The following is a 72,089-nucleotide window of genomic DNA, read 5'->3' on the forward strand; positions in this document are numbered from 1 at the left end:
GCCCTGCACTGTATATGTGAATACAAGGAGGCAGTCCACTGCCAGAGGAGAGTTGCTGCGGGAGTGAAGGGTGGGGTAAGTAAAATGGCTTTTTGTACCCCCTGACAAACAATCAACCTATCAGGGGATTACAACACTGCAAGGGGGCATTTTTCCTTTCTCCAGCGATGGGCATTAAATTAGACCTGTAATGGTAGTACACTGAATAAACTGACAGCAAGATTCAAAAAGCAGAGCCCTTTAGGCGCCCAAACGTCTACCAAGGTCAAATCAGAATAGCAAAGGGATCCCTACTGTGTAAATCCCAACTACACAAGGCTTTCCGGCTGTGAATAAAAGCAAATAGCCCTCAGCTACCTAGAAGTGTCCTAATGGCTTCCAGGTCCAGAACCGCCCCCCACACATGGGAAGGCTGCCCACATTCAGGAGATAAGTGCAGACACTAATGTACATATACATTAAAACAGAACACCAGATAAGCAGGGGGATAAACAGCTCAAACACATAAATAGGAACGGGTTTACTTGGCAAAGTTTTGTGATCCATATCCCTACCAGCTAGGTCAGATTCAGTTCAGCAGCACAGCTTGGTCAACACACCCACAGCTTGCTGATTGGACAGTATGGCAGCTGCACACGGATGAAGTCTTCCTTCTGCTCTCTTGTCAGCACATATGCACTATATCAGAGCTGGAGTGGTTCCTCATGATGCCCACCCTCTCCTTGTCTAGTGTTGCTGTACAGGATATTAGGATAAACTCAGTGCTTCTACTATTTGCATTTTAAATATATTTTTAATAAATACAAAACTGTATTATAGACACACAATTATGACCCCCCTATGCAGCAAAAAAAAAGAGTTCACATACCTCACCTCCCTCCTACACCACATGGCATGACAAAGTCCATCAATACTGATACAGCAGAACTCCTGTTAGATCAGCACTGATGGGTGGCTACACCTAATTTTAATGACCGTGACCTTTCAAATAAATTTATATTAAACTTAAGATAATAAAAAAAAAAAAAAAGACCCTGGCGTACAAATATTCCCTCATTTACATTGTACAAGGTTTACAGGTGGGGGCTTTTCAGTAAAGGACAACTCTTAGCCCATCTACTCCCATAGATTAGGCAGCCAAGGGCTGAGCAAAACCTGAGCTATTCTCCAATGGGGGTGCAGTCATAGTCATCAATCTTAAAGCGTATGTATAGCCAAGACTTCTTTTTTCGTTTTGGATGAAGTTGGGAAGAATTGTCAAGTTTTTATTGCAGGTTGTATCCTCAAAAGGTAGAAGTGACCCCCTCACTATGGGTCTTGGTGACCATTTTTACTAACACAGAAAGTGATAGGAAATCTAAACATTTTCAGTCCATTTCGATCTATGCCTGGGCATAGGAGCGGTCTTTTGTAGCATTAGGTGGTGGCATCAATTTGACTATTCTTTAGACTTGTTTCCAATACATTTTTAACATTAAGAATTGGGAGTGGATAGGGTTAACAGCTATTGGCCAAGTCTTGTTAATACCAGTTGTAAGTGCAATAAAACTCATGTTTGACACTGCCATTGACCTCTATAGAGCAGATGCATTTTTCAATGGAATAAATAGTAATACATAAAAATAGATGAAAATGCACCTCAGTCACATTAATGTGCAATATGATGTGCGATATTAAGTGCACTACAACTTGCACTTGAATGCATGTCTACGGGTGTTAATGGAAAAAAAAATCTGGCAAAAATACACAGGTGGGAATGAGCTTTAATCAGGTTTCTATTAGTGTGTCCCTATTGGAGAGATTTCCCCCAATTTGTCAGGAAGGTATTCCTACCCCTGTGAAACTCCCCCACATTATTCAAGATTAAAATCATTTTTTTAGCTGGAGATGGACTTTAATCCTTTTCTGAAGATGTCCTTGAAGACCTGTTTTTATGGCAAAAGCCTCATATTTATATATTCGATTTTAAAAGTACATTGTATGCAAATGTCTATATTGTTTACATGTATATAGTATATTTATTGATACAATGTGTTATACCAATTTTTATTTTATTTTTTCAAATGTGCCTTCAGATATATATGCAAAATAGAATAAACATGGTTGATTGACATAATGTGTTACCATGGGAAGATCTCATTTGGAAACGTTTTGTGTCATTAGATAAAAAGGTGCAAAGAGAAGTGGTATGCAGTAATGGCAACTCATAAAAAAAGTCAGGTTTCAACAGCATAGAGTGAGCACACTAATGAAAACCAATATGCACCTGGTTCCTGCACATTGCTGTTCTGTGCAACATCCCAATTAAAGACTGTTATGACATATAGGGGGTTATTTACTAAAGGCAAAACCACTGTGCCGTCGCTGTAGATCTGAGGGGCACATGCAAGAAAAATAAAAAAACAGCATTTTTGCTTCCACATTTGGTATGGATGATAAAATCAGAAAATATTCCCCTCATTTCAGATCTTCCCCTCAGTTCTACAGCGACTACACTTCCAAGTACACTTGTAGCACAGAGTGGATTTGCCTTTAGTAAATCAACCCTATATTGTATTTTTATACCTATATGTGGTTAAAGATTATTTAAAGCCACAAAATGTTGCCTGCAGTGGTGTCCAGGGTGCCCAGCTATAACCTTCATGCTCCTGCAGTAAATCAAGGTTATAACACCATTGGACAAAACTATGCAACTGTCTGCGATTTCATAAGGATGAACTTATAGGCAATTGGTGTCTGAAGGAAGGTGTTGTGGTTATGCCAGTACATGCAATGCAAAGTGAGTAGCTTCTTTATGTTCATCTCATCTCATTCCTTACCAATGTCAAAAGGCATGGGGTAAAGCTGCTAGTCTGCCTTAATCGGCCTCTTCCTGTAAGATCCGTACTGGCTGCACCTTCCTGTGTCTGAAACCAATTTGCTCTCTGCACCTTCCCATGCTTATAACCCTCTTGCTGTCTGCACCTTCCCATGCTTCCCCTTGCTGCCTGCATCTTCCTGTGCTGACAGTAATCTTACTGTCTACACCTTTGTATGCCAATAACGCCCTTGCTGCTTGCAACTTCCTGTCCTGTGTTGGTTACCCCTTTTGCCATACAAGTCTTCTCACATTGGCAATGCTTTGCTGTCTGCATCTTCTCACGGAGGTAACCACTAGCCAGTAACCCCCTGGCTATGTACACCTTCCTCTGCCTGTACATTCCTGTGTGTGTAACCATACTCACTCCCCCCCCCCTTCCTGTCTGCACCTTTCTATGTCAGTATCCCTCTTGCTGTCTGTACCTTAATGGACCAGAGACCTCTTTACCTTAATTTCTTGCCCAAGTGTCACAGGAATAAAAAAAAAAATCCCTTCCAAATAAATCAACAGAAAGCAGGTAAAATCACACAAGTTGCATTCACAGTTCTGAAAAAGGAAATGCAAAACAAACAACCCCACACTGATTCCTAGTTAATGGGCATGTAAGGTGTACAGCCACCTGCAGGTACAGCCAACAAGTCACGAATGCCAGCAATTTAAGGTCACATCTAGAGAATTTATTGAAATTACAGATCAAACATAACAGTTTGTGGACGTGTCTCTCTCTCTCCGAAATGTTGGAGGTTTGATGTGGGACTTTTGTAAATCCTTTGGCTGTGACCTTCCGAGCACTGGCTTTCATTACTTGTTAGCAGTTAAAATCTGACAGACATCCTAATCCTTCCATATAATGAAAAGAAAAAAAAAAATGTAATAACCCAGAACAAAGAGCAACAAGATTCTGTGCCAAGTTCATGGACCTGTGGTAGCCAATCAAATTTCACCCTTGGAACAGCTAAATAACAAAAAGATTGCTAATTGGTTACTACAGATTTTGCTCAGGTGCCAAATAAAGGATTAAAAAAATAAAAATAAAATCCATCAGTATACAGAAGATCCCTTGTTCCTCTTTTGGCTGGAAAGGCAGAACACCGATTTCTGGAAATAAACTCAGTGACTAAGCACCTGCTCATTTTTGTGTTTTATTGCAATAGTGATGCAATTTGGGTACTGTACAGGACTGGGAAACAAGTACATTGTGGGAAGGGAAGGGGTGTCAGTCCAGGAATCCAAGGTCTATGGTTTCTGGTAGCTGTGGATGAAGAATTCGTGTCGCCAGGCGCTCAATGTCATCCAGGCTGAGTAGCGACAGGCTGCGTTCATAATCCTAAGGAAAAGCAAAAAAAATAAATAAATACATTTTTACATAAAAGAAAGCAACATACACATTAAATGTGCAGCAACTGTAGCAGTTAGAGGGTTGAGACAAACCATTTAACACTCTCAGGAGGAGCTTAAGTTAGTCAGCTTTAGTTCATTTAGGTCAAAACTTTATTCAAAAAGGAATATTTCTTGCTGTAACTAGAAGTGTTAGCTAGAGGAAGGTTTCAGTTTGTTGTTCATGTATGTGAAGTTGGATCTAAATCTAATAGTCCAAAGCTGCTGTCCAAGGGTGGCTACACTGCTTCTCCATAGATACAGAGGGAGGAGCAAGTGCTGCCACCCTCGACAGGTGAAAGTAACATTTTTGAGAGAATCCTATCTTATGGAAAGAAATTCAAATCTACTGTCCATGTCGAGACATTTTTAAAGCAACCTTAAAAAAAATAAATAAAAAAAAATTTAAAAAGTACGTTTGCATAACCGAAAAGGTTCCACTGCCAAGTGCATATGCAATAAAGTTCTAAATACTTTTTTTCTTAATGGCAGGCATGTGAATGCCATAGGAGGGTGATTTGCATGGGCCAGAAATGATCAGTGCTCTGCATCTTCCACCCACGTCAGAAATCAGGATGCCGCTGCCACCAATCCCCTAGTAGGAGGGGTAGTACTGGGCATGATCATGTGAATGTGATCGTCTTTTCCCCCGGATGACAATGGTAATGCACAGGAATGAGAGGCTGCGTCATTACACAACAAAAAAATTCAGCAGTGGGGCTGCCGTAGTGAGGGCGGCAATGCTTTCTACATTTTAAAAAGCCCATAAGAGTGTTGCCACCTTTGAATAGGAGAACGTAAAACTGGCAGGATCAAGATGTATTGTGGGATTAGCAGGTATGGGAAAGAAGAAAAAAAAACAAAAACCCAACTCAGCTCATTTAAGCTGATTGCTAAGTTTTAATCACTTCAGCTCTGGAAGGTTTAACCCCCTTCATGAACAGGCCATTTTTTTTGCGATACGGCCCTGCCTTACTTTAACTGACAATTGCCTGGGCGCTATACCCAAAAAAAAAAAAGTATGCCTTTTTTTCTCCAATAGAGTTTTTTTTGGAGGTATTTGATCACCTCTGCGGTTTTTATTTTTTGCTCTATATTACAACAAAAATAAAGCGACAACTTTGAAAAAAATAAAAAAGAGGATTTTTTAAAACAGCTTACCTGTAAAATCCTTTTCTTTGATGTACCGTATATACTCGAGTATAAGCCGAGATTTTCAGCCTCTTTTTTGAGGCTGAAAGTGCCCCCCTCGGCTTATACTCGAGTCATCGCTGTCTGCCCGCTCGATCAGCGTGTCGAGCAGACAGACAGCGGCCATTCTATCATTCAAAAGCCGCGCCTCCGGCTCCGCCTTCGCCTGTGATAGGCGGAACACTGAATTTCCCAGCAGCCTGTGTTCCGCCTATCACGGACATCGTACACAGGCTGCTGGGAAATTCAGTGTTCCGCCTATCACAGGCGAAGGCGGAGGCTTTTGAATTTTACAATGGCCGCCGAGGCGCCGACAAAGAGGGCACGGGACGGAGGCAAGGCAAGGCACGGCACGGGACGGAGGCAAGGCAAGGCACGACACGGGACGGAGGCAAGGCACGGCGGCAAGGCACGGCACGGGACGGAGGCAAGGAGGCAAGGCACGGGACGGAGGCTCGGGACACAGGTAGGCTGGACACACACACACACACACACACACACACACACACACACACAGGGATGGATGGATGGAGACACACACACACAGGGATGGATGGATGGATGGAGACACACACACACAGGGATGGATGGATGGATGGAGACACACACACACAGGGATGGATGGATGGACGGACACACAAGGATGGACGGACACACAGGGATGGACGGACACACAGGGATGGACGGACACACACACAGGGATGGACAGGCATGTCTCACCCTCGGCTTATACACGAGTCAATAAGTTTGCCAGTTTTTTGGGGGGTAAATTGGGGGCCTCGGCTTATATTCGGGTCGGCCTATACTCGAGTATATACGGTACATCAGGGGACACAGAGCCATAGTAGTTACTATGTGGATTATAGGGCCACTAATAGGTGATGGATACTGGCACGCCCTAAGGCAAGAAGTGTACTCCCTATATAACCCCTCCCACTACTGGGAGGCCTCAGTTTTGTAGCCAAGCAATACAACTGTATACCAAGAAGGGAGGGACCTCTGTGTCCCCTAATGCACATCAAGGGAAAGGATTTTACAGGCAAGCCGTTTTAAAAATCCTGTTTTCTTTTCATAAATCAGGGGACACAGAGCCATATTAGTTACTATGTGGGATGTCCCATAGCAACTGAAGGGAGGGAGACACAACAAAAAAGTAGGGCAAAAGAGAGGCCAGAGAACTTATACTGCAGCCTGCAGTACACCGCGCCCAAAGGCAATATCCTCATGACTTAACATCGATTTGATAAAATCTGGAAAATGTATGAACTAAAGACCAAGTTGCGGCCTTACAGATCTGAGCCATAGAGGCCTGATGATGCACCGCCCAAGAGGCACTGATCATCCTGGTTGAGTGTGCTTTAACATGAAAAAGGAGGAATTTTATTCTTTAAGCCATAAGCTTGAACAATCACTTGACAAAGCCATTTGGAAATAGTAGATTTTGACGCTGCCTCTCCCCTTTTTGGACCTTCTGGCAGAACAAACAAAACATCTGTTTTGCAAACCTGAGCGGTCACCTTTAAATAGACTCTGATCACTCTTACTACATCAAGGGAATGTAGTGACTTCTATTTTCTAGATTGAGGCTCTGGGAAAAAAAAGGAAGAAAGAATAATATCCTAGTTTAAATGAAAACCTGTCACTACATTTGGTACGAAATCAAATATGGCTCTTTACAAGATAGAGCCGCTAGTTCTGATACTCTTCTAGCACAAGAAATTGCAACCAAAAAGATTATCTTGTCAAAAGAACCAAGGGAATTTCCTACAAAGGCTCAAAAGGCTGACTCTGCAAAGCCGATAAGACCAAATTTAGATCCCAAGGATTTAGAAGTGCCTTGAAAAGGGGATTGATCTGTGTTAACCCCTGTATAAACCTACGCACCAGAGAGTGGGAAGCAAGAGGCCGTTGAAAAAAAACAAAAACAAAAAAAACACTGACAAGGCCGAGATCTGGCCCTTGATAGTACTCAAGGCCAGCTTCATTTCTAATCCTATTTGTAGGAAATCAAGGATCCTACCTATGACATACTTCCTGGGGTGCCAACCCCTGGATCCACACTAAGAAACATATGCCTTCCAGACTCTATAGTAAATGATTCTGGAAGCCGGATTAATGGCATTAACCAAAGTAGACACTACTGAAGGAGATAACCCACGATCCTTTAGAATGTGGGTTTCGTTGTGTACTGTAAGCTGTTATAAAAATCCTATTTTCTTTAATTGTACATCACAGGACACAGAGTCATAGTAATTATTATGTGGGATGTCCCACAACAATGGAAACTGAGGGGAGGGAGACAACAAAAGTAGGGCACCATGAGATCAGAGGACTTATACTGCTGCCTGCAGTACACTGCGCCCAAAGGCGACATCCTCGTGTCCTTTTACATCCACCTGATAAATGTATGGATTGAAGACCAAGTTGTGGCCTTGCAGATTTGAGCCATGGTGGCTTGGTGATGCACTGCCCACAAAGCACTAACAACCCTACAGGAGTGTGTCTTGATTTGAGAGGGTAGAAACTACCTCTTTAAACCATAAGCTTGAATGAGTACTTGTTGAGTCCATTTAGAATAGTAGATTTCCATGCGGCCTGTCCTCTTCTAGGACCTTCAGGCAATCCAAACAAAACATCAGTTTTTCCGAATCCTAGCAGTTGTCTTTAAGTAGACTGCTCTCACCACATCAAGAGAACGTAGCGATTTTTCTTTCATAGAACAGGGTTCTGGGAAAAACAAAGGTAGAACAATATCCTGGTTTAGATAAAAACCCGATACTACCTTCGGTAAAAAGTTAGGATGAGGACACAATACTACCTTATCCTTGTGAACAATAATATGGCTTTTTACAAGAAAAAGCAGCCAATTCTGATACCCTTCTTGCAGCAGATGTGGTTACCAGAAAAAAAGTTTCCTTGTCAAAAAATGACCAAGGGAATATGTTGTATTGGTCCAAAAAAAGGCTGTTTTGTAATGCCGCCAAAACTAAATTCAAGTCCCAAGGGTTCAGGGGTGACCTAACTGGGGATCAAGCCATGTTACTCGCTGAATAAGAGTTATGAACCAAAGAAAGCGAAGCAAGTGGTCGTTGAAATAATACCCATAAGGCCGAGATCTGTCCTTAGAAGCACTCAAGGCAAGCTTTATTTCTCACCCCATCTGCAGAAAGTCAAGGATTCTACCTTTGACCTATTTCCTGGGTGCAACCCTTGGTTTCACAGCAGGAGCCATTTGCTTCCCAGACTCCATTATATATAAAAATGGAGTCTGGCTCCCTAATGCATTAACCAAGAAAGAAACCACTGAACGTTTCTTTAGAGTGTGGGTCTCATTAGCCAAACTGTTACATTTAGCGTTTTTAAAGTAGGATGGAATACCGGACCTTGCAAAAGAAGGTCTGGCCATGGCGGTAGGGTCCATGGGTCCCCTTTACAAATTCTGCATACCAGGATTTCCTGGGCCCCGCTGGGGGCCACAAGAATCACTGACCTCCAATCCTGCGAAGAAGTCGTAGATGCAGGCAGAATAGGAGGGAATGCATAAAACAGTGAGAACTGATTCCACGGAAATAGCAAGGCATCTGTTCTGCATGCTAGCGGATCCTTTGTTTTTGTTCAGGCCTTCAGAACCAAGTGCTCTGCCTGAATTTCTAGAATGATAACGGGCATCTGGGCCACTTCCGTGGTAACTGAAGGAAGGATTTTCCTCTTTGCAGATTTTTGGATATTAACCATAAACTGAGGCTCTGGCGTACCCAGCCTACAGCACCTGGAATTTCCAGGTGGTCCCTCCGGGTACTAACCAGGCGCGACCCTGCTTAGCCTCCAAGATCAGACGCTTTCAGGGTGATGTAGCCGTAGGCTTTGGAGTCAGACACATTGAGAATCTAGAGCTTGAACCCTTTGTTCCAAGCTGATAGGATACGGTTTTGCAGCAGTCTCAAATGAAAAACTGAGCATAAGGAACGGGCTTGAATGAAGCCATCATCTTTCCCAATAACCTCATGCAAAGTTGAATAGAAGAATTCATCTTGCTTTGACCACCTAAATTAGATTCTTTATGGCGCTGATCTTTGCCTGGAGCAATAATACCCCTTTTCTGGATGTATCTATGATCAGACCCAAGTATTTTAGCCTTTTTCATGAATTTAGAGAAGATTTCTCCTAGGTTAAGAATCTGACCTAGATATTCCAGGTAGTTGAAGGTGGTGACCATACTTTGGTCTAAGCAGGGCTACCAACTGGACTATCAAGAACAGATCGTCCAGATAAACCATAATCGTTATACCTTGGGCCCTTAATCTGGCTAGAAGAGAGGCCAGAACTTTTGTTAACACTCAAGGTGCAGTAGCTATACCGGAAAGCAGAGCTACACACTGAAAATTTATATTTTCCACCTTGAAAAGTAGATATTACTAGTGAGCAAGGAAATGGGTATATGGAGATATGCATCTTTGACATTGATTGACGCCAGAAGTTCTCCTTGTAGGATGGAGATAACTGATTGGATTTACTCCATGCGAAAAAAAAAAAAAAAAGGGGGTTATATTCAGGAAATTTTAAATTTTTGAGATCCAGAATGTCCATTTGGATTTAACCAAACCCCAACATCTGCTCTTACATGGGGGCCACCATGATGACTTTTGGCCAAAAGATGGTCCAATGCTTGAGAGAAAGACTTATTGTTCTCTGGATCCTTAGGAACATTTGATCTGAGAAACAAGGAGAGGGGAACTCTTGGAACTCCAGTTTGTACCTTGGAACTATTGAGGAAGTCCCCCATTTGTCTTGACACTCTTCCTGCCAGATCCTTGAGAATTGCAAAAGAATTCCCCCTATTGAGCGAGTGGGGGTGCCACCTCATAAAGAGGCTTCAGTATCTTGTAGGTTTCTTCCCCCAAGACCTTTTGTCTCTGGGGCTACTTTTGAGCCTGACGGCGGAAGCCTTTGTGACTGCCTGGAGGCTGATGCCTCTGGCACAGAAGGCGCTTTAAAACGAAAATACATTTACTCCTTTTCTTAAGCCCCGAGTTAACACCTATGCAAATTAGATGCGAGTTTCCCCGCATCTAATTTGCATAGCAGGAGAATGCAGCTGTGGAGCGTCTTTGGCTCCGTTTCAGGGCCTAAGTCAAGCACAGAATCGGCCCCGATTCATTCCTGAAATGGTGAACAGGGATGCACATCGCTCCTGTGCGATCCGCAGCATGCTATAGTGTGAACCCGGGCTTAATGGCAAAAGGGGTATTTTTTTCCACAAGAATTTCTTTGGCTGTATTATCCAAAACATCCCCAAATAGCTGTTTTACTGCAAAAAGGAAGACTAGCCAGGAGCTTCTGCATGGTGCTTAGCAATGGGCGCAAGGCCTGAAGGATAGAATCTCTCATAGCAATGATTGCAAACATAAAGCTGCCAGATTCTGGCCCTACTGAGCAGGATAACCTTGAACACCTGTTTAAACTGGACTCTCAACAAATTAAGCAATTACTGTCAGAGCAGGCTGACACACTCAATCTGTCATTGAAAAAAGTGAGTTTTTTTTTTAATAGGAGTTCCAACTTTTTATCTGTTGGATCCCTAAGCATTTGAGCATTGTCTGCCAGACAAGTCAAACTCTTATACACAGAGGATAACAGTGTTAACCTCCTTAGCAGTATTCCCAAGTGTGGCTCAGGGTGGAATATGAGAACCAAAAGCAGTAACCCCCGAGCCAGACTCGGGATCGCATCGCAGGATCCAGGAAGAGCTTACTTATCTTGTCCCCAGGATCCTGCGATGTCTCCCTGCAGTGTGAGCAGATCGTCCTCCGCTCGATTCATCACAGAGTAGGGCTCCGTTCCCTGCGAGAGTTGCGACCCACGAAGAACGGCGCCAAATTCAAAAAGTGAAACACACACACTATACATACCGTAATCTTACAGATTACATTACTGTATGAAATTATTTCACATCCCTTTTGTATATATATTTTCTGCCTGGAAACTGGAGATTGTCCATAGAAACCAAAATCATCCCTTTACATCAAAAGTGCTTTTAGACCAGCTACAAAACAGTGATAATAAATTAGAACACTTGTGATTTGTGGGGAGATCCGTCATCAAACACTGAAAAGTGATGACAGTGACAATTCTGCAACTGAGCAAATTTCAGTGTTTTTATTAGGGATGCACCGAAATTTCGGCAGCCGAAACATATCGGCCGAAAATGGTGTTTTCGGCAAAATGCCGAAAAGGAAAATCTTGCCGATAATGGGGCCAAAAATGGGGGTGGGGCCTGTGCGGGGCTCCGCCCCCCTGGTGCCGCCCATTGCACGGGTGTTTTCCTTGTCCGTCCCCAGTCCTCTGTCCTCCTTTCGTCCCGCCCGACGTGTGTCACGGAGCTGTGCATTGAATTGCCCGGGCGGCTGCAGTAACAATGTCCCGCCTCCTGTGACAGATGGTACACTGATCCAATGGCGGGACATTGAATCAGCGTGACGTGATTACAGGAGGCGGGACATTGTTACTGCAGCCGCCCGGGCAATTCAATGCACAGCTCCGTGACATACGGAGATCACCGCTCTGATCCGGGCATGGGTAAGGCTGCATTTAGACACTGGCAAGCTGCATGAGGGGGAAAGAGTGTGCCCAGGGCAAGCATTGCAGAGTTTTGTCCGCAGCTAAATCACACGTTTTTTGTGCCCACAGTGCTGCTGAATCCAAAAGTCATTTGTTTGCCTCTGAAACTATCCACCTCTGGCCACTTGTGTGAATGTAGCCATGCTATATAACACCAGGTCACAGGACAAAGGCTGTACTCCCTTTATTGACCATATAATAAAAAATAATAATCTTGATTTTGACCCAGCTAGGTTTTCATCTCCATGTGATAGAATGGGGAAGGGTTAAGTTATTGCTAGTAGAGGTAACGATATGAGCATTCCCAATAGAAATCTGTTGGAACGGAACCAGGTAGCTTGCTTGGGGCCAGTTCACACCAGATGCAGTTCCGTGTGTTTTTTTTTTTTTTTTTTCGCACAAAATGCATGCAGTGTTTTCCATGTCTTCCAATGGCTCTAGTTCACACCATGCAGTCAGTTTCCACACCGGAAACTGACTGCATGGTGTGAACTACAGCCATTGGAATACATGGAAAACACTGTGCATGTATTTTTATCAGGCAGGCTGTATCTGAGGGGAACCGGTGAGGCTGCTTTGATCTCCTGTACCATGCCTGCAGTCTCTGACCATCTCCTGTACCATGCCTGCAGTCTCTGACCATCTCCTGTACCATGCCTGCAGTCTCTGACCATCTCCTGTACCATGCCTGCAGTCTCTGACCATCTCCTGCATTATGTCTGCAGTCTCTGACCATCTCCTGCACCATGCCTGAAGTCTCTGACCACCTCCTGTACCATGCCTGCAGTCTCTCACCATCTCCTGCACCATGCCTGCAGTCTCTGACCATCTCCTGCACCATGCCTGCAGTCTCTGACCATCTCCTGCACCATGCCTGCAGTCTCTGACCATCTCCTGCACCATGCCTGCAGTCTCTGACCATCTCCTGCACCATGCCTGCAGTCTCTGACCATCTCCTGCACCATGCCTGCAGTCTCTGACCATCTCCTGCACCATGCCTGCAGTCTCTGACCATCTCCTGCACCATGCCTGCAGTCTCTGACCATCTCCTTTACTATGCCTGCAGTCTCTGACCATCTGCTGTATGAAAATATTTTTTAAAAAGAGTCATTTTCGGTATCGGTGCTGTTTCGGTATCGGTTTTCGGCCTAGTGTATTTTTCATTTTCGGTATCGGTTTCGGCACCAAAAAACCCTTTCGGTGCACCCCTAGTTTTTATTACATTATTGAATAATTTTTATTATTTGGTGTAATTATTTATAGTTATATTATAATTTATGATTTCATTTTTCAAACTTTATCATACCCAGGATCTACTAGACTCTGGTTTGGACAGATTTAAGTGCATTATTCCTAAGAATTACAAACTTCCATGCAAAGTAATGGCACTGCTTCCAGCAATAAAAATCAGAAATAATCATAACGCCAGGGAGGTTAATTGCTGGTATACCCTACATAGTGAATTTCCTCCACCATAGGATAAAGTGTGAAAACTTTTTAGGATGGAAAATAATGCTTATCTGGGTGATCCTCTCAGATACAAAAAAGCTTTTCCAACAATGAATGAACAGAAAAAGGCATGCACAGCTTGAGGCTTTAGCGAACCCAAACACTCAGTTAAGGGTACATAAATGTGGAGAGGATCATTCAGCAAGAAATTTCACCATCAATCTTAAGATTGAAACAGGTGAGAGAGGAGTCATCAGCTTCACCACGGTTCCCCGAGGGAATTCATCTTCTCTTGCCCCTAGTTCCTCAGTTTGAGGATCCTGGGTAATGGAAGAGAACCTGTCGCATTTTGACCCACACTGGGATGCAACTAAAGTCGCTAAACTTTTTTTTTTTTTTTTAAACCTATCATGGCTGAGGAAAAAAGATCCTTTTAGTAAAATAAACAGAGGCTGCAGTGTTGAAAACAGTTGCAAACATTTCATGGCCCTGATTCTCACTATGAACAGCCACCCCCTCTCACGGGAGGATACCATTTGTAGAGATGAGTAGGCTTTCCAGAGCTTGAGGAAGACCTCGTTAGCTTTTTTGGGGGCGTTTCAACCTCCCATTCTGACCTTAGTCCGATGCACACAGCAGAGGTACTACCAGAAGAAATCGCATCCACTGCCAGCCACTGCTATTAATGCTCAGCCTGGTGCAAATAGGAAATGCGTTAAATAGGAAATGCCTGTGTCACCAAAACCTCTTTCATGCTCCTCTTTGCTCTTATGACTATCCGACAATTTTGCAGCCAGCACAAAAATTGGAGGATGCCAATGGCGTGCTAAGCCCCGCCCCCACCTCGCATCGCACCTACCTCCTTTCTCCTTAAAAAAAGTTTTCCCGCGCAAGCACAGGCCTCCGATCTGCCGGGATCAGCTTGTGAGGGAGGGATGGCATGGAGACCTGGAAGTCGCCGAGTAGGGGCGGTGAAAGAAAACAGCATTGTCGTTTTTAGTTCTCCCTTATACTCAGCCTCATGAAGAGGGGAAGAGTTCAGCCTAGGTGGGGGGTGTCTGGAGGAAGCAAAAGCCCCCCAAACTTACCGGAGATCTGCCTGCTAGCCAGAGGGAAAAAAAAAAGTCTGCTACTTCTCTGACACAGCGTGATCTCTGAGCAAAGCATGAGAAGGTACGTACTCCATACAGCCCCCAGTGGTGACACTTAGGAATAACAACATTTACTTTGAAGGAGACATTTCATAAGAAAATGTAAAAATTCCTTAGAAAACTCCACTTACCTTTCCTGATGCAGGGTTTTCTGTGGTAAAACCAACAGACCCAATCTTCCATTAATAAACCTTCAGGAACCGTGGACCCTCGGGGAACCCACAATCCTGGACCTGTAATAGCACCCCACCAGTAAAACTTTATGGCCTTAATACCAAAAAGTACTGGATCCCAAGGTCCAGTTCTCTAAAAAGAGAAGCATTTACAAGCAAAACCTTGTTTCTTCAGAGACGAGGCCCAGGTACCATTCAATTTGGCATAAAAGACACTTTGAATGGATCCGGCTGCAAAGCTAACCCCAGTAAGGATTGCTCCAGAGCTCAGCACAGCACATCTTCACTCGTGACCAACACCTTAGACACTGACTAAAAAACTGAGATGCTCCCGGTATGGGAGGGGTTATATAGGGAGGCAAATTCCTGTTTAGAGTGTGCCAGTGTCCAGCACCTGAAGGTGGACTATAACCCACATAGTAATTACTATGGCTCTGTGTCCCGTGATGTACAATTAAAGAAAATATGCAGTCGCTGCACTAATGACACTGGCTGGGAAGGGGTTAACAGGGGCAAAGGGTTAAATGTGTTCCCTACGAGTGATTGGCAACTGTGGGGGGGGGGGCGCTTTGACTGGGGGAATGTAAAGAGCAGCACATTCCCCTCTTACAGAACGGCGGTCTTCCTTCCTCACGATCAATCGGCAGGTTCCGTCAGACATCGAGTTTGCCGGACCTGCTGTGTCCAATCACAGCAGGAGTGGGCAGCCGCCCTCATTAGATGAATGGACACTGGTAAACCAAAGGTCTTCAGACAGGAAGTGATCCCTTATATAACCCTTCCTATACAGAAAGTACAGGCTTTTGTTTGTTTACAGAGGAAATGGCATCAACTGCCGGTATAACCCACATCTTAGTAAATTTTTCCTCCATAGGATAAAGTGTAGAAAAGTTTTTAGGAAGAAAATAATGTTTATCTGGGTGATCCCACTCAAAATAGATAAGCCTTTCCAGCAAACCATGAACAGGAAAGGCATGTGCAGTTTGAAGAGGTTTCAGTGAACCCAGAGAAGAAGTGGGTTCTTTAACCGCTTCCCAACCGGCGCACGCCGATGTACGACGGCAGAATGGCACGGGCAGGCATATTGGCGTACAGGTACGTCTAGTTTTTAATGCCGCCCTGACGGTCGGGACCCCCCCGTGAGTCAGTTTGCGGGTCCTGCGGACTCGATCGCCATGGGCATAACCGCGATCGTCTCACGGGGGTGGCTAAACGAGGAGATGCAGTTGTTAACAGCATCTCCCCGTTCTGCCTAGCAACAAGTGACGCTGATCTCTGCTCCATGTGATTGGAGCAGAGATCAGTGTTCACTAAAACAAAGCCCAGCCCCCCACAGTTAGTAACACACCCCTAGGAACACTTAGCCCTCTACACTGCCACCCACTGGTTAACCCCTTCACTGCCAGCGTCATTTACACAGGAATCACTGCATTTGTATAGCAGTGATTGCTGTATAAATGACAATGGTCCCAAAAATGTGTGAAAAATGTCTGTGTCCGCCATAATGTCGCAGTCACAATAAAAATTGCTGAACGCTGCCATTACCAGTAAAAAAAAAAAAAGTTAATAAAAATGCCATAAAACTATCCCCTATTTTGTAAACGCATGAACTTTTGTGCAAACCAATCACTTATTGCGATTTTTTTAACCAAAAATATGTAGAAGAATACGTATCGGCCTAAACTGAGGGGAAAAAATCTTTTTTTATATATATTTTTGGGGGATATTTATTGTAACAAAAAGTAAAAAATTTTTTTTTTCAAAATTGACGCTCTATTTTTGTTTATAGCACAAAAAATTAAAAACGCAGGGGTAATCAAATACCACCAAAAGAAAGCTCTATTTGTGGGAAAAAAAGGACGTCAATTTTGTTTGGGAGCCACGTTTTCTTCCACTGAGTGAAGATGCGATTAAGGCCACTAATCTTTCCTCTAACCTGCTTATGGTTGAGGAAAAAAACTCCCGTGTAACGTACACAGGGGCTGAAGTGCAGCCCATGACCCAGACGGCTCTCCCTGGCCAGCCTCCCCGGGTCCTGCGGGGGGGGGGGGGGGGGGGGGCGGTGGGGGGTGAGGTGCTGCAGAGGGGGGGGGGGGGTCCTCAGAGCCTGAAGGGGACCCCTTAGAGCTCCTATTCTTCGGGGTACTTGTACCTCTTTTACCCATAGTGCAAATTAACAGGTAGAGGTACCACAAAAAAAAAAAATGCACTGACTGCTGAGCGCTGTAGTTCAGCAACAACCGCTGCTACTAAAGACTCAGTCTGGTGCTTAAGTAAATGTTGCCTGGGAATGCCTGTGTCTCCCACACTCGCATCAGCTCTGTGTCCCTCCATAGGCTGTGTGTATCTGAGAAAGAGTGCACTTTAAAGCCTGTGTAGCCTAGTGCTCTGCCCCCCCCCCCTCAGGACAGAGGAGAGGGAAGGGCCGGTGGATGTGAAGCCGCTGTAATGGCGGCAAACGGGGCGGACGGCGGGGGGTGGTGGGGTATATTACCGCTCTCTGCCCAGGCCTATCTCAGCCCCCTAATCCGTGGAGGGTGAATCCCCTTTTACCTTCATCCTTCCTGGAGCATGGCTGGAGGAGCATAGAGCGTGGACACTAAGCAGACAGATCAGGCATGAAAAGGTATGTGCTCTTGGCAGCCCCCGGTGGTGACTATAGGCATAGCATACATTTACTTAAAAGGAGAAAACCTTACTAGAATTAGAAAAATTATTGAGGAGTCTCCGTTACCTTATCCAGCTGCAGGGTCTGAATAACAATCCCAATCTTCACCTCTCACCGTGGGCTCCGTTAGGAAAAAACCTTCAGAAACTGGGGCCCCCTTGAATAGGGGGATCCGCAGTTCTGGGCCAGTAAAGCACCCTGCCAGGAATATGGCTGAAAAAAACAAATACTGGATCCCAGGGTCCAGCTCTCTAAAAAGAGAAGCGTTACAGGTAAAACCTTGTTTCTTAGGACACGAGGCCCGGGTACCATCCAATTCGGCCTGGAAAAGACACTTTGAATGGATCCGGCAGCCCCTTATCTCTGGGTACATGTACTGGTTCGCTTTAGTGTCTCCATCACTGGGAATGTGCTTGTAAAAAACAGCATATATTTCATACATCCAGATAATAGACTCCACGGTTTTCCAACATACATGCAATAATGATAGTACAAATAGTGCTCTCTCCGTACAGTAATATATAAACATCTTTATTAAAAAATCTATTGCACTTACATAGATCTGCACTGTCCCGCAGTGCTAAGGATCAAAAGAGTGATAACATTAACAAAGCCACGAGGGTGACCGGAGGACGCGGGTGACATCACGTAGTCCCATACGCATTGCATTCCAGGGGGCGAGACTTCATCAGCGCTCTCTTGTCTGTACATATGCGCAGACTTTTATGGCTTAAGAACTGGTCAGCCGAGTCTCCTTGTAAAAAGTTATTGGCAGAGCTCCACCTTCCAGGACCGCAGGACCAGATGTACTGCCTGTAATTCTAGGACGTTGATGGGTAGGGTCTGTTCTGTCCCTGACCAATTCCCCTGAGCTGTGAGCCTGTCTAGGGTCGCTGCCCAGCCTAAGAGACTGGCATCTGTAGTCAGTACTCTCCAAGTTACCGGGAGAAAGGATTTTCCCTTTCGCAGGTTCTGATCCTGCAACCACCAGTTTAGGCTTAAGCATGCCTGAGGAGATAAGCACATTGGATAATTCAGGGCTTTTCTTCCTCTGTTCCAAGCCAACAAGATGTCTTGTTCTAAAGGCCTGGAATGGAACTGGGCATAGTGCACTGCCTCAAAATGGAAGATACCATCCTCCCTAGAAGACTCATACAGAGCCGAATGGAGGGTTGTCTGGTGCCCCTCATCTGGCGCACCTGATCCTTCAGTGCACAGACCCTTACGGTGGCAAGACAACTCTTGCTTGGACCGTTTTTAGTATCAGATCTAAATATCTTAAGACTTTGAACTGGTTTCAAGGCTGACTTATCAGCATTTATTATCCAGCCTAAGCTTTTCAAATACCGCACTGTGTATATTATGCTGTTCTAGAACCTGTACTGAGTGATCTCTGAGCAGGGGTTCGTCCAGATTCCCGAGGGCCCTTAAAAGGCCCAGTACTGAAGCTAGGACCTTTGTGAACACCCAGGGAGCTGTAGCAAGCTCGAAGGGTAGAGCCACAAACTGAAAGTGACATTCCTTTACTGCAAAAACGTAGGAACCTCTGATGAGGCTGAAAGATTGGTACGTGCAAGTACACATCCTTTATATCAATGGAGGCTAAAAAGTCTCCCCTCTGGAGTGAGGTTACTACTGAGCGGACAGACTATCTGAAAGCACTGTATCAATAGATACTTGTTCAGGGACCTTAATTTCAAAATGTGCCTTGTGTCCCCAGTTTGGTTTCTAAATGGTAAACAGGATTGAGTAAAACCCTGTGCCCCTTTCGAATACAGGAACCTCTACAATCACTCCTTGATGCACTAGGTCAGGGGTCTCCAAACTGTGGCCCGGGGGCCAGATGTGGCCCTTTGCTTTTATGCAGCCCTTGGGGGGGAAACGTTTCATCCACTGATGCCAACAATGGGACATAGTCCCACCCCCCCACTCACACCAACGAAGGGACACAATTTCCCCCAATTACACCAAATATGGGGCACTATCCCCCCCCCCCATACCAACAATGGGGCACATTTTCTCCCAATGACACCAACAATGGGGAACAATTTCTTCCAATGATAGGGGACAATTCCTCCAAGCGATTCCAACAATGAGGCACAATTCCTCCCAGTGACACAAATGATGGGGCACAATTTCCCCCACTGACACCAATGATGGGGCACAATTCCTCCTGATGACTCCAACAATGGGAACAATTTTTTCCAATGCCACCACTAATGGGTGCCAATGATGGGGTACAATTCCTCCAAGTGATTCCAACAATGGGGCACAATTAATCCCACTGAGACAAACAACCTTTTCTACTCCCAATGGCCACAGTCCGGCCCCCCCTAAAACCTTTGTTTAGAAAGTTTGGAGATCCCTGCACTAGATGATGTAGTGCCTGAAGTTTCCTTTTTCGAGTTTCTTTTTTTTTTTACGTTTCTTTTTGGAGGATCCGAGGGCACGCTGGATCTTAAAAACGTGAGAGGGAACCCCCCGTAATGCCAGCTTGTAACTGCAAAATATAATTGAGGTGACCCACTCGTCCTGAATTGTTTTCCAAATGTCCGCAAAGTGCAGCAGCCTTCCCCCCACCCGGTGAAGTGGGGACATCCCCTCAGGAGGAGGGCTTGGTGCTGGGTTTAGAAGAATTTTCTGGCCCTGGCCTTGCGGCTTGCCCCTGGCTCCCTGTTGGCGGTGAAACCGCCCTGACGCTGAGACATTTGAGGAAGCAGTTCCTGGGTTTTTAAACCAGGGACGTTTGGTGGTCTTCACAGGAAGGAGAACTCTTCCCTCCGGAAAGCTTTTGGATATATTAACCCAAGTGATCACTGAATAAACGTTCCCCAATGAAACGGGAAACCTGCCAATAACTTTTTACAAGGAGGCTCGGCTGACCAGTTCTTAAGCCAGGGCTCGACAAAACCCGGGCGCCAGGTCGCATTGGCGACTAGAATTAGCGACTGGCGCCTGGGGCAGCACAGCTGGGGGTATCCTGTCTCCGTGGACCCCCCCAGCGTGATTGCGTCGGGCCGCGCCGCCGGCGGCCGGTTATTGAGCCCCCGGCTTTGAGGCCTTCTGTGATCCTATTCCTTCTGGAATCTGGCGCCCTCTTGTGGTGGCCGTTGGAATTACAACCATTAATGCTAATAGATCTCCTTCCATTTACTTAAAACACCTAAACATACATACATACATACACACACATACATACATATATACATACACACTTTTTTTTTTCTTTTTTATTCTAACACCCTAGAGAGTAAAATGGTGGTTGTTGCAATAATGTCTGTCACACCATATTTGCACAGCGTACTTACAAGCGCACTTTTTTTGGGGAAAAAAATTTATTTAATAAAAAAAATAAACAACAGTAAAGTTAGCCCAATTTTTTTTTATATTGTGAAAGAATGTTACGCCGAGTAAATTGATACCCAACATGTCTTGCTTCAAAATTGCGCCCGCTCATGGAATGGCGACAAACTTTTACCCTTTAAAATCTCCATAGGCCACGTTTAAAAAATTCTACAGGTTGCACGTTTTGAGTTACAGAGAAGGTCTAGGGCTAGAATTATTGCTCTTACTCTACCGATCGCAGCGATACCTCACATGTGTGGTTTGAACATTGCTTTCATATATGCGTTCGCTTCTGCACGCAAGCTTGGCGGGACAGGGCGCATTTAAAAAAAAATTTTTTTTCTTATTTTAACTTTTATTTTTATTTTTTTTCACTGTTCTTTTTAAAAAAAAAATGTGTGTCACTTTTATTCCTATTACAAGGAATGTAAAAATCCTTTGTAATAGAAAAAAGCATGACAGGTCCTCTTATATATGAGATCTGGGGTCAGAGAGACCTCACATCTCATATTTACACTAAAATGCAATTTAAAAAAAAATCGTCATTTGAAAAAAATAAAACAAATAAAATGTCCCTCTAATAGCTATGGGCAATGACTTGGAGACAGGTGAGGGGCTGGGGGCTATCTTCCCCTCACTCGTCTCCATGTCAGGCCAGGGACAGGTCCAGATCGCCGTCACGGACTTGGCTCCTAACTTTTTTAGCTGGCTCCTAGATTCCAAGCAAATTTGTCAACCCCTGTCTTAAGCCATAAAAGTCTGCGCATATGTACAAAGAGCCAGATGAGAAACCTGATGTATTGAATCCTTTAAAGCAGGGATCTGCAATTAGCGGATCTCCAGCTGTTGCAAAACTACAAGTCCCATCATGGCTCTGCCTCTGGGTGTCATGCTTGTGGCTGTCAGAGTCTTGCTATGCCTCATGGGATTTGTAGTTCTGCAACAGCTGGAGGTCCGCTAATTGCATATCCCTGCTTTAAAGCATCAACAGCAAAACACAGCGCTTGAGGTATATCTGTCTTACGTTCAAGGCAGATCATCCTCCTGGTTAGGCCTATCTGGCCTTTTGAGCTGATCCTTTATGGACTGGCAAATACCAATTGCTGCAACAGCTGGCTGAATAGCTGAACTGGCCAAAGAAAAGGAAGCCTTTAATAATAACTCCATTTTCTTGTCAACAGGGTCTTTCAAGCCCTGTGCGTTATCTACCGGACAAGTTAAGTTCTTGTTTAAGGAAGAGACTGCTACATCTACGGCTGGCATGCTCCATTTTTTAACAAACTTTTCATCCATGGAATATAAAAAGGGAAAACCTTTTTTTTTTTTTTTAGGAGGCAAAAAAGTCCCATCAAGAAGTTCCCTATCAGCATACACCGCCTGTTCTATCAGGGGGTGTAGCGGTAAAGTCTGTGCGACCTGAAAAGATCTGAGATCCCAAAGAGGATGGGGGGGGGGGGGGGGCTCAGTCACCTCTGCAACAGGCAACTTAAAGGCAGAACGAACCATTTTGATCAGAGTCAGGATGAAAAGCCTCTGATGCAGACATTGACTGGATATCTTCTTGTCCAGATTGCTTGGAAGCAGGCTCTTCTGCCGGGCACTCCACCGAATCTTGAGCTTTCAGCTCTTCCCCATCCTCAACCCATTCCTGCTCCAGACTAGGAGACTCCGGGAAGGGGGATCTGTCATGCTTCCTGCTACCCTGCAGGATGGAGGCAATCATGTGCTCTTACCCGGCTAGGGCTGAGGACAGTTTATCCTTCATGATAAAGGGTGAAGCAGCAGTGTTGACTGTAGGCACAATACCAGATAGGCACAGCGGCTGATTGCCCAGGAGCCTGTGGTCTTTCAGGAGATACAACTAGGTTCATCAGGAACTACTTATGACATAGGTGTGCCCTTCCCTATGGTGTCACTTTCACTCCTCCTTTTGGAAGACATTCAATGGCGCAAAAAAAAAAGCCTGCCAAGCAACACATGTGACCCGGGTAAGGAAAAAATTTTTTTGTACTCTCCGTAAAATCCCTTTCTCTGAAGCTCATTGACGGACACAGCTCCTTTAAATTTTGACCGTAGGGTTATCACGCCACCTTCAGGAGAGGACTAGGTAGAACATGTAACACATGTAAAAACAGCAAAACTGCATGGGGGGGTGGTCCCTCTGGCTATAACCCCTCAGCCTGCTTCCTGCAGCTCAGTACAACCTAAAAATAGGAGGGGTGGGTGCTGTGTCCATCAATGAACTTCAGAGAAAAGTATTTTACAGTGAGTACAAAAATCCTATTTTCTCTTTCGTTCATTGACGGACACAGCTCCTTTAAATCTTGACCATAGGGACATCCCCAAGCAGTGCCAAAACGAGGGGTGGAAACAGCAAAAACATAACTTCACCCACAACCAGAGGCACCCCTCAACGGAGGAGTTGCCATCTGAAATCCGAAAACACCAGGTTCAGATCTCACGGAGGTAGAGGTGGTCGAACCGGAGGGACTACAAGTCGAACCCCTTGCACAAAAGGTGTTTACCAGTGAGCGAGACGCCAAGGGGCTTTGGCAAAAGACAGCCAAGGCTGATATCTGTCCCTTAATGGTGCTTAAGGCAAGTTTCTGATCCACTACTCCCTGTAAAAACAGCAGGATCCTGGAAACTTAAAGGGTGCGCGGACACCATCCCATCTCCTCACACATGGAGATCTAGGCCTTCCACGTACGATGGTAAATCTTCAGAAGAGACGGTTTTCATGCCCTAATCATAGTGGAAATTACCGAGTCCGACAGACCTCGGCCCTTTAGAACCTGGCTTTCAACAGCCATGCCGTTAAAACTAGTGACGGTAAAGCAAGATGGAGAATCTGACCCTGCGATAGGAGGTCTTCTCGCATCGGCAATCGCCAAGGAGCATCCGCCACCAGGCATACTTGGTCGGCGTAACAGCGACGCTGGGGCCAATCTGGGGTGATCAGTATTACTGGAATCCCCTCAGACTCCACTCTGCGAAGCAGACGTGGTAACAGTTTGAGCAGAGGGAAGACATAAATCAGACAGTACTGCTCCCATGGATCCACCAATGCGTCTAACGCGTCCACCCAGGGGTCTCTTGTCCTGCACACAAATCTCTGCACCTTTGATTGAGCAGAGAGGCCAAGAGATCCACATCTGATGTGCCCCACCACAGGAAAAGAAGCCTGAACACCTCTGGGTGCAATGACCAGTCTCCTGGGTCCAGCATCTGGCGAATTAGGTAGTCCTCCTGCCAGTTTTCTACGCCCAGGATGTATATGGCCGACAGGGCCGGCACGTGTCGCTCTGCCCACCGAAGGATGTGAGCGACCTCTTGTGTTTCAGCTGAGCTCCTCGTTCCTCTTTGACATATGCCACCGCCGCGGCGTTATCTGACTGGATCCTGATCGGACGCCTTTGTAGCCTCATTGACCATGTGAACAGACATAGCCTGATCGCCTGAAGTTCGAACACGTTGATCGTTAACTGGGATTCCTCCCGTGGCCAGAGGCCCTGGGTCGACTGTACCCCCAGCACTCCACCTCAGCCGGTCAGGCTGGCGTCCGTTGTAATCACCGTCCAATGAAGAGGAAGGAACAATCTTCCGGACCAAAGGGCCAGAGACCTCAGCCTCCAGAGAAGAGAGAGTCCCTGACTAACTGGCTCCCCCGAATCTGGCAATCCAGGGATAACGGAGATTTGTCCAATTTGTACAGTAAGTCCCTCTGCAAGCCTCGGTGTGAAATTGGGCATATGGTACCGCCTCGAAGGAGGCTACCATGAGACCCAGAACATGCACAAACGCAGAGGCGACCACCTGTGGTTCATCAACAACTTCACCACGGCTCAGAGAGTCTGCAGTTTGTCTGAAGGGAGAAACACTCTCGCTTCCACTGAGTCCAGCAATGAGCCCAGGTACTCCAGACGCTGAGTCGGCACTAACACCAACTTCTTTAGGTTCAGCACCCAACCAAACTCCTGTAGAGTTTGCATAGTGAAGGCCACATCCTCCCTCAATTCTGAGGCAGAAGCTGCTCTCAGAAGGAGGTCGTCTAGGTAACCCACGATTGCGATCCCACGTTGCCTCAACAGCACCAGAATTGGAGCCAACACCTTGGTAAAGACTTGTGGTGCTGACGCCAGGCCAAAAGGGAAAGCTACGGATTGGTAGTGCTCTTCCCCAACTGCAAATAGCAGAAACCTCTGACGCCTGAGGCATATGGGTATATGCAAGTATGCGTCCTGGATATAGAGATGCCAGGAAGTCCCCCTGATGGAGTGCAGCGACCACTGAGTGAAGTGATTCTATCCTGAACCTTTTGCAGTTTCACAAAGCAGTTGAGGGCTTTTAACCAGTTCGCAGACCCATTGGTCAGACAGCAGTGATTCAGCCAAATGAGGTGCCGTAGCACCACTACCCTCTAGAGAGCAGGGGGACTGTATCCAGGGCTGCATCACAGACATACTTAAGGCTGTGCACCAACTGGTCTGCTAGTTCTATGCAGACTGTGAAGACTGTTTCATCTCCAACTCCCTGTGCAATAGCTTTGCTCACTCAGTAAGCGTCTGCGACACCAGGGCCGTGGCCAGTACAGGTCGTAATGCTGACCCCACTACCATAAACATGGACCGGGCCACTGCCTCGGCTCTCCTGTCGGTAGTGTCCTTGAACGCAGGAGTCCCTTCTACCGGAATCATGGTTACTGTATCCATTTTTTAAGGAGGCTCTCCTCAAAAGGGGTAATGCACCGCCATTCTTCTTGGGAATGAAAAGATCCGTTGCGGGCTTCCCCATTCACTTATCGAAAGAAGTCAAATACGGAAACACCTTAGGTGCCTCAGCAGAAGATCCTGCTGCATCCGGTATTTTCAGGGTATCCTGCACAGCGGTGATAAGTGCTACAACTAGTGCCTTTTCCTGCGCTGACCCGGACACAGAATCATCCCCACTGTCCGAATGGTCCTAGTCTGCATCCTGACACGTCAGAACAGGGGCCGCCAGTCACTGCGGGGCCAGAGTCTGAATCAGAGCTTTCCCCAGAGGACGGGGAGGGAGGCAGGGGCGTTTCTTACCCCCCTTGCAACCACACGGCGCCTCCAACCTGGCAACGAACGTTTCCAGGAACGCCGACAAAGCATCCATAGGCACTGCATTGTTTGCAGGTAAGCTGGTTGCAATTACAGGGATGTCTGGGGAAGAAGCGCCAGCTTCTGACGCCATGCTGACCCACCTCGTCTACCACACTTCGGAACTTAGGAAAAAGGTATGCAATCCCACCCTCCTAGCTGCTCACAGACTGAGGGACCCCACCGCAGGACTCGCCACCCTGACTGAGTGCTGCGCCGTTCTGCCACTGACCACTGTGTACTGTGCCTTGTCACAGGTGCCCAGAGAGAAAAACCACGCTGTTCTGAGGTGAAATGACTAAGCACTGGAGGCAAAACTGATCGGAGGTTACAAGAAAATGGCCGCCAGTCGTTCTGTATACAAAATTAACCAAGAAAACGGCCACCAGACCTCTAGAAAATGGCTGACAGCCATGCTCTGCAAGAAAACAAATGGAAAATGGCGCCAGCACATGCAGAGGAAAAGTTCTCACAGGCACTGCAGACACAGAGGAAAAACACAGCACATGGACCCAAACAGCCACGCAGGCCCTGTCAAGGCCCAGAGCAGCCCCCCCCCCCCCCCCCCGAGGATCCCCGGCCCAGGTACACACTCCGCACCTCATGCCCAGTCATGCAGCGTCCTCTGCAGGGGAAGGAGGGAAAACAGGGATAGGGAGAGAAGAAAGGGAGAGAGATAGACCCCCCTAATCGACCTCCCCGGGAATGCCCAGCTGCTCTATCCTGCCGAGGCAGAGATAGCTGTACTTACCTGTCCGGTTGGAATAGCTGGAGGCATTCCAACAGACCCATCGCCCGAGCAGTACCGGGTGGCTGCTGGCCATGGCACACTGTGACACAGACAGCAGTATCCCGCTCATGTGTTTTCCCCCGGAGCATATAGCTCACTGGCCACCCCTGGAGCAGATGGGGCATGTCGTGGCTGACCCAGCGTGTAGCTAGGGCCTGCTCACTCTCAATGGCCAGGCTGGGGAGACTACAAGGATCTATATTATCTAGCCTGTCACCCAGCCAGCTGTTGACAGAAGATCACAGGTTCAAAAGCTTGCGTAAAAATCCCAAAAATCCCCAGGACCAATGGTCCCTTTAGGGAGCCTAGGTCATTCTTCACTAGGCAGAAAAAAAACTGAGCTGCAGGAAGCAGGCTGAAGGGTTATAGCCAGAGGGACTGCCCCCTTGGCGGAACTATACAGCTCTGTTTTTACATGTGTTACATGGTTTGTCTAGTCCTCTACTGAAGGTGGCGTGATAACCCTGCGGTCAAGATTTAACCACTTAACGACCAGCGCACGCCGATGTACATCCTATTTTTCAAGAGGGATATCTCGGTAACGGCAGCAGCTGCTGCCAGAACCGAGATATCCATCTCTTCAGGTGCCGGTCTTCTGTAGGATAACGGTGGTCTCTGCAGCGGGTTCGCCGCAAAATCACGGCTATCGGCGGCGGAAGAGGTGCCACCCCTCCTTCCGCACCCTCCGCTGCTTACCACAGCAGTCGGTAGCAGCGGAGGCGATCGTGTCCTCTTCCTAGCTGGGTATAGAGACAAGTGATGCCAAGATGGCCCCCACTCGTCTCTATACCATAGGAGGGCGGAAGCGATGTCAAAACGTCACTTCCGCCCATACCTCTTAAAAAGGTATATATTTTTTTAATGTCATTTTTTAAAATGACTTTTTTTTTTTATTATTGCATTTAAGTCCAAATATGAGATCTGAGGACTTTTTGACCCCAGATCTCATATTTAAGAGGACCTGTCATGCTTTTTTCTATTACAAGGGATGTTAACTTTTATTCCTATTACAAGGAATGTAATCAATTTTTTTTAAAACAGTGTAAAAATAAATAAAATCAATTAAAATAAATAAGAGAAAAAAAAAAAAAAAAAAAAGTTTTTAAAAACACCCCGTCACCACGAGCTCGCACGCAGAAGCGAGCGCATACATAAGTAGCGCCCGCGTTTGAAAATGGCAGTCAAACCACACATGTGAGCTATCGCTGCGATCGGTAGAGCAAGAGCAATAATTCTAGCCCTAGACCTACTCGAACGCAAAAAATGCAACCTGTAGAATTTTTTTAAATGTCGCTTATGGAAATTTTTCAGGCTAAAAGTTTGATGCCATTCCACGAGCGGGCACCATCTTGAAGCGTGACATGTTGGGTATCAATTTACTTGGCGTAACATTATCTTTCACAATATAAAAAAAATTGGGCTAATTTTACTGTTGTCTTTTATTCAAAAAAGTGATTTTTTTCCCAAAAAAGTGCACTTGTAAGACCGCTGCGCAAACACGGTGTGAAAAAGTATTGCAATGACTGCCATTTTATTCTCTAGGGTGTTAAAAAAAAATAAAAAAAATGTTTGGGGGTTCTAAGTAATTTTCTAGCAAAAAAAACTGTTTTAAACATGTAAACACGAGTCTGAAAAAGGGGCCTGGTCCTTAAGTGGTTAAAGGAGCTGTGTCCGTCAATGAGTGAAAGAGAGAATGAACCACTGCAAGTGTGTTCAAAGCCTGCTCTGTGTCCCACAGCTGCCTTCTGGAAGCACCACATGCTTGGCCTGCACAGCTTAAATAAGCTGGGCGTGGGCCAGAACATTCTATGCATGTGTGCACACACATTTGTGCGGTCCCGGCGGGCATGACTGTAATCGCGTACAACGCAAATATTTGTGCGCCCAGATAAAGGCTATGGCACATGTGTGAAAAAGCGGCGTGTGCCATGGCCACCAAACTGCTGAGCCCAGCGGCGCTCTTGCGAATGCACGTGCGCCATAGCGAACCAAGGCGAAATGGCGCAGCATCATACAGATAAACAGCCAGACACTAGCAAAAAAGGTACACTTTGCAGACACCCACAACTAGCCCAGAACTACCCCATATAGTCACTAAACACCGGTGTCCAGCCTTTAGCTAGCTAAACTGGGGCACTGGGACACCCCACAATAATAAAATAAAGGATTTTCACTTACACGTACTGGTGCAGGGCCACTTAGAACCCAAGAGCCCAATCTTTACCCTTCACGGCGGGGTCCTGTCATTTGGACCTTCAAGGACTGGGTACCCTTTTCACGTTTAGGGTCCACTCCCTTTGACCTGTACAGTACCCTGCAGGAAATGCCTTAGAGCTGTAGTGTCCAGGATTTCCACTCCGCAGGGTCCAGCGCCTGGAGACCACGTTACAGGCGAAACCTTGCAAGGTCTTGAGTCTCCTTTGCGAGGCTCAGATACCATTTAGCTAAGCATAAAAGCCTGCGTCAAATGGATCCAATCAGTGAATCCCTTGACTCACTTTTGGAACCGTTTGTGGCACTACAGACCTGTAGCTCAGAGAGCTCAACAAATCATGCCATCCACCTTGCAGAGACTGGTGAAAAAAAACTAAAGTACTTCTTGTATGGGATGGGTTATATAGTGGATCACTTCCTGTCTGAAGACCTTTGGTCTACTAGTGTCCATTCACCTAATGGTGGAGTATAACCCAGCAGGTAATGAATATTAATAATGTCCCATGATGTATGAAAAATAAAAAAAGTCCCTTTAAGAGCTATGGGCGGAAGTGACGTTTTGACGTCGCTTACGCCCTGCAATGGTATGGAGACGGGTGGGGGCCATCTTCCGCTCACTCATCTCCATACCCAACAGGGAGAAGGATCCGATCGCCTCTGCCGGAGAGTGGCAGGAGGGTGGCCCTTTCACACAGCCGATAAAAGTGATATCACAGCGAACCCGCCACTGAGCCCCATTTTATCTGAAACCGGACCACTCACTGAAGAAGAGGATACCAGGGTTATGGCAGCTAGCTGCTGCCATATCGATATCCCTCTTCTAAGTGCCAACATATATCGTCGTGAGCCGGTCCAGAAGTGGTAATGGACCCCTTATATATTTGTACATGTTGATCACATCCCCCCTTAATCTCCTCTTCTCACGAGAGAATAAATTCAGTTCCTCTAATCTTTCCTCATAGCTGAGCTCCTCCATGCCTCTTATCAGTTTAGTTGCCCTTCTCTGCACTTTCTCCAGTTCCAATATCCTTTTTGAGAACTGGTGCCCAAAACTGAACTGCATATTCCAGATGAGATCTTACTAATGATTGGCTGTGTGCTGTGATAAATTATGTCGCCTCAGCTACATGCATTATACAGGACTGTGCTCTGTCAGCAGGTTGAGAACGTCCAATCGTGCTCCCGCAAAAAAATAAAAGTAAATCAAGTTATAGTGAACGCTGCTCTGACATTCACAGGGAGCTTTGTGTTCTATGAAAGAATACAGCGTTTACTGTGACTGGCTGAGGTGAAGATTGTGACATCATCCCCCTGCCTCTCCACCTCAGCCATTCATAGAATACAAAGCTCCCTGTGAATGGCTGAGCAGCTCTCAGCCATCTTGAATTTGTGCTGGTAGTGGAATGGGAAGTTTCTGTCCCGTTGCCAGAACATTGCGCTCGTATACTGAATGTAGGGGAGACTACACACAGTTTATAGCTTGCACTTAGCCACTGCATCTGTCAGTGAAATAAACAGTTCATTTGCACTCATTTGGTAAAGTTAAATGAAACCTGGAGATAGGCTTTAAATGTGAAGCTCTGTCTGTTGAACTAAGTGTTTGCCTTTACATTCCCTTTGAGTTACCTTCTGCACATACTCCAGAATTCTCTCCGCATCGGAGGGGCTAAAATGCCTCCCTAGGATGACAGCTAGTGATTTCCATACTGGGTTTCCTCCCGCCTCTGGGGACGCTCGCTCTTTAACCATCAGGTTGAGTCTGGAGTCAGGTCCGATGCAGTAAAAGGATAGGCTATGTTCATCTGAATGGGAATCAAAAAATGCTTTATTAGAACAATGCAGTGAATGTATATAACAGTAAGAAGTTGCTCCTGGATCATGAACCTAACACAAGTACTCGGCTAAACTCCCTTTTTGAGGGGATGGTTTGGGGTTACATTAAGGGCTCCTTCACACGGACATATCCGTGTACGGAGCCCACTCTGCTCAGCAAGGGGTCGCTCCATCGATCCCCGCTGAGCAGGGGAAAGACAGTGCCCTGGAGCATATAGCTCACCGGCCAGACAAGCTCCCTGTGTGTTGAAAGTCCCGCCGTACACACTCCGCTACTTGGGCCTCACTCGTGCAGCCAGCCGACACTCCCCCAGACGACTAGCGTGACGTCAGCATGTCGCCCTGGGGGAGTTTCAGCTGGCTGCATGAGCGAGGACTAAGTAGTGGAGTATGTACGGCGGGACTTTCAACACACAGGGAGCTTGGCTCGAGTGTCTTTACAAGCACAAGTCTATGCACAGTGTTTAACACTGCTACAACAGCAAACTACCTGTGCAGTAGAATCATATTCCGGACTACTAGACCCAGACTGAGTAAGGTCTGATCTGCATTGATGGGTAGAGGTAGAGGAAAGTGGCCAGAAAATGGAAGAAAGTGAGAGTGTCTGACATATTTACACTAACTGTGACGCCTTGCTCCTGCTTTTTCTCCCTACCCTACTTTCCCTGCTTGTCTGTGGAGACATACATGCATTGATCTCAGGATTCTACGTCTCTGTGCTTTGATTGTTCCCTGACTATACTCATAATCCACACTCCGTGTCTCAGACTTTTCAACCAGGCTAACCTATAATCTTTACAAAAGCGATTTATATTTTTCGTGAAGCTGCTCTGGACTGTGTTTCTAATTACCCGGTTTCAGATTAGTGGACTGCCTGCTTTATTGCCTTGCTAAACCACCACAAAACACCCATTTTTTGCCATATGATCATTTAGCTACTAGCCAGCTAGGCTAAGGAATAACTAATTAATCCAGAGGATTGGTGGGGGTTTTCCTGTATTACTCAATAATGAAGCTCTATTAATGATGATTAGTTGGTGCATATGAGTGTGCGTTTGTGAGCATGTGGTGCATGCGCAGCTGCGTCCCCCTATTTTAACATGACAATGTTGTCTTTTTTAATATATCTGTGAGGTACACTTATGGTATACATTTTCATGAAATTTTTGTTGTGTGTTTTTTCTACTCAATAAATGTATTTATTAATCTCAGTGTCCTATTTATCCCTTTTGGGAGAACTTTCTTCTCTCCGTTTTGATTGAAGAGTAACTTCTCTGACTCATTCCCTTGTGTGCAAATATTTTTTTTTTGCCTACTGAGCTCTGTAAACAGGGTTTTTTTTGTTTTGTTTTTTTAACAGCAGATGGTAAGAAGACAAAAGAAAGAAACGATCAAACAGAGCCTGGAGCTCCATAATCTGGATGGACAGAAGACTTGCAATAAACATATCAAATACAAATATTTACTTTACTGAACATGGTTTATACTTACCTTGCTTTCGCGTGCCAGCCATTTGGTTTGCCGTGAAGCAATGCACCTTCTGCTTATAAGGGAACATACAATTCTCTCTTTCCTACCAGCATTTAATGCTGGGTGCCCAAGTAGAGAATTGCAATGCCAGACTGATGTCATGTAAATGGCTGAGAGTCTTTAAAGCGTTTGTTACCCCAGCATTTCATATACCTGATTAGTGGCTGCTGTACTATGTACTTGTATGAATAGTATCCCGTTCTCTTTGTATTGCTTCCTTTGTGTGAAATTCCTGGTGTTCCTGCCAGTCCCTCTACTTTCCCCATGAAAAACGGACTACACTAAGCAGGGAAGCACAGCATGGTCAGTTCTCTAGCTATGCTGAAAACTCAGCCTGCTGTCCTCCAATGATCAGACAAGCCCCCCCCCCCCCAGCACAGCCTTTCACTGGGAAGATGTACTACTGCTTCTCCTCCCCCAGCTCGTATGCAGCTCAGAAGAGAGGGAATGTGATCACTTGGAAAAAAAAAAGTGGATTTAAAAAAATAAAAATGATTTATAATTTTGTTTTACATCTATACACGTTTTGCCTTTCATTTCAATTTTATAAGAGTTGGGTTGTTTTACAAGGTGATTGTAAACAATCACTTTAACCCTGTGTAAACTTCCAGATAACCTTGAAGCTTACACAGGACTTCCCCTCTTCTCCAGCAGCCATAAAGGGCAGTAGGAGAATAAGGCTCGGCGCGTTGTGGTTCACTTTTTCAGGTCCGATTTCAGCCTGAATTTTGGGCTGAAGTCGCACCTGAAATGGACCAAAAGACGCAACGCACCAGACCTGCTGCGGAGATATGCGAACCGGCTCCATAGAGAGTCGGTCAAAATCTCCTGCTAATGCGAAATGGATGCGAGGACCCCCGCATCCAATTCGCAATGGTGTGAACCCAGCCTAAAAGGTAAGAGTGAAAGCAGTAGGTAGGTTTACTGTACATAATCCTTGTTCCTGCTTCACTTCTTAAACGTGTACAACACATTGCTAAAACTTTTTTGTTAGAAGGGTTAGAACCTGTGCACTGTATTAGTCCTGTTAACTATTCCCATCCTAAAAGATAGTAATAAGAAAACCCAAAATGTTACAGCTGTCGTCAGGAAAAAAAAGTGGGGTGCTATGCGGTACATTTCCAAAAAAGGGTTCAGGTCCAGTTTTAAAAGGGGGAAAGGTGCAATGACAGCCTATTCAAAATGAATAGGCTGTTTTAACACAACCTACATAGTGGTAGTAAAAGTAGTTTCTGGTACTTTTACCTATCGGTAAGCTTATAATTAATCTTACCTGAAGGTAAAAATGATTATCTCCTAAATGTGTTAAAAGATATTCCACAGCGCAGCTGCCAGTGACGACACCATGCCGTTACTTCTGTGCCATAAACCAAAACTCCCTTACGCATCATGTCAGATGGATAGTGCCCGCGGACTTGGAAGGAAAACCAGGAGAAGATGGAAACCCTGTCAGTGATGACAGTATGCCGCTGAAGAGCTTCATTTTAAGGCAAGGTTCTTATAATGTGCTAGTATGCGATACATACTAGCACATTTTGACATTGCCTTGTAGGGTGAAATTGTTATTACTTTTTTTAACAAACTTTACTACTGCTTTAAAGAGGAAGTAAAGGCTATTTTAAAAAAAATGCAACCTGCAAGGCAAAGGCATAATGAGCTAGTATGCATAGCATACTAGCTCATTATGAATAACTTACCTGAGAACGAAGCCCCCAAAGCGGTCCTCCGTCTTCATCTTCGCCGCTGCCATGTATCCCGGAGTGACTTCCGGGTCTCGCTGCTCCGGCGCTGTGATTGGCGCTGCGATGACGTCACTCCCGCGCATGCGAATGGGAGCCGACACGAGTGGCATATCGCCGTGATCTGCGGCCTACTCAATGCACCTGCGCGCCGCTGTCTACCATAGACAGCGGTGCCTGTCTTTTTGTAAATATCTCCTAAACTGTATAGGTTTAGGAGATATTTCTAGGACCTACAGGTAAGCCTTAATCTAGGCTTATTGTAGGTCAAAGTGGTTTCTAAGAGTTTACAACCACTTTAAAGTTCCTTCCTTGCTTGGACATGTAGCGCTCTACATGTTCATTGTGGTTTTATGCAAATCAAGGCATTTGGATCTCAGTTTGGTGTGCAGCCATTTGGATTTTCTTTTCATTACCGCTTTAACCACTTTCAGACCGGACCATTTTGCTGACTTAAGACCAGACCACTTTTTGTGATTCGGCACTGCGTCGCTTTAACTGACAATTGCGCGGTCATGCGATGTGGCTCCCAAACAAAATTGACGTTCTTTTTTTCCCCACCAATAGAGCTTTCTTTTGGTGGTATTTGATCACCCCTGCGGTTTTTATTTTTTGTGCTATAAACAAAAATAGAATGACAATTTTGAAAAAAAAAAAAAAAAAAAAAAAGCATAATTTTTTACTTTTTGTTATAATAAATATCCCCCAAAAATATATAAAAAAATTTTTTTCCCTCAGTTTAGGCCGATACGTATTCTTCTACATATTTTTGGTTAAAAAAATTGCAATAAGTGATTATTGATTGGTTTGCGCAAAAGTTATAGCGTTTACAAAATAGGGGATAGTTTTATAGAATTTGTATTAATTTTTTTTTTTTTTTTTTTTTACTAGTAATGGCGGCGATCGGCGATTTTTATTGTGGCTGCGACATTGTGGCGGACACATCGGACATTTTTGGGACCATTGTCATTTATACAGCAATCAATGCTATACAAATGCATTGATTCCTGTGTAAGTGACACTGGCAGTGATGGCAGACACAAACCTATTCACAGATCGACTCAAAGAGGTACTTTTCCCTGTGGCCAATGTTCCATGTGTCCTTGGATATACTCAGGAACATCAGTGATCCTCCCAAATGGAGAAAACCATAGATTAAAGTCCCTAGCTAATTGTGACACCACTGGCATTGTGTATTTAAATGTTATGCCATTGTGGGGCCTACTATATTGGCAAAACTATTCGCAAATTCAGACAAAGAGTGGGAGACCACATATACTATACAACCAATGGGAAATTAACCACCATTGGGCGACACATTGGATTATACCATCGATTTGAAGTAGGGACCATTAAATTTGTGGCACTTGAAGTGGTTTCAGTTGACATCAGGGGAGGCAACAGGGACAAAATATTATTACAAAAAGAAGCCCTATGGATTGAAAAATTGAACGCACTTGTCCCCCCTGGTCTCAATTAAACCAATTCATTTAAAGCCTTTTTTGTAATTTTTATATATGGTACACACATCAGTTTGCAATCCCCAAATGTGGTTTTCTATCTTGCTGGATTTTGCCCTGGATCATTTATTTCCGGTCTTAATATGATCTTTCTGCGTTGGTCTGAGAGGGTCCCAGTGCACCACCCCTTTTGTCATCCCCACTCCTGTGAGGACACCTTGACACAACTAATTGTTTGTGTCATTATTAATATCAATATATAGATTTTTTTTATATATACTTTGTTTTCTTTACAAATTGTTGTTAATCTTTGTACTTCACCTATCTAATACATAATACGTGCTATTAACAGTATTTTATAAAAATTATGTATCTTTTGGAGACGTGATAGCATTTTTCCATCTCCTGTGAACCAATCCTTGTTTACAGCTGGCTACTGGGCAGTCTTTGGTGTATGGGTGGCTTCTTTCCCGGCGGCTGGTGTGGCCTGAGGACGGGAGGGGGTGGCGACCCACGTCTAGTTTGGATAGTGGGAGAGACGAATTGGGGGATTGGACTTCCTTTCCCCCATTGATGAGCGCAGGTTTACTTCGTCTTGCGCATGCGCTACAAGCCGGGGACGCTGTCCTGGCTGACGCACCTATTATAGCTGCGCGGCCATGTTTTTGGTGTCCGGGTTGTTCGTGCGCGCGGCGGATATGGGTGCGCACTGTTCAGGCCACTGACCCCCCCCCCCCCCGACATCATGCGTCGGCGACACGGCGCTGGGGTTACGGCAGGGTTGAGGGGCATAAAATGGCGGTTAATACGCCATTTCGTTGTGTCGACCGGACCCGGAGGAGACTCAGGGCGTCTGTTGTGTGGGTAAGGTGCAATATTTACAGGACATTCTACCTAGCGATGTATGTATGTATGTATACACACACACATATACATACATACATACATACATACATACATACATACATACATACATACATACACATACACACACACACACACGGCTTCATATATATCTTATTTTTACCTGACAGCGCGACATTGGCGGTGAACAGAGCTTATGCATACCAATTAACTGATGTGAATGGAAATTATTTTGCATTCGCCACCCACCTACACTCCCTGTATATACCATCATTGGTCAAGCTAGACCATTCATATACCTCCGGGACCCATGTTCCCCTTTTTTCAATCCAATAAGGGGTAACTAGGATTGAACATTTCTTGATATCTTCCTGATATTCTCTTGATTTTCACGTTTGGTGTCCATATGGTCCTTGGTTTATCCCTCCACTTCCTTGGTGTGTCACCAATACCTTTCCACACAATGGTGCCATTCCCTATATTTAGAATTAGGATTCTATACTGTTAAAATTCAGATTCCAGGGCTCACTCATTGTTTATAACAATGGATAATTAACATATATTACACTATTCTCATTAAAAAAAAAAAAAAATTTTCCTCCCATTTTCACATTTATATTCACTCATCTTAATCACCCTATTATACTTTTTTGTCCAATTCACTCCTCTCTTTTTTTACACCATTGAATTTGACCCAGTGCTGGAACAGGGTTGGAGAGGTAGGAATGTGCTCTCATGTTGAAATGTTTTAACTATGTCTCCATATTAACCACTTTCAGACCGGACCATTTTGCTGGTCAAAGACCAGACCACTTTTTGCGATTCGGCACTGCGTCGCTTTAACTGACAATTGCACGGTCGTGCGACGTGGCTCCCAAACAAAATTGACGTCCTTTTTTTCCCACAAATAGAGCTTTCTTTTGGTTGTATTTGATCACCCCTGCAGTTTTTATTTTTTGCGCTATAAAGAAAAATAGAGCGACAATTTTGAAAAAAAAAAAAAACGCATTATTTTTTACTTTTTGCTATAATAAATATCCCCCAAAAATATATAAAAAAACATTTTTTTCCCTCAGTTTAGGCCGATACGCATTCTTCTACATATTTTTGGTAAAAAAAAAAATAAATAAATAAATCGCAATAAGCGATTATTGGTTTGCGCAAAAGTTATAGCGTTTACAAAATAGGGATAGTTTTATAGCATTTTTATTAATAATTTTTTATTATTTTTTTTTACTAGTAATGGCGGCGATCAGCGATTTTTATTGTGACTGCGACATTGTGGGGGACCCATCGGACATTTTTGACACATTTTTGGGACCATTGTCATTTATACAGTAATCACTGCTATATAAATGCAGTGATTCCTGTGTAAATGACACTGGCAGTGAAGGGGTTAACCAGTGGGTGGCAGTGTAGGGGTTAAGTGTTCCTAGGGGTGTGTTACTAACTGTGGGGGGGTTGGGCTTTCATTTAGTGAACACTGATCTCTGCTCCAATCACATGGAGCAGAGATCAGCGTCACTAGTTGCTAGGCAGAATGGAGAAATGCTGTTTACTCGGCATTTCCTCCATTCGGCCGCTCCGTGAGACTATCGCGGGGATGCCCGCGGCGATCAAGTCTGCGGGTCCCGCGACCGGACTCACGGGGGTCCCGACCAGCGCGGGAGCGCGCCGCCGATGGCGCGCTCCCGATGGCAGGGCGGCATTGAATATTGGACGTACCTGTACGCCAATATGCCTGCCCGTGCCATTCTGTCGACGTACATCGTCGTGCGCTGGTCGGGAAGTGGTTAAAATGACTATATATTTGTTTATATTGTGATTGGAATGTTTAATGACTTGCTATACTAAACTAATGTATCTCCAGACGTAGGTAATGTCCTGATGAAGCTGTGAAGCGAAACTAGTCGAGCAAATACCTTACCCATCTCTACAAATTGTCATCTATATCTTGAGTTATTATATCTTTATATTTTTGTATTTTCTTTGAATAAATTTTTTTTATATCAACTAATGTCTTAATCTATTTGTAAAAATTACATGTGCCCCGTAATAGTCCCCATGCTCACATTTCCCTTGTTGACACCTCTGATAGGAGACCAGAGACATCAACATTTTTCCTTAACTCACCTTACTGGGATGAGGGTGCACTGTTAGGCCATATACTCATAACATCCCTAAGCCATTTATTATTTCTTACTGGCAGTGAAGGGGTTAACCAGGGGGTGGCAGTGTAGGGGTTAAGTGTTCCTAGGGGTGTGTTACTAACTGTGGGGGGCTGGGCTTTGCGTTAGTGAACACTGATCTCTGCTCCAATCACATGGAGCAGAGATCAGCGTCACTTGTTGCTAGGCAGAACGGGGAGATGCTGTTTACAACGGCATCTCCTCGTTCAGCCGCCCCGTGATACGATCGCGGGTATCCCCACGGCGATCAAGTCCCCGGGACCCATGACAGGGCTCACGGGAGTCCCGACCGGCATGCACGCGATGGCAGGGCGGCATTTAAAAAATGGACTTACCTGTACGCCAATATGCCTGCCCGTGCCGTTCTGCCGATGTACATCGGTGTGCGCCAGTCGGGAACTGGTTAAATTGGTTGTAAGCTCTTACAAATGCCCAATGACGTGAATGGCCTTCAATTTAAACAAATCCTCCTACATAAGTTGTACCTGTTCATCTGCAGTCCTCTCTACATTTGTTTAACCACTTCAGCCCTGGAAGGTTTTACCCCCTTCCTGAGCAGAGCACTTTTTGCATTTCAGCACTGCATCGCTTTAACTGACAATTGTGCGGTCTTGCGACGTTGCAACCAAACAAAACTGACGTCCTTTTTTTTCCTCCACAAATAGAGCTTTTTGTATACAGCGCTCCCAAACTGCTCCAAAGCTGACGCTGGCAGGACTTTTCCTAACATTTTTTTCTTCTACACACACCCCTAAACAGGTTAGACTGTTGTCCTTATTCAACCTTTACAACTATGCATGTTCACTATATGGATTGTAATGAAACGTCCCACACGCTTGAGTGCTTTCGTCATATACCGCTTCCTTCCAGTCTGAATATAGATATCAGATATTCCAACCACTCACAACAAACAAGACAATACTTATTTGGTTGCTGAACTTAGACTGTTTATAAGAACAAGAATACAGTCTTAGAGTAATACGAGTAGGAGGGGGGTAACCTCCTCTTCAACTGTATATGACAATACACCTGTAACCAGAAATACAAATTAACATGAGCTAGTTATCTAATAATTTACCCAGACTTGGTGACTCAGATATGACCTTTCAGGGTAGACTTGCCATCTCCTCACTCACAACTTACAATACACATAAGTATAAACACATCCCCCAATAGTTTGCTAGGAGACAAAGGTGTGTTAATGAGCACAATATACTATTGGGCGAAAGACCCAGGCTTTCCAGATCTCAATCAGTATTCCTTTCACACACATCTGTCCACTGAGTTCCAAGCTGGCAGAGACCATCATGGCCTCCTTAATAATGTCCTCTTGTATTACCTAACAGAATATCTTGCTAAATGCTTGTAGCTCCCTCAAATGCCAGGGCCCATTGTCGGTACGCAAGAAGCTAGCATTCAGTCCCTTCAAAAAGCCTCTGTCCCGGGTGAGTTTGTCACATGAACCCCTCATATATTTGTACATGTTGATCATATCCCCCCTAAATCTTAGCACTTTGCCTCCCACAGTGCAGGTCAGCTCCTCTCCATATCACATGTGTGCGCCACAGCCCCAGTACTTCCTAAGAGTAATCTGTTCTGCAACCCTAAGGCTGTATGACTACAACTAACCCATAGGAATAAATAGGACCAAAGTACACATATGTGAAGAGTAGTGTGAAGAGGAACCAGCCAAGAAGATCACTGGGACGAGGAAGAAAGTATTATCCCAGCTGGACTGCCTTTGTGGGGAAAAATTTTTGGGTCTTCTTATGAGTTCAGCATCTTCTGCTATCTTAATTGGCCAGCATGATTTGATGCAATTCCTGTGCATGGGAACCGATTCATCCTGGCACCCAGCAGATCCCATTATTGTGCACACAGCTCTACATCTCTGCAACTCTGAAGCAGAGAGTGAACAGTAAGGTAAGAAGTCTTTACTGTAGAAGAGACCTGGCATGCTTTTTCTGCAATAAAAAAAAATAAATAAAAAAAATAAAACCTTCCTGCCGAGTCCTACCCCCCCCACCCAACATTCCACTTTTCACCCCATAAAAGAGATGGGGGCACTATTTCAGGAAGTTGCATGGGGATGTCCAAATTGTTCCAACAGGTTTACTTAACACACATTAACAAGCTACACTATACCTGAGAGGGCTTTGCCTCTAAACAGCAGCCTCTGCTGGGACACTGGTACCTGTAACTTGTCTTCTACCAGTCTTTTCACTGTAAGGATGGTGTCATTTTCAGAGACCTGGAAAAACAACAGAAAAACCACTGGATGTAATCATGGCACAATTCTGGTAGATTCTATGCAGACAGAGCACACCAACAGTCTGTTCAGTTCTTGGTATTGCCCAGATCTGGCAACATTAAAGATCTGCTCCATTGCTGAGCATATTGACTGCTGATACTTACCATGCCCATGCTCTCATGGTTAGCCCACATGAGGCCTATGACAAATCAAGTGCTTTCAGGTATTGGGGGGGGGGAGCACGTGATTCAGTCCCCTTCCTTTCATAAGGAAATTTTCCTGAGTGGTCAGACTCAATCACTGTCACAGAAGTATGGGGAGGACCCTGATCCCTGTGTAAGCTCAAACTAGGAACTTAAAGCAGAGCCAAGTCAGTAAAAAGATAGGATTTTTAAAACAGCTTACCTGTAAAATCCTTTTTTTTTAATGTACATCAGGGGACACAGAGCAATAGTAATAACTATGTGGGTTATATCGGCATATCAGGTGCTGACACTGGCACGCCCCTTAAGGCATGAACTTCCCCCATATAACCCCTCCCATTACTGGGAGTCCTCAGTTTTGTAACCAAATCTATCAAAGTGTATAAGAAGAAAGGAGGGACCTCCGTGTCCCCTGATGTACATCAAAGAAAAGGATTTTACAGGTAAGCAGTTTTAAAAATCCTATTTTCTTACATCAGGGACACAGAGCCATAGTAATAACTATGTGGGATGTCCCATAGCAATGGCAACTTAAGGGGGGGGGGGGGCAGAATTAAGGAAACAGGAGGCCAGAGGACTCATACTGCAGCCTGCAGTGTATGCTGTGCCCACAGGCAATATCCTAATGACCTTTAATATTGATTTAAAAAACAAACAAAACAGATAAGCGTCTGAACCAAAGACCAATGTTGCGGTCTTACAGATCTGAGTCATAGAGGCCTGGTGATGCACCACCCAAGAGGCACGAGACAAATCCATTTGGAAAATAGTGGATCTTGACGCTGCCTGTCCATATCTTGGACCCTCTGGCAGTACAAAAAAAACGTGTTTTGCGAACCTGAGCGGTCACCCTTAAATAGATTCGGATTGCTCTTTAAGAGATTGCAGTGCTTTCTCTTCCCCAGATTAACGCTTCTGGGGAGAAAGAAGGAAGAATAATATCTTGGCTTAAATAAAAACCTGTTACCACTTTTGCTAAGAACTCAGGATGAGGACATCAAACCACCTCGTCCTTGCGCATGATGAAATATGGCTCTTACAAGACACAGCCGTTAGTTCCAAAACTCTTCCGGCAAGCAAAAAATATTATCTTTCTTGTTAAAGAACCAAGAGAATTTCTCGTAAGGTTCAAACGGCCGATTTAACAAAACCGACAAGGCCGATTTTAAATCCTGAGGATTTAGAGGTGCCTTGATAGGGGGAATAAACCGTTACCCCCTGAATAAGCTACGCACCAAGAGTGGGAAGCAAGAGGCCATAGGAAAAGAGACGGCCTGGATCTGGCTCTTGATAAAAGTCAAGGCCAGCTTCATTTCAGATCCCATATGCAGGAATCCTGCCTACTGACATACTTCCTGGGGTGCCAACCCCTGGATCCATACCAAGAAACCTATGCCTTCCAGATTCTATAGTAAGTGATTCTGGAAGCTGGCCTCCTGTCATTAGTCAAAGTAGACACTACTGAAGGAGATCACCCACAAACTTTTAGAGAGTGGGATTCAACAGTCAAACCCCTTGTCCATAAAGTAGGATGACATACCGGACCTTGTGCAAGAAGGTCTGGCTATAATGGCAGAGTCCAAAGGACTCCTGCCATCTTTATGATCAATAATTAAGATCTTCTGGGACCCAGCTAAGGCCACCAGAATCACCTCCTTCTGTTCCTGCTTAATCCTGTGGAGAAGGCATGGAAATAGCAGAACTGGAGGAAAAGCATAGATCAGTGAAAACTGATCACCAGGGAAGACTAATGCGTCTATTTTGCCTGCTAGTGGACCCCTTGTTTGACAAAGTTGTCGACCTTCTTAATGAATCTGGACGCGAATAGGTCCATGTCTGGAATGCCCCATCTTATGACATATCGCAAGGAAGATGTTGGGGTAAAGAGATCATTCACCCAGAAATAATTGTTAGCGACTCAAGTAGTACGCCTTTTTTGGGCTGCGCGACCTCTCGTGCCCCCCTGGTGATTGATGTAAGCTACCGCCGTGTACTTGTCAGATCTAATCCTGACAGGACAGACCCGTAGTCTGACCGCCAAGATTCTAGGGCCAGACGTACTGCCCAAAACTTCCAAAAAAGTTTATAGGCAAGGTCCTCTAACCTGGACAGAATCTTATTCCATGGCTGCTCCCCAGCCTAGAAGGCTGACATCTGTTAACCCCTTCCAGGATAAAGATTTTCCCTTTTGCTGGATGACAACCACCAATTTAGGCTCTATGTCAGGTGCCAAGCATATTTGAAGGAGGCCACCGTTTTGTCAGGGCTGGCTTAGCCCTTCCTCCTCTGGGCTGGCCGCTCAGCTGTCGGATAATTGCCAGCCTTCTTCTCTTTCCACAGTTATCAGCGGTTTCCGATGATGCTCATCTGATCTGCCTATTTAAAGCCTTCCAGCTCATTTCTCCTTTGCCTTTACGTTGGTCACATCACTAGGAACCATCTCCTGCTTTTTGTTTCAAGACTGGCTTGCCGACATCCCTCCTGGCTTCTATCCTGCTTGCAGTTGCTCTACTTGCATCCCTGACGTCTGGACTGGCTGATTACCCAATCTGGTTATGAACTTTGGACTGGCTGACTACCTGATCTGGCTACAGGACTCTGGCTATGCATGACTACGCTTTTTCCTATTTACCTTTTTATTTTTATTAATAAACCAGTGTGATTTGATTGTACTTCTGTCTCTGTCTGTTTCATGGTTCCTGACACATTTCCCCTAAAAATCTCCTGCACAGCTGAATGAAGGAACTTTCCTTTGTTTTGTTAAGTTGACTTAGTCCTACAATGGAACCGATTCTTGTCTGGGGTAAGAATACCTTCTTCTGTATGGTATCTATAACCAGCTCCCCCAAGTACCGTAATCTCCTCGATGGTCTTAAGGAGAATCTTCCTAGGTTGAGAATCCAACCTAGAGATTTCAGATATTTACGGCTGAGATTTGATGTTGAGGTTGAAGTTGAGGTTTTAGACCTGAGACTGAATGATCTATTAAAAGTAGACCTTCTAATAGGCTAGGACCGCTATGCCTTGAGCCCTAAAGGAGGTGCCAGATGCTTTCAGAACACTCGTGGTGCTGTGGCTAAGCCAAATGGCAGGGCTACAACTGAAAAACTGGATTTAGTACTTACCGGTAACTCCTTTTCCGGTGGTCTTCCAGGACAGCCCTTGAGAGATGGAGCTCCTCCCATCGACACAGTAAACACATTGCCACAGTTCAAAAAGGCGGTCCCTCAGGTCCCTGATCAGTCATTCACCAAGAACCGAAGGATGGAACTGCAAAACATATAAACCATAACAGGTAATAACATTAGTACATCACTATAATCAAATAAAGGGTGGGATCGTGCTGTCCTGGAAGACCACCGGAAAAGGAGTTACCGGTAAGTACTAACTCCAGTTTTCCCAAGTGTTCTTCCAGGACAGCCCTTGAGAGGATCCCCAAGTACTTACCAAATTAGGGGGGGGACCACGGCCTGGAGGACTTTCCTCCCAAAGGCCTGATCTTGACTAGACATTAGGTCCAGTTTGTAATGCCTTGTAAAGGTGGAAAAGCTTGACCATGTGGCTGCTTTACATACCTGCTCCGGGGTGGCACCAGCTCTTTCTGCCCAGGATGCAGACAACGCTCTTGTGGAGTGAGCTTTCACACCCTCAGGAGGATCTTTATTCAAGGCCTTATACCCCTCTGCTATAGCTAGTCTAATCCATCTAGCTATGGTTACTTTTGAAGCTTTTTGCCCCCTACGCTGCCCGGAAAAAAGGACAAAAGGGTGTCAGATTCTGAAATGATTTGCTACTTTTAGGTATTCTAGAATACACCTCCTCACGTCCAATAAATGAAAACGTTCTTTCTCATTTGCTGCATTTTGACAAAACGAGGGGAGGACAATATCTTGGGACCTATGGAAGCTAGATGCTACCTTTGGTAAGAACCCAGGGTCTGTCTTTAGAATAACTCTGTCTTCTAGGATCTGTAGAAAAAGGTTCCCTGAGGGAAAGGGCTTGGATTTCACTGACCCTACGGGCTGAAGTGATTGCCACCAGGAGTACTGTCTTAAATGTAATAAGCCTTAGATAGGCCTCTGAGATAGGCTCAAAGGGTGACCCCAAGAAAGCTTTTAGTACAACTGATAAATCCCAGGATGGGACTTTGTTGACTCTGACCGGCTTACGTCTAGCGACTGCCTTACAGAACCTAGCGACAAAAGGATTTTCCTGTAAGCGTTCATCTAGGTACACACTTAAGGCAGCAATCTGTACCTTAATAGTACTTAGGGTTAACCCTTTGTTTACACCTTCCTGTAAAAACTGTAGAATATTAGCCGTATTTATGTCACGGCTATTCAGCCAGCTATTAAGTTTTCTCCAGACTTTTTTGTAAATAGCCCTCGTGACTGGTTTGCGACTCTGTAGTAAGGTCGCAATTACCTCATCTGTCAGGCCCTTACTCCTTAAGATTTCCTCCTCAGTAACCACGCTGAAAGCCTCAGCGTGGCCACCTGTGGATGATAAAGAGGTCCCTGCGACAGGAGGTCCTGTCTGCAGGGAAGCCTTAGAGGCGGACAGTCTGTCAATTGTAGCAACGTTGTAAACCATGGTCTCTTGGGCCAGAACGGTGCCACTAGAATCAAACAGGTTTTTTCCGTGAGGAATCTTGCTAGGACCCTCGGAATGAGATGAAGAGGGGGAAATGCATAAGCCAGACTGAAAATCCATGGAGTTTGCAAGGCATCTACTGCCAGGGGCTGATCTCCTGGGTTTAGCGAGCAAAAATTGGGAACCTTTGCATTCTCTTTGCTCGCAAAAAGGTCTACTTCTGGTTTTCCCCAGTGAGTCGTTATAAGATTGAATGCCTCTGGGTGCAAGGACCATTCTTGGTTCGAAACTTTTTGTCGACTCAAGAAGTCCGCCGTACTGTTCAGCTCCCCTTTCAGGTGTACTGCAGAAATGGATTCCAGATTGGCTTCTGCCCACTGAAAAATGCATCTGGCTACCAACATCAAACGAGGACTTCTGGTACCTCCTTGTTTATGTATGCTACAGCCGTCATGTTGTCTGAACGGACTTGTAGATGGTGACCCTGTATTGTGGGCTGAAAGGCTAAAATAGCTCTCAGGATTGCGGTTAGCTCCTTCCAATTGGAAGAGAAAAATTTCTCTTCCGGGGTCCACTTATCCTGGACCCAGCTCGAGCCTAGGTGGGCTCCCCAGCCCCAGCTGCTCGCATCCGTTGTCAGTGTTGAAGTGATAGGAAGGACCCAATGAACCCCTTTGTTTAGGTTCTCCCTGTCCTTCCACCACCAGAGGGAGCGTTTTATCTTTGATAGGATCGATACCTCCTCCTCCAGATCTCTGCCCTTTAATTGTTCCAACAGAAATCCCTGAAGGTCTCTTTGGTGGAACCTGGCCCATTGTACGGCTGGAATGGCTGCCGTCATAAGACCTAAAACAGACATTACTTCCTTCACCGTACATTTGGGGCTGCATTGAAGAAAAGATGTTCTCTGCCACAGATTCAAAATCTTTTCTTCCGGCAGTATAATTTTCTGATCTACAGACTTGATCCAGTAACCCAAATACAGGATCTCCTGCGTTGGGGTTGTCTTGGATTTCTCCCGACTGACAATCCACCCTAATCGACTCAGGCTGAGTTGAGTCAACTCCAGATCCTGAGAAAGACGACTCTCCGAGTGTGCCGTTAGGAGCAGGTCATCTAGATAGGGAATAATTGAGACTGATTGAAGTCTCAATGGAACTAGTGCCTCTCCGAGAACCTTGGTAAAGATTCTCGGGGAGGATGATAGACCGAAGGGGAGCGCTCTGCACTGAAAATGGTAAATTTTTGTATCTATCTGCACTGCCATCCGAAGGAATTTTTGGCATTCCTCCCTTATTGGAATATGCAGATAAGCATCCCTTAGATCCAGGGTAGCCATAAATATCTCTTTCTGGAGATTCTTTATGGAATAAATGGACTCCATCCGAAATCTCTTGTAACGGATGGAGCGATTCAGTGGTCGGAGGTTCACAATTAGTCTGAACCTCCCTGACAGCTTTTTTACCACGAAAATGTGCGAGTAAAAACCGTCTCATTGTTCCTGAATAGGGACTGGTGTCAATACCTCTTGATCCACCATTTCCCCTATCGGTAAAGGTAAGGCCTGGCCTTTTCTGAGTGACTTGGAAGTTTTGTCACCAAAAACTTTGAGGGAGGGCTGCTGTGGAATTCCAGCACGTGACCCCTTATTATATTTAAGACAAACTCGTTCGAGGTTGTCTCTTCCCACTGTGGAAGAAATTTGCTTAATCTTCCTCCCACAGGAACCCTGACATCACTGGGGCTTGGGGTCCTGATTGGGGCGGCTAAACATTATGCCCCCTTTCCCCTTACGTCCCGACCAATGCTTTTTGGGGGTTGAACTCTTCTCCGATTTAGAGGGTTCCTTAAAGGACAAAAAAAATTTCTTTGAAAATTTTTCTTTTTTTGCGGGAAAGGTTTTCTTTTTATCCGCCGTCCTCTCTAAGGCGGAATCTAACTCAGGCCCGAAGACTAGTCTCCTGTAAAAGGGACGCTGCACAGGCAGGTTTTAGACGCCGTGTCTCCCCCCCCAAGTTTTCATCCATACCGACCTCCTTGCTGCCACTGAAAGTGCTGCTGACTTAGCCGTAAATTTTACGGAGTCCGTGGAGGCGTCAGAGATGAAACTAGTGGCCTTAAAAAGCATAGGGAAGGATTTCAAAAGGTCCCCCCTAGGAGTGCCTGCTTTTAGATGTTCCTGCAGTTGTGACAACCAAAACTCCAGGTTTCTAGCTACACAAGAAGTGGCTAGAGCTGGTTTTAAGCCTGCCATAGAGGCATCCCAGGCCCTCTTTAAGACAATGTCTGTTCTCCTGTCCATTGGATCTTTCAGATGGCCCATATCCTCAAAGGCCAGATCAGCCTGCTTTGAGACTTTGGACAGAGGGGCATCTAGTTTAGGATTTTTATTCCAGACCGCCTCTGGGCTCTCATCAAAAGGGAACCGTCTCTTAAGGGAATTAGGAAAGAAAACCTTTTTATCTGGTTCAGACCACTCCTTAAGGACATTGTCAGAAAGCACCTTATGTATCGGGAAAACCCTTGCTTTCTTTTTCCCCAGAGCCTCATGCATCTCATCATGTCTGGATAACTGAGTTTCTGCCTCCTCAATTTCCAGCGTATCATAGATAGCGCCCATTAGCTCATCTACTTCCTCAAGAGACAGTCTATACTTTGAGGCTTTAGATGTTGCTTGATCCTCTTCCTGATCAGAATCTGTGTCAGAGGAATCAGGGCTAATCAACGTGGGGCTAGGCTCCCTGACCATACGGGGCTCCCGAGCTGGGTGTTGTAAAGCATGGTGAGGAGGAGATTGCAGTTGTTCTATTAGTGGAGGCAGCTGAGCCTACATCAGTGATTAACTCCCGGAGGGACTTAAAGGTCGACGCCATTTCCTCTTTGAAGGAGCCCAAAAATGTAGCCAAAGGGGAATCTGCCTCAGATTTAAGCAAGCTTGCAATGCATTGCTTGCATAGGGCCTTGTTAGAGCCAAAGGATAACCTATTCCCACAATTAGGGCACTTTTTGCGGCCTGCCTTGTCTTCCTTTGGTAGCTCTTTAGCCTGCAAACAAGAAGACAAAGAATTTTTTAGCGTAAGCTCCATGTCCCTCCTTAGAATCACCACCAACTGCATACATCCTTAACTGTGAGTTAACCATCACCGTGGGGGGTACTACAGATCCCAGCCTACAAACACCACCACTCCTTAAACCACCAGAGTAATAGCATGCCCAGCAGCCTACCTGGGATTGGCTGGTGCCTGCCTCCGCCGGAGTGTCCTGGGGAATAGCCTCCATGGTCCCCCTCTGCCGCTCCGGATCCCGCCGCTAGTCCTGTATCGTTGGACGCTGGTCGGGACTGCACAGGCAAAGCGCTGGCTCTCCCTCTCCTCCTTGTACCCTAGAGACCCGGAACCGGAAGTCTCTGCACACAGTGATGACGCGGTTCCGCCGGAAATGGCGCTCGGCGTCTCCAACCCCACCGCAACAAGGAGCCGAGATGGAAGGTTCCACTCACCGCTCCTGGGGGAAACCGGCGTCATTCTGCCCCTGGCCACCACGGCCCTGGAAGGAGGAGGGTAAACGGGTCTGCTCCGATTCAGCTGGACGGTACCCAAGCCACAAACAAACAGGTATGGACCCTCTGCAGCCAAAAACCAGGACCCGGTCCCTTATGGCTTACAGGTTCTCAGGCAGCCCCTGAGAGGGGCCTCCAGGTTTCTGGCAACATGTTCCTCCGACGGAGGAAACACAAATGACTGACCAGGGACCTGAAGGACCGCCTTTTTGAACTGTGGCAATGCGTTTCCTGTGTCGATGGGAGGAGCTCCATCTCTCAAGGGCTGTCCTGGAAGAACACTTATATTTCAAACCGCAGAAATTTCTGGTAAGCGGGAAACTTAGGCACATGGAGATATGCAACTCCCCTCCTTGCAGGATGGATATAGCTGATCGAATTAAGAAAGAATCGGATGTTCAAGTGCCCATTCAGATCTTCGTGATCTAGAATGGGTCTTACCTCTGTTTGGTTCTGGAACCTTAAAAGGTTTGAGCCAAAAAAAAACCCTGTTCCACTAAGGGAACCCTTGCTATCACCGATAACAGCTGATCCAGGAGGCCCGAAAGAGACTTCTTTTTTTCTCTGGATCCTTAGGAACATTCTCCGGAAACTCTTGCTTAAAGACTGCCCCATCAGCAGCCCAAGGACCCCATAGGCAGCACCCAAACAGGGACCCAAACCCCGGACCCTCAGATCAAAAGCCGTCTAAGCCATCCAGGCTCTCAGAAGTCTAGTCGTAACCTAGAGAAAAAAAAAATTGCAGAAATCCCTCTGCTCTTGACATTGTGCCTGCCAGATCTTGAGAATCGCAGGACCTTTCCCCTCACCCAAATGAGTGGGGGTGCTCCTTCATGAGAAGGCTTTAGCATTCTGCTTTGTGGGCTTTCTGCCCCCAAGATCTTGGTGCTGCCCTTAGGGACTTTCCCTTGAACCTGATGATTGAGACCGTCGAGACTGCCTAGAGGCAGATGCCCCGGGCATAGGAGAGGCAGCACGATAAAAGGGAGAAATGTTTGAACCTCTTTTTACTGGTAAAGAGAGCTTTACCCTTTTGGATGTACTTTGTATTTGTACAATGTATTTTGGAAACAAACTGGCCAAGAGCTTTCACATGGTCCTTTGCCTGATCAATATTTCAGCCACAGAACTCTGCGAGAATACACTAGTCCAAGCATAAGCCATAAGGCTTAAAACGATAGTCTTTCATAACATCTACTGTGAGACAGTGCGTCAGATACACCAGCCCATTGCCGGGCCTGCTGATCAGGCAGAATCTCAGGTATCTCCACAAACTGTTCCTTAACCCTCTGAAGTCCACATTTTCAATGAGTTAGCGTGACTCAAATGTGCTCCCCCAAAATGGTGGAGCAGACGTTATAGGGTTAATGGACTGCGATACACAAATTTCAGCAAGCACTGCAAAAGACATTGTCTTAAAAGGGAAGTTCCAACTTTAATTTGCTGGATCCTTTAACATCAGTGCATTATCCACTGGACATGCGAGACTCTGCTCACTGAGGTTATTGCAGCATCAATTGCTGGAACCCCCCATTTCTTCATAGAAATGTTCCCATTCAGAATACTTAAGCTATGCATGAATAGGAAAAAATATCCCCCGGTGGAGGAGGTTCTAAAGAACCTAATTAGAAGTAGATACCTCAAGAGCCTGTGCTGCAGGCAACAAAAGGGTTAGTAAAGGGAGTACACAAGCACTTGACTTGTGAGGCTACTCCCTCCCTGTTAGGATCCTCCGAAGAGGAAAAATAAGTATCTTCCAATATTTGGGAAGATCTACCTGATCCCCAGCCTCCTGCACCTCAACAAAAGGGCCCTGAGGACTAGATGAGAATCTGCTATGTTTAGTCCTACTATGGAGAGACATCATAGCATTAGTCTTCTTTCAAATTTTTAAATGGTAGAAGAAGAAAAAAAAACAGTTTGTATGATATAGTGATGAAGTTCTACCCTTGACGGCTCAATCTGACTAGCCTTATCCCTCTCAGAGGTGGATGACATTCTTTGGAAATGCATTTAGTTTACAGTGCAAAATAAAGAACCTTTTGGAGAAGTTCCTGGTCCCATTAGCCTGAAGCATAGAGCAGAGGCTCCGAGACCTTACAGGAAACGTTCAGGAACTGGGAACTCTCAGGTTATCCCACAATCCTGGACCTTCGACAGCACCCTGCCAGTAAAACTTTATGGCCTCACTACCAAAAAGTACTGGATCCCAGGGCCCAGCTCTCTAGGAGAAGCGTTTGCAAGCAAAACCTTGTTTCTTCGGACACGAGGCCCAGGTACCATTCATTTAGCCCAAGAAAAGGACATCAGAACGGATCCGGACAGCATGGCTAGCCCTCATCAAGGATTACTACCCGAGGCGCTCAGCTCAGCACATCTTTACTCGTGACCAACACCTTAGACACTGGCAAAAAAAAAAAAAAACTGAGGACTTCCAGTAATGGGAGGGGTTATATAGGGGAGTACACGCCTTTAGGGGCGTGCCAGTGTCCAGCACCTGTCGGTTCGATATAACCCACATAGCAACTACTATGGCTCTGTGTCCCCTGATGTAAGAAAAGAAAATGGGATTTTTTTTCTACCTACCGTAAAATCCCTTTCTCTGAAGTTCATTGACGGACACACAAGATTAGGGCTGCAACTAACGATTATTTTCATAATCGATTAGTTGGCCGATTATTGTTTCGATTAATAACCTTAAAAAAAAAAAAAAAAAAAAACAAGTGGGTCAAATCGACGTTCATTTTCAACCACAGTGACTGGAAAATTTGGAAATAGAAAACTTCTTAGTCAAAGGAATTTTTCCGACAGTGTATGTGGTTTTCGCTCAGAAATTACATTAATTTTAAAAACAAGTGAAAATTTCAAACAAAATTCTTTCATTCAGTGAATGTGCAAAGATTTTTCGTCTGAAAATTCTCACCTGAAAATTGATCTGTGTGGCCAGCATAAGGCTCGGTACACACCTATGCAGTTTCCTTTTGATCTGTTTCTGCAGTACGTTTTTATTTTTGCGCACGTGATTTTACTGCAATTTGCATTTTTGCATTTTTTTTTGGGCAGATTGAAAAACACAAATTTCTGCAAAAATGCATTACATGCTTTTCTGCAGCTTCTCCATTGAAGTATATTGAACCAATAAAAGCACCTTTTTGCATTAAAAGTCCCTGACCCTTTCAGATGTGAACGTGTCCCATAGGAAACCATGTAAATGAACTGTAGTGCATTTCTGCAAAAAGCACCAATAAACATGTGAACCAGGTCTAAGACGTTTAGTAACATAATGGAGTTAAAAAAAAACTAAAAATTAGCCCCTTATAGTAGAAAAAAAAGCAGATAATCACTACTGTAAGGGGTTCATTTTTTTACTGTAGAACAGTGAAAGTAATATTTACAGTAGCGATTATTTGCTCTTTTTGTACTATAAAGGGCTAATTTCAGTTTTTTTTAACCCCATTATGTTACTGGCCGATTAATCGATTATGTAAATAGTAATCAATTAATTTCATAATCGATTAGTTGTCGATTAATTAATTAGTTGTTTCAGCCCTACACAAGATCAACTGTGGGTATAGAATTGGGTATATGGGATTGTATGATATTATCATTTATTTTAATTTTTTTTGTAGTTGAACTAGATGGACTTGTGTCTTTTTTCAACCTGACTAAGTAAAAGCACTCTTCGCCTTGACCTTAGGGTTATATCGCCACCTTTGGGAGTAGGAGTAGGCAGAATCTAAAGAAAAAAAAAAAAAAACCCAGCACCGCCCAGGGGCGATCCTTCTTGGCAGTAACCCCCAACTCCGCTCCCAGCAGCTCAGTTTGTCATAAAACAGTATAAACATAAATAGGAGGGCTGGGTGCTGTGTCCGTCAATGAACTTCAGAGAAAGGGACTTCACGGTAAGTAGAAAAAAAAATCCCATTCTCTCTTTCGTTCGTTGACAGACACAGCACTCTTAGTTTTGACCTTAGGTACCGTATATACTCGAGTATAGGCCGACCCGAGTATAAGCCGAGGCCCCCAATTTACCCCCAAAAAACTGGGAAACCTATTGACTCGTGTATAAGCCGAGGGTGAGATATGCCTGTCCATCCCTGTGTGTGTGTGTCCATCCATCCATCCATCCCTGTGTGTGTGTGTGTCCATCCATCCCTGTGTGTGTGTGTGTCCATCCATCCATCCATCCCTGTGTGTGTGTGTGTCCATCCATGTGTGTGTGTGTGTGTGTGTGTGTGTGTGTGTGTGTGTGTGTGTGTGTGTACATTTTCTACATTCCCTAAAAGAGAGAACATGCAAATAAAGCATTGCATAGGGGGAGGATGCATGAAGTTGAGAGTTCCTGGGACATTAAGGCAGTGGACTGTGGAACTGGAGGAAGTAGGAATGTCAGCAGCACTTGCCAAACAGGTGTGGTAGTGATCAAAGTATGCAGATGGCACATAATGTGTGTGTGTGGCCTTGTGTGTCCAGCCTACCTGTGTCCCGAGCCTCCGTCCGGTCCCGAGCCTCCGTCCGGTCCCGTCCCGTCCCGAGCCTCCGTCCGGTCCCGTCCCGTCCCGAGACTCCGTCCGGTCCCGTCCCGTCCCGTCCCGAGACTCCGTCCGGTCCCGTCCCGTCCCGAGCCGAGCCGAGCCTCCGTCCGGTCCCGTCCCAGGATCACCGCTCTTCGTCGGCGCCCATTCCCCTGTTCAAATGCCGCGCCTCCCTGTCTGTGATAGGCGGAACACAATTTCCCAGCAGTCTGTGTTCCGCCTATCACGGACATCCTCTGATCCTCGTCCATAGTATGAGGATGAGCGGATGTCCGTGATAGGCGGAACACAGACTGCTGGGAAATTGTGTTCCGCCTATCACAGACAGGGAGGCGCGGCTTTTGAAAGTTAGAATGGCCGCTGTCTGTCTGCTCGACACGCTGTTCGGGCAGACAGACGGCGATGACTCGAGTATAAGCCGAGGGGGGCACTTTCAGCCTCAAAAAAGAGGCTGAAAATCTCGGCTTATACTCGAGTATATACGGTACGTACCAGGGGAGCCGCATGCCGAACACCCTGAATAAACGTGCACACCAACGAGTGAGTCGCTAATGGCCGCTGAAAAAAAGATAGCTAGAGCCGATACCTGTCCCTTGATGGTGCTCAAAGCGCGTTTCTGATCAACTCCCTGCTGCAAAAACAGCAGGATCCTAGAAACCGAATAGGACCGCGGATGCCACCCCATAGCCTCACACAAGAAGATGTGGGCCTTCCATGTGCAATGATAAATCTTCCTAGACATGGACTTACGTGCCCTTAACATAGTGGAAATCACCGAAGTCAGCAACCCTCGGTCCCTCAGCACCCGGCTTTCAACAGCCATGCCATTAAAGCCAGAGACGGTAAAGCAGGGTGGAATATGGGACCCTGGGAAAGAAGGTGCTCTCGAAACGGCAGCCGCCAGGGCACGTCTCCCACCATTCATACTACGTTGGCGTACCAAGGACGCTGAGGCCAGTCTGGAGCGACTAGAATTACCGATATCCCTCCGCCCCTATCCTTTGGAGCAGACGAGGAAGAATTCTGAGAGGGGGAAAGGCATAAATGAGTTGATAATGCCAGCGCATCTGACGCATCTGCCCAAGGATCCTTTGTTCTGGCCACAAATCTCTGCACCTTCCGATTGAGAGGAGAGGCCAGGAGATCTTAGTCCGGTGTGCCCCATCGCCGGCTAATGAGATGAAACACTTCCAGACAAAAAGGGACCACTCCCCCTGGTCCAGCAACTGGCGGCTGAGATAATCCGCCTGCCAGTTTTCTACGCCCATTGCAGAATGTGAGAGACCTCCAGCGCCGCTGCAAGCTCCTCGTCCCCCCTGATTGACGTGTACCACCACCATGGCATTGTACGATTGGATCGGGCGACCCTGCAGCCGCTGCAACCACATGGAGAGGCACAGCCTGAACGCCCGCAGCTCCAGAACATTGATTGACAGGCGAGATTCTTCTGGGGCCCACCGGCCCTGGGCCAAATTAAGACCCCCAAATGCCTCCCTAGCCAGTCAGGCTGGCATCTGTCATGATCACCATCCAATGGAGAGGAGGAAACGACTTCAAGAACCAAAGAGCCGGGAATCTTAGCCAAAGAAGCGAAGCCTTGACTAGATGTCTCACCTGGATTTGACAATCCAGGGATGTCGGAGATTTGTCCCATCTGGACAAGATCTCCCTCTGCAAGACCAGAGTGTGAAACTGAGCGTATACGGAACTGCCTCGAAAGTGGCCACCCTGAGGCCCAGAAAGCAAAAACATAGCAGCAACCTCTTGCGGGACATAAGTAACCGCACAGCGAAGAATCTGTCGGTTGCTGAAAGAAAGACCTTTGCCTTTGAAGAATCCAGAAGTACTCCAGGCGTTGGGTCGGAAACACCGACCTCTGGAGATTCAACACCCAGCCGAACTCACGAATGGTCTTCATGGTAATCGTCATATCCTCTCTCAATTCTGAGGCTGCTCTCAGGAGGAGATCATCCAGGTAACCCACGATCATGATCCCTCGTTGTCTCAGCAACGCCAGAACCGAAGCCAGCACCTTGGTGAAGAACCTCGATGCTGGTGCCAGGCTAAAAGGAAGTGCCACAAATTGATAGTGCGTGTCCCCGACCACTAAACGCAGGAACCTCTAGTGCCTGAGGCATATGGGGACATGCAAGTATGCGTCCTTGATGTCCAAGGAGGCCAGGAAATTCCCCTGATGTAGCGCCGCCACCATGGAACGGACAGATTTCATCCTGAACCTCCGTACCCTCACAAAACAATTGAGGGCATTGAGATCCAGAACCGGACGAACCCCCCCCCCCCTCCCCTTTCTTTGGAACTATGAAAAGATTGGAGTAGAATCCCCAAAATCTTTCGGAGGCTGGTACAGGAACTATTACCCCCCGCAGTAGCAAGTCCTGTACCGCTCCAAACAAGGCCTCCTGACGAGACGGGAGAAAATGAAGATTGAAGTGTAAAAACCTGTCTGGCGGAGAAGAAAGAATGTCAGGATATCTTGTATCCTGACAAAACCAGTTCGCAGACCCACTCTTCGCAAAGAAGTGAAGATCACCGGTCTGCAAACTCCCAAAGGCAACCCCCCACCCGTAAGTCAGGCAGGGGTTAACCTTCATGCGGCTGTGGACTTGTCCGCAGGCTTGTTTGGTTTGTGATGCCAAGGGCGTCTTTGTCCATCTGCGGGAACCTTGTTGGACTGGGAACGCCCAGTGATGTCCTTAATAATGTCATCCAAAGAGGCACCAAACAGCCCCCCCCCCCCCCCAGGGCAACTCCGCCAAGACTTTCTTAGATGTCTGGTCCGCTCACCAACATTTGAACCAAATAAGCCGGCGCAGGATTACAGCTGACGCCGAGAACCTTGAAAGCAACGGGGCCGCATCTAGAGCTTCACAGACATACTTAAGCCCGGGCACCAACTGCTCTGCCAATTCCACACATACTGGGGAGACTTGCTCATTCCCCAACTCTCAGTGTAATAACTTGGCCCATTCCGTAAGCGGCAGTGACACCAGAGCCGTGGCTAACACCGGATGCAGCACTGACCCCACCATCATAAATATAGACAGAGCAACCGCCCCAGCACTTCTGTCGGCAGGATCCTTGAAAGAAGGGGACCCATCCACCGGAATCATAGTCACCTTATTTAACCAGAACACGGGAGGGTCAACGACCGGAGATGCCCATTTCTTCAAAAAACTCTCCTCAAAAGGGGTAATGCACCGCAAAACAGCTAGGAACTGACAAGGAACACTGTGGGCGTTCCCAATCCTTGTGAATAAACTTATCAAAATAAGCCAGTTAGAGAAACGCCTTAGCGGTACGGACCAGCTTGTGGGACCCAAAGGGAACTGACACCTCTGCAGATGTGCCAGCCGTATCCTCCATCTTTAAAGTATCCCGTACCACCCTGACAAGTGCCCCCACTAGCGTCTTCTCCTGCACCGTAACTGATGCAGAGGATTCTTCCTCATTGTCCAAAAGGTCAGGGCTCGCCTCCTCTGAACCGTCCAGACAGGGGCCGTCTGCTACAGTGGGACCCGATTCTGAATCAGAGCCCTCCCCAAAAGATTAGGGGGTGATTTTTACGCCCCTTATGCCCGCATGCCACTTCCACCCCGGAAATAAATGATTCCAGAACCGCCAACAAAGCGTCCAGGGGTACCGCCGACCCTGAAGAATCAGCTGCCATCGTAGGGGCGTCTGCCATATCTGCCATACCTCGCCTGTCACCACCCGGGCCTTCTAAAGCAGAGAAGAAAGAAAAAATGGCAGCTCTGCACTCGGATAGAACACCAGCTCACCCCCTATACCAGGACGCCCAGAGTCCACCTGGAGAAGCCCCACCTAGGTCAGGTAGGTGCACGCACCCCCGATGCGCCCAGCAACCGGCAGCACCCCCGGGAAGGAGGGGAGGGAAAAAAGAAGAGGGGAGAATGGGAGAGCCTGGTACCCCCAATCGACCCCCCCTGGGAGTGCCCAGCTGCTCCACCGTGCCTGGGACCGGTGGAGCCCCTACTTCTCCTGCAGGGATTGCTGGCCGCACTCCACAGACAGACCCATCTCCCGCCTCGACGGAGTGGCTGTCGGCCATGGCGACACTGTGAGCCAGACAACAGTAGCCCGGTCATATGTGCGCCTGCAAGACTGTACCTCACCGGCCGCCAAGTCCAGAATGGGGCCTGTCGCGGCCAAACCAGTGCAGAGCTAAAGTCTGCGCGTGCTCGATGGCCAGGCTGGGGAGAATACCAGGATCTATATTATCCTGCCTATCACACAGCTCAGTTATTGATTGCAGATCACAGGAAAAAAAAAAAAGGAAAAAGAAATAAACAAAATCCAAAGAACCACAGGTCCCAGCAGGGAGCCAGATCCTTCTTCTATACTAGGCAGAAAAATCTCTGAGCTGCTGGGAGCAGAGTGGGGGGCACTGCCAAGAAGGAGCGCCCCTAGGCGGTGCTGTTTTTTTTTTTTTTGTTTATGTTCTGCCTAGTCCTACTCCTAAAAGGTGGCGATATAACCCTAAGGTCAAGATTAAGAGTGCTGTTTCAGTCAATGAACGAAAGAGAAAACTCACCTTCACTTCTGTGATTCAACATCTGTGAACTCCCTCACCAACGCCACATATACACAGTAGAGACATAGTATGTCCCATGTAGTAAACAAATCCTGCGTACAGTTTCACTTTAAAAAGAGGGCTTTTTTTTTTTTTGGCCCCACAGACTTCAATATAACTCCCTGACTTGGGTGTTTTACAAGCGTTTTGTCGCTCCTTTTCTGCTCAAGCCACCGCTCTCCATCCCTAATTTCCCCCCCCTAGTGCTTTCTATTGGCTATACAAAAAAGCCTGAAGCTATAAAACGCTTGTAACACATTTATAAAATGCTTTAAGCCCCCATTCACATCAGTGCAATTTGACATGTCAAATGTTTACTCCTTTTAAATTATAATTACAACAGAAACTACCCAAAGCCCACACCGCGTGCCCCCCCCAACGCCTGCGTGCCACACCGTGGAATGAGTGACTTCTATAGTGCTACCTATGCAACTGAATCGCCTCAGGGCGCTTTCTTGCCACCAGAATCCATCTGCGGCTTTTTGCATGGTCCTTAACCCCGTAAGGTCCTGACACGCTTACAAACACATACAACATTGACATACACATATTAAGGCCAATTTTTTTAGATAGGGTCTAATTAACCTACCAGCATGTCTTTGGAGTGTGGGAGGAAACCCACGCAGGCACAGGGAGAACATGCAAACTCCAGGCAGATGGTGTCGTGGTCAGGATTTGAACCAAGGACCCTATGCAGCTAGGTGAAAGTGCTAACCACTACACCACCGCCTGCGTGCCACACCGCGGGGCCCAACGCCTACTTGCCACACCGTAGGACTCTAATACGGCCACTAAAAGAAGTTACAATGCAGTGCAGCACACTGATGTGATTTTTGGCATGTTATCACTGAATGTGCATGTCTCCATCCTAGTACAGGGATCCACACAGGGTGGGGGATGGGAGGACATCGGTATACAAACACACCCAGAACACTAACCAAGACATTTACAGGGACCAGAATGTTCCAGACCTAATCACTAGGCCTAAGCACATCTCTCCTGTACGGCACTGTATGAGAGGGCAGGGACAGGTGCTCTTTGTACAGTGCTGCTGCTGTCTATTGAACACCCATATGAAGGATAACAGAGACCTGGGGAGTCTCACTCCCACCGTTGCAGTACATACCGCACAGGACCTCCTCTCACCTGAATATTCGTCTCTTTGCCTTTTAACGCTTTCACTGTGAGCTGCATCTCCGGGTCCAGCCGGGATCACCATAGAGTCTACCAAGCGAGCTAGAGCGGCTCTTACAGCTCACTGCTGAAGTCCTCCAAAATGACAGCGCTGTCACGTGGAGCGACGACCGCTGTTCCGTCAGATATGGCGACCCATCACTGAAGTGACGTGTGTGGCCGCCATCTTGCTACACCCGCACTCCTCCACAAGTGACGATACACCGAGAAGGAGGCAAGCGGACATCTTGTTACACCCACCGGAATTTTGAATTTCACAGTTATTTTTAACAGGAAACAAAGTTTAAGCGGCAAACCTGCTGATTTCACAGGTTTGCTAATGTGAGCATTAGCTGCTTTTATAATTCAAGATGTAAACAGTCCGATGGATTTCCGAATACTGTATTTCACCTTATAAGCTCCGTTTCCTGTTAAAAATAACTGTGAAATGCAAAACTCCAGTAGGTGTAACAAGATGTCTGCTTGCCTCTGTCACGACACATTCGGCTACCCATCACATTTTGCTACCCGCTGGAGTGCGCATGCGCGACGCCACCATATGTGTTCCAACACTGTTGTAAGACCACTTTGCCACAGGGCCACTCGCAACGCTTCAGGCATGGCCTCTCTTCGCTCAGCATAATTATAATCTAACTCTATGTCCACATATTAGTGCCATCTGTCATAAGTGCCACGTATCAGTGCCATCTGTCATCAGTGCCACCTGTCAGTGTCACGTGCCATCTGTTATCAGTGTCACGTTTCATCAATGCCAGGTATCAGTGCCATCTGTCATCAGTGTCACGTGTCATCAGTGTCACGTATTAGTGCCATCTGTCATCAGTGTCACGTATTAGTGCCATGTGTCATCAGTGCCACGTATAAGTGCCATCTGTCATCAGTGCCACGTATAAATGCCACCTGTCATCAGTGCCACATAGTGCCATCTGTCATCAGTGCCATATCAGTGTCACCTGTCATCAGTGCCACATATTAGTGCCATCTGTCATAAGTGCCACTTATCAGTGCCATCTGTCATCAGTGCCACCTGTCAGTGTCACGTGCCATCTGTTATCAGTGTCACGTTTCATCAATGCCAGGTATCAGTGCCATCTGTCATCAGTGTCACGTGTCATCAGTGTCACGTATTAGTGCCATCTGTCATCAGTGTCACGTATTAGTGCCATGTGTCATCAGTGCCACGTATAAGTGCCATCTGTCATCAGTGCCACATAGTGCCATCTGTCATCAGTATCACGTGTCATCAGTGCCACGTATTAATGGCATCTGTCATCAGTGCCACGTATCAGTGCCATCTGTCATCACTGCCATGTCAGTGTCACGTGTCATTGTCCTGGTGCTCCAGGGCCTTTAAAAGTGTAATAGGTAGTCAACAAGTTAGATGTGTAATTTATGCTCCTAGAACACGTGATGGTGCTCCCTGCATGTTGGGCCTCTCTATGTGGCCAGGCTGTGAAAAAGTCCCACACATGTGGTATCCTAATACTCAGGAGGAGTAGCAGAATTTCTTTTGGGGCATTATTTGTGGTATACACATCACATGCCAAGTGAGAGAAATAACCTATTACAATGACAATTTTGTGGAAAAAAAAATATAAAATTGTGGGAAAAAATGACAACATCAAAAAGCTCACCATTCCTCTTACTAAATACCTTGGAATGTCTACTTTCAAAAAATGGGTCATTTGGGGGGTATTTGTACTTTCCTGGCTTGTTTGGGTCGCAAGAAATGAGACCAGTACATCAGATGTGATAAATTTTGTATGATTTGCACCACAGCTTGTAGACTCTCTAACTTTCACAAAGACCAAATAATATCCACTAATTTGGGTTATTTTTACCAAAGATATGTAGCAGTATAAATTTTGGCCAAAATGTATGAAGAAAAATTAATAATTTGCAAAATTTTATCACAGAAACAAAGAAAAAAATATATTTTTTTCAGAATTTTCGGTCTTTTTTCATTTATAGCGCAAAAAATAAACAACCCAGAGGTGATCAAATACCACCAAAAGAAAGCTCTATTTGTGGGAAAAAAAGGACAAAAAAATAATTTGGATACAGTGTTACATGACTGAGTAATTGTCATTCAAAGTGTGAGAGCACTGAAAGCTGAAAATTGGTCTGGGCAGCAGGGGGGTTTAAGTGCCTAGTAGGCAAGTGGTTAAATAGCCAAAAATGAAAAACACCTATAACCAAAACACGGCTAAATATGTTACAACACTTAGCTGCTTTTAGAAGCATTTGGCACTTGAAATGCCTCTAAACTCATCTGCATAGAAACGACTATAAACGACCCTGTGTACATGGACTGATGAGATAACATAGGGGAGAGTTCAGGGGCAGTCGAAAAAAATTCCCAACTGCTCCTAAACATCCGTTTTACCAGCAGCAGTGTACATGAGGCCTTACTGTGGAGCCGTGTTGCCAACGGTCAGATTTTTACTGGCAGCCAGTAAAAAACAGGAACTTTTCCACTGCCAGTAAATGGCAGTAACAGGAAAAGCTTGCCAGGAAGAAAATATGGCTGTGATGCTCGGTTTAGTACTGAGCATGCGCAGTTCCGGTCCGGAGCTGCCTGAGACCATTCCAGTGACAGCTACAGTGTGTTTGGGTGGTGCGGGGGGCGGGTCTGGCGGAAGCGTGTCGTGTGATATCATGGTGCAAGGGAGCCGAGTGGAGAAGCTGGAGCCCTGTGTGCGGGTCTGCGGGATGGAAGCAAGGCAAGCCGGGCACGGGACTGTCAGTGCTGTTTGGACTGGAGTGGACTAAAGGGACCACCTGGCAATGAGAGGGACTGTCACTGTGACTCAGGAGGGGACCGAGGGAGTGTCGGTGATCTGTGCTGTTGCACACTGCTGCCAGTGTCACTGTGAGAGCCACCCATTCTAAAAAAAAATTCCCAATAATGTTTATTGAGATTTTTAACAAAATGTAAGAATCGTCAGGTACATCAAACATCTGATATTGTTCATAATTACATATATAAGAACATGGTGAAACATTATATTTTCCTTTTAAGCAAATGATTTAACACGAACATGATTAAACCCAACCTTTTGTCATTGAAGATATACCCTCTCCTACCTCATTGTGTCCCACTCCTCGCCCAGTCTAATTTCTTGCCCTCAGGAGGCCTTGCTTACTGTATCAAAAATAAAATAAGAAATATCTACCTTAAATCACATTGCCAATTCCACATTGTACTTGTTTGTAGCCAAAATACTCAAATATGCACTTAAAACTGTAATTCTGTAACTTTTGGAAATACCAGTAAAAATGTGGCTGTGCCAGTAAACTTTGGGTGTTGTGTCAGTAAATTTTCAATCTGGTAGGTTGGCAACACTGCTGTGGAGGAGTGAGGGGTGTAGCAAGATGGCGGCGACGGAATGTCACTTCCGTTGCACATTCTGACGGGCCGCCTAATCTGACGGAACACGGCTCCTGGAGATGAATGTCGGCGTCGCCAAACGTATGCAAGCACCAGACACTGGCTTTGCCTCCCGCCCCGTCCCTTCTGTATAGCGCGGTTGCCGATCCTGAACACCAGAGGGAGCTGCTGGATTTAAAGTGTCCATGAGCTCACAGACAGGTTTATAACCTCTTCACCTCCAGAGAGATTTATAAATTTTCTGCAATACATGTTAAAATCAGTATTTTTTTGGTTAGAAAAAATGGCTTATAGACCCCAGAACCTTATATATTTTCTGAAAGCAGAGACTGTGTATACTATAAGCCCTTGTATACACGGTCGGAGAATCCGTCGGAATGTGTCCTATCGGACCGTGTCGTCGGATAATCCGACTGTGTGTGGTATGCATCGGACTGATTCCGTTTATCACACACAAGCACAATATAATTCACATTTTTTTTGTACTCAATAAAAGATTTGGTTGTATTGAGTAAATGGATATGTAAAATCTCAAAATAGCATGTACCCGCAGAACAGCAAAAAACTACAATACCCAAAATCATTAATAGGTGGCACTTTAACTCTTCTACTGCCAATACCCAAACACTATCAGTACCACATGAGTGGCTTAGGGGGGGCCGGTGGTACCCACGCAAAGTTAAATGCAAATAAATGAATGCACTCCAATAGATGTGCATATACAGTATATTAGAAAGGGCTCATTGGTGACATTACACCTCGTGTATGACACCCCTCAATAAACACTATTCTATTTATGAGGACAAAAAGTCCTGAATCTTCATTGTTCACCTGATGTATGTCCATAGGTTGAAGGGCCAATCTCAACACATTTCAGAACATGGCTTAATCAGGAGCCAACAAGGTGCTATGAGACATAAACACTATATTAGCAAAAGTATTGGGAGGCCTACCTTTACAAGCACATGAACTTTAATGGCTCCAATCTCGCTCATCCATGTCTTTATGGACCTTGCTTTGTGCACTGGTTCAAATCATTTGGTGGAGGCGGGGATTATGGTGTGGGGTTGTTTTTCAGGGGTTAATAATAATAATAATAATAATAAATTTTATTTATAATGCACTTTCCATCAAAAGACCTCAAAGTGCTACATAATTACAATAAAAACAAACAAACCGCTTAATTTACAAAACATTTGCTAAAAAGAAAAATCTTCAACCCCTTTTTAAAATTTTCAGTAGACTGAGAAACCCTCAGACTATCAGGCAAAGCATTCCACAGACGTGGGGCAGCAGCACAAAAGGCCCTATCTCCCATGGTTTTCAACCTAGTTTTTGGAACCTCTAAACAATTCAAATTAGTTGAGCGAAGGGAACGCGGTAGATTTTGCAATCTAAGAAGTTCCTTAAGATAAGGTGGAGCTTGTCCATGTATGCATTGATGCACAAGAAGAGAGACCTTATACTCAATCCTTGTAGAGACCGGCAGCCAATGAAGAGATTTTAAAATTGGAGTGATATGCTCATGCTTCCGCACTCTCATTAGGATCCTCGCTGCAGAGTTTTGAACGTATTGCAACCTCTGCATGCTCTTTCTCGGAATCCCAATGAGAAGTGCGTTGCAATAATCCAGCCTGGAGGAGACAAAGGCATGAATCAATCTTTCAGCATCGGAAAAAGAAAGGATAGGACGAAGTTTAGAGATATTACGAAGGTGGTAGAAAGAAGTCTTGCATACTTGATTTATATGAGCTTCAAAAGTGGGTTGGGCTTGGTCCCTTAGTTCCAATGAAGGGAACTCTTAAGGTGTCAGCATACCAAGACATTTTGGACAATTTCACGCTCCCAACTTTATGGGAACAGTTTGGGGGTGGCTCCTTCCTGTTCCAACATGACTGTGCGCCAGTGCCTAAAGAAAGGTCCATAAAGACATGGATGAGCGAGTTTAGGGTGTAGGAACTTGACTGGCCTGCACAGAGTCCTGACCTCAACCCAATAGAATACCTTTGGGATGAATTAGAGTGGCCTTCTCCTCCAACATCAGTGCCTGACCTCACAAATGCACTTCTGGAAGAATGGCAAACATTCCCATAGACACATTCCTAAACCTTGTGAACAGCCTTCCCAGAGGCTGTTATAGCTGCAAAGGGTGGGCCAACTCAATATTGAACCCTACGGACTAAAGCCCCCTCCTAGATTGTTGGCCATCAAAGCGTCAGACTTTTGTCTGAAGGGCGTGTGCCAGGAACTTGTCTTGCATACAAACGGTACACAATTGTCGACCAACAAACACAAACGTAGTAGAGGAATTTCAGCTCTTGAGCGCCACCCTTTGGGCACCTTCTGCTAATGTTGTGTTTGGTTAGCATTGATTCTGAGCATGCGTGTTTGTACTTTCAACTTTTGTGTGACAGACTTGTGTACACATGATAGGAAAATCTGACAACAGACCCTTTTACTAGCTTGCCATCCAACATTTGTTGGCGGAAAGTTGGACAACAATTGTCTGATGGAGCGTACTAACGGTCGGTTTTTAGGCTGTCATCACAAAATTCCCTGCCGAAAATCTGATCGTGTGTATGAGGCTTAAGACTGGGATGCCATTAAAGTTCATGTGCATGCAAAGGCAGGCATCCCAATACTATTGGTAATATATTGTGTGTATATAATAGCGAGCAATGCTTTGAGAAGATAGTATGGTATATAAAAAGATGTTCAAATAACTGTTAATCACAACTCACAAATTAACTGCTAAATACTATATTGATCCAAACATTGTGTGGCGATATCCAGCCAAAGAAGAAAAGAGTAACCCCAATAAACATGAAGCGATGTAGGGAATAGGGCGAACAACGAGGAACCCAAACAACTGGACCGGTCAACAATACCTGCATGTGTTAAATATGAAATATATATGGGGGTACATATACTATATGTAGTGAGGTCCCGGAGCCCCTGAGGCCTAATGGTGACCTCCAGAGTTAGGGACAGCTGACATCCTTCTATGTAGAGTGAGTTACAAGGCACCGGCTCTACATAGGTGGGTGTGATGCAAGGTGGATTAATGGGCGCCAGACACTTCTTGAATGCAAAGAGATTTATTGTCTTTTGAACAGAACTGTGAGAGAGAGGGTTGGGGCCAGGACATCCTTACGTGGATGCGTATTAATTGGCAGACTCCGAGACTTCTATAGGCAGACAGCCATGCAGGGAAAGGCATCCAGCTAGACACCAATTCTGCATGCGTAGAAACGCTGTCTCCTATTGCAACAATCTTGAACAGTTTCTAACAAAAGTTGTAATGAACTCTTTCACTTCCGTCACAATCTCCTTTTTGTAGATCTTCACTCAACTGAGCTCCCAGTCTATTACTTAGACCCGCTGATCTACTGCCACTGGATCTTCTGAGCACTTTCAATCTTCTCCCTTAGTATCTTCCTCAAGCGTCACTTCCGCGTCCCTGCTGGGTCCCTAGCTTGACACTAACAGATAATCTTCAACTTCACCCCACTGGCCTGCTCGGTCCTTGGCTTGGCACACGATAATGCTCTGCAAGTGTCACCTCCACTGGCTGGGTCCATGGCTTGACATCTGCTGAAGTTTTCCAATTCTTCACCGTCCCCAGTTGGTGAGAATACTGCTCTGGCACTTGCTTCAGCTAATCACAGTGATCCCTGGTAAAAAGGTGGTTGGTCCCTTAGTGGCGAAAGCTTCCCCTCTACCTCTGACCGTGACAGGTTTTCCGGCCGGAAGAACTGTTACTTCTGGTTGGACTGCAAGCTGCAATTCCAACCCTACACTGCTCTCTTGCTTCTGGAATGGATAGGCCCTCAGACAGCCTAGCAGCCAGATGCCCCCGGAATAGGCCTCAGGTCTCCTGCCTAGTAGCCGGGTACAAGACAACATACTGTATGTCCACCCAGACAACCGTCCAGGTGGCACAGAACCTCGATCGTCTGACTCCACCTAAATAAATAGGCTCTCCCAGCAGGCCAAGGGACCCAGGAAAATCCATTGGCTGAGATACCCCATTAATTCCTAATCTGTCCTTGCAATTCCCTTGTCTTATCTAATGTCACGAGATACCCAGCCATCTAGCAACAAAAAAAAGAAGTGCGGCAATTCCAGAATTAGGGCAAAATCAATTGACTTCCTAGCAATTGGCCAAGGCAACTATCACTTAGCAGATAAATTTAAGAGCAACCCTGCCTAAACATCAGGGTGCTACTCATATATTGTACAATGCATTGTTTCTCAAATCCAGTCCTCAAGTACCCCCAACAGGTCATGTTTTCACGCTCTCCATTATTTTGCACCGGTGATTTGATAATTTCACTGCCTTAGTAATTACCACAGCTGTTTCATCTGAGGGAAATCCTGAAAACATGACCTGTTGGGGGTATTTGAGGACTGGCGTTGAGAAACATTGGTATAATGTACCAGTCTCAACATGAAAGTGAATGTAACTATAAACACCTTCCTAATAATTGTGGCATTCCTATGTAAATAAATGGAGTATGTAGCCATAATAGCAATTCACAGATGAAGACACCGTTTTGAAGGAAAGGAGACCAAGTCAGAAATACGACCAAGGTAAGTACAACATTTATTGTACATCTCAAAGTTAACTACATGAATCAGAGTTACCTCCTCCAAGATGGAAAACTTTGATAGCTCTAAACACAAAAGTGCTATAGCTGAACGTTTCCAAGTTTACACTCTGCAAAGGACATTGGGAAATATATGCAGCTTTTTAGAGGGTGGGCCTTAATGCAGAGAGGCCGCATATATGCATACCAAAATATAAACAATGCTGTGCCAAGAGCGCACTTCCAGCACATTTACCAGTGAGTAATGAAAAGTTAAGTAGTGATCGGGAACATTCTGATCATGTGACTGCTGTGACAGCCAATCACATCGGTCACATTACAGAAATGCCTGCCTCTGCCTCCCGGAGTCTGAAACCTCCTAAAGTGCCGGCACTAAGGAGTTAAGAAGCACAGACTTGAGACATGTTCACTCTGACATTGTTCACAAAACCTTACCTAAAGCTGGGTATATCTTGTACAGTTTTTTTTCATTTAAGCAGTTGGGTAAATGAAAAAAACACTAACAGATCCCCACATCACCACAAGCAATGTTGATTCTGGCATCTTTCCCACTGTTATATTGTATTCTGACAGCAGGGACTCCCCACCACCAGAATACACAGATATGTGCTTGCAGCCATTGGCTGCAAGTGCTGATTTAATGCTGGTTTAGCATGCCTGTTTGACAAAAGCCAACTATCTTCTGTTAAACAGACATCAATGCGTGCGTAATGAAACTTGGCCAGTTCCTGCTGAACCGGCTGACTTTCAGGCTTTACGGTAAACCCCGTCTCCTTGTCCTGAGAAACATCTAAAATAGCGATTCTCAACCAGGGTTCCGTGAAACCCTAGGGTTCCTCCAAAGGTTGCTAGGGGTTCCTTCAGCACTGGGCAATATTTGCCTCTCAGATAAGTTCCCACCGACACCGTTGATCTTTTTAGCTATCTGTAAGGGGGTAATTCTTCCCAATGACCACAAGTGTAAGGACCATTCTTCCCACTGACCATCACACTAATGTATCATGAGTTGTACATTTCTAATTTTTAGCAGGGGTTCCTCAAGACTGGAGAACTATTTCAAGGGTTCCTCTGTGTTGAAAAGGTTGAGAAAGGCTGATCTAAAAGGTAAGAAATATATAAAATAAATAAATAAATGATGTGTGAATGGGAACTCAGACACATAGTGGGGTTTTCTCAAATATGACTGCAAAAGAAGAAATACCCTTTGATGTCTTCACACTCAATATCCTGACATTGTTTACTGGGAACTCGTGAGGAGCAGGAGTCCAGGAATCACGGATGGGGGGGGGAGTCTGTTGGGGGGGCAGAACCCTTAGGCCTTATTTACATTTGCTGTATCCCTTTAACCACTTGCTGCCCGCCCACCATCAAATGACGGCGGGGCGGTGCGGCTCTCGTTCTGGGACACCGTCATATGACGGTGTCCCAGAACGGGCGCTCTCACACGCCTGTGGGGGAGCGCAGTGTTGCTAGTGTTCAGTCACAGCCAGTCACATGTAAACAAGGAAGTGCTGGGAATCGGCGCTCCTCACCTTATGCTGACAGCGTGCGCGGCGAGGAGAGCTGATCAGCAGCATCTCCACGCAGGGGGATATTTAGGAATGTAATCAGGGCACTGATCAATAATATATGCAGTGTATGTGGTATGTGTTTATGGAATGATTGTATGATATATACATTATTTTTGACTTTTCGTCCATGAGATAATAAAAAAAAAAGAAGAAAGAAATATACTACTAAAGATACCACTGTCCAGAGCACTGTGTTCATTACAGACCTCCCCTCATACCACCACCCAGAGCACTCTGTGTACATTAGAGGCCTCCCCTCAGAGCACTGTGTACATTACAGGCCTCCCCTCATACTACTGTCCAGAGCAATGTGTACATTACAGGCCTCCCCTCATACCATGTCCAGAGCACGGTGTACATTACAGGCCTCTCCTCATACCACCGTCCAGACCACTGTGTAGATTACAGGCCTCCCCTCATACCACTGTCCAGAGCACTGTGTACATTATAGGCCTTCCCTCATACCACTGTCCAGAGCACTGTGTAAATTACAGGCCTCCTGTCAGACCACTGTCCAGAGCACTGTGGAGCCCCCCAGTCTGCACAATTCTCCACCAGTCTGCACAATCCTCCCCTCAGCCAGCACAATCCCCGCCCCCCAGTCTGCAAAATTCCCTGCCCAGTCAGCACAACCTCCCCCCTAAGGCCGCGTACACACGCGGGGACTGTTCGCCCAACTTTGTCCGCTGAACAGTGTTTCGGCGGACAGTCCGCTCGTGTGTGGGCTTCAGCGGACAGTTTCAGCGGACAGTCTGACGAACAAAGTTTTTCGGAAATTCCGTAAAACTGTCCGCTGAAACTTGGTTTGAGCGGACAGTCCGCCCGTGTGTAGGCTTGTTCGTCAAACTAAGTTCCGCGCATGCTCAGAAAGGATTTACACGCCGAAGGTTGCATTGCAGTGTATAGGACGTCGTATTTCTAGTACCGTCGTACGTGCCGTTCACGTCATCGCGCAAGTTTCAGCGGACTGTTCGTTCGTCGTGTGTGGCCAAGTCCGTCCATGCTAATTTTGAGCGGACTGTCCGCTCAAACTGTTTGACGAACAAAGTTGGGCGAACAGTCCCCGCGTGTGTACGCGGCCTCAGTCAGCACAAACCCCCCAGTTTGCAGAATCGCCCCCCCCCCCCAGTCAGCACAACCCAGCAACCAAGATGGTAGCCACAGAAGACATCCTAAATCTTCAAATCCTGTTAGGAGAATACCTACCCACGCACCTTGTAACATTTAAAGTGGGTCAGCACCCAGACTCAATGCTGTCTGTTCTACAGCGATCCCTGCTTGTCTCTGACTCTGCACCTGCCTGCTGCTTCTGCTACTTCATTGCCAGCCCGTTACCGACCTGGCCTGTACTCTGACTCCGCTCCAGCCTCTGCATCCGTTCCTGACTTGTCCTCCCGTATATGACCCAGCCTGCCTGTACCTGCCTTCTCTCCAGCCCTTTGGGAGCATCCATACTACCTGCAGCTGCATCTGCTCCTCAGCCTGTGGTGCTTACCGCTGTTCCTGGTCTTCCACTGTGTCGGTGTTCCTCCACAGTCCCACTAGGAGTTCCAGTCCAGCTCTGCTGTCAGTAATACTGCCAGGCACTCGTGCGACTCTGCATTCCTGCGCTTCCTGTCTGCTCTACCAGGGGCCTTGGATCAGAGGTGTAAGAGAGGCCGCCCTCTGCATATCAGGCTGTACCACCAGGTCCGTGACAGGAGCACTCTCTCCTATGGAGGAACTTTGCCAGCATCTAGCAGGCCTGACGCAGGCTTTTAAAGACTTACAAGAAGGCTTTACGCCAAACCTGAGAAATGCGAATTTGAACGGCAAAACATACAATTAATGAGCCTGATCATATGCACCAAAGGTATCACGATGGATCCCAAAAAGGTCACGGCCATCTTGGTTTGGCCAAGTCCCAGCGATAAAAATGGTATCCAACGCTTTGTGGGTGTCAGAGCTGGCTTAGCCCTTCCTCCTCTGGGCTGGCCGATCAGCTGTCGGCTAATTACTAGCTCTCTTCTCTTTCCAATGTTACCAGTTGTTCCCGATGATGCTCGTCTGACCTGCCTATTTAAAGCCTTTCAGCTCACTCTTTCCTTTGCCTTCGCGTTGGTCACAACACTAGGAACCATCTCCTGCTGTTTGTTTCAAGACTGGCTTGCTGACATCCCTCCTGGCTTCTATCCTGCTTGCAGTTGCTCTCCTTGGATCCCTGATGTCTGGACTGGCTGATTATCCGATCTGGTTTATGAACTTTGGACTGGCTGACTACCTGATCTGGCTACTGGGCTCTGGCTATGCTTCACTACACTTTTTCCTATTTACCTTTTTATTTTTATTAATAAACAAGTGTGATTTGATTGTACTTCTGTCTCTGTCTGTTTCATGGTTCCTGACAGTACGCGAAGGACATGAATTCAGAAGATACAGTCAATCCACTTGTTGGTAATATTTTTTCCAGATTGGATGAGCAAGATCACCAAATGGATCAGTTTGCCTTGGCATTACAAACGCTCCTGAATCGCGCGGCTCACCTGGAATCCCCCACGGTGGCTGTTTCGGTACAACCTGAGTCACAGGCCGTCCCTGCTGCTGCGCTAGTCTCTGTGCAGGCACCCGCCTTGTGTATTACCTCTATAAGAGGCATGTCTGGTTCTGCTCCGCTTCCCCAGCGATTTTGGGGAGATCCAGTTCAATGCAGAGGGTTTCTCAATCAGGTTGAAATATACTTCGAAATGCTGCCCCAGGTGTTTCCCACGGACAGAAGCAAAGTAGGTTTTGTGATATCTTTGCTTTCTGAGAGAGCCTTGGCCTGGGCTAACCCTCTATGGGAGACCCAGAAACCTGTTGTCTTGAGTTACCCTCAGTTTGTGCCCTCCTTTAAAAGGGTTTTTGACGTTCCCGCATGCTCCGTTTCTGCTGCCAAGTGCCTCATGTCCATCAAACAGAGTACGAGAACTGTTGCAGACTACGCCATTGAATTCCATACTCTGGCAGCAGAGGTT

At 45.9% G+C, this 72,089-nt stretch overlaps 1 protein-coding gene across 1 annotated transcript; it reads right to left on the minus strand.

Moving 5' to 3' along the window:
• Positions 1–3,988: 3,988 nt before the first annotated feature.
• On the minus strand, positions 3,989–59,636 carry UBL4A (ubiquitin like 4A). The gene is made up of 4 exons (XM_077478816.1): positions 59,477–59,636; positions 40,723–40,828; positions 30,589–30,764; positions 3,989–4,187 (listed from the first exon to the last, which is right to left on the minus strand). The coding sequence occupies exons 1-4, from the start codon at positions 59,522–59,524 to the stop codon at positions 4,077–4,079; spliced, it is 441 nt and encodes a 146-aa protein (XP_077334942.1). The 5' UTR covers positions 59,525–59,636; the 3' UTR covers positions 3,989–4,076.
• Positions 59,637–72,089: the final 12,453 nt, after the last annotated feature.

This window comes from Lithobates pipiens, unplaced genomic scaffold (genome assembly GCF_037356315.1).
Source record: "Lithobates pipiens isolate NorthernLeopardFrog02 unplaced genomic scaffold, aLitPip1_a1.2 Scaffold_1, whole genome shotgun sequence".
Classification (NCBI taxonomy): Eukaryota; Metazoa; Chordata; class Amphibia; order Anura; family Ranidae; genus Lithobates; species Lithobates pipiens.

Coding starts and splice junctions, on each gene's coding strand:
- UBL4A (XM_077478816.1), bottom strand. CDS start 59,524: ATGCAGCTCACAGTGAAAGCGTTAAAAGGCAAAGAGACGAATATTCAG. Junction 40,829..59,476: donor GCAAAGAGACGAATATTCAG/GTGAGAGGAGGT, acceptor TTGTTTTTCCAG/GTCTCTGAAAATGACACCAT. Junction 30,765..40,722: donor TAGAGGCAAAGCCCTCTCAG/GTATAGTGTAGC, acceptor ATTCCCATTCAG/ATGAACATAGCCTATCCTTT.